This window comes from Oryctolagus cuniculus, chromosome 16, assembly GCF_051225735.1.
Source record: "Oryctolagus cuniculus isolate XC-2025 breed Fujian yellow rabbit chromosome 16, ASM5122573v1, whole genome shotgun sequence".
Classification (NCBI taxonomy): domain Eukaryota; kingdom Metazoa; phylum Chordata; class Mammalia; order Lagomorpha; family Leporidae; genus Oryctolagus; species Oryctolagus cuniculus.
This window is the reverse complement of record NC_142882.1, coordinates 6,714,594-6,775,541: the sequence shown is the minus strand read 5'-3', so window position 1 is coordinate 6,775,541 and position 60,948 is coordinate 6,714,594. Positions and strand designations below refer to the sequence as shown.

General features: G+C 39.2%; 2 pseudogenes; one reads left to right on the top strand and one right to left on the bottom strand.

Moving 5' to 3' along the window:
* Nucleotides 1–8,841: 8,841 nt before the first annotated feature.
* Nucleotides 8,842–20,035, bottom strand: LOC138843141 (vomeronasal type-2 receptor 116-like; annotated as a pseudogene).
* Nucleotides 20,036–20,515: 480 nt separating this feature from the next.
* Nucleotides 20,516–46,766, top strand: LOC100347108 (vomeronasal type-2 receptor 116-like; annotated as a pseudogene).
* The last annotated feature ends 14,182 nt before the right edge of the window (nt 46,767–60,948 follow it).

Below are 60,948 nucleotides of genomic sequence, written 5' to 3'. Positions count from 1 at the left end.
TAGCTTTCTAAATCACAAACCCTTCTGAAACAGAGGTCCAGGAACTCCCTTTCTCCTTTTCCATTTCCTCCTCTCTATTTCAAACACCAAATATATGGCTACTCCAATCTCTGACTACTCCCTCTTTAGATTGTACCTTTGGAAAAAAAATCTACATTTTTTACCTATTTGTGCCCCTGAGAAGGTCACCCAAGTGAATGTGGGTTTTCTCTCCCCTTTCTTACCCAATCTCATCTGTGGGAATTTGGAGAGATCTAGGAGTGTCCTAATCTGAGCAGAAATCCTTGTCCTGAAGAGTAGTGCTAAAGTAGATGCCTCACTCTCCTTAAGCTGTAATGTGGGATGTCTTGTCCATCCCTGAAGCCTGTTGAAGGGACTCTTCCTTGTCCTTAGTTCACTGCACATGGCATGATACAGATCAAATCCCAGAGTCACCTTGGGCAAAAGACAGGGGTCCCAGCTGATATCCTCAATGGTAAATACAAGAGCCAGAACATACTGTTAATTCTAGGATGCAAACCTCCACAAAGGGAACAGGGATACTTAGGGAAAAGACTTCAACCATGATTATTTTTTTATCAACTCCAATCCTATAACCGCTATAGAATGAATGTTTTGTGCAAATATGCAGAGGTTGAAATACTGCTCTGTATCATGATCATATTTGATGAGTTCTTTGGGGGGAATAATATTATTTATTAATTACCTACCCATTTTCTTGGATGTTTTGAATATGAGAATATGGAGAGAGGTCATTACATCTCTCTAGCTGGTGAAGACAGTGAGAAGAGGAAAGGAAAAATGTCTTTTCTTGAGGCAGGAATGTGTTTTTAACAGACAACAACTTCATGCATTTTGTTCCTGGTCTTCCCAGCCTCAGCAATTCAAAAAATAAATTTCTGTAGTTAAGTCACAAAGTCATGGTATGTTGTTATATGGAAACTCTAGGTGACTGACACAGCAATCAACTTTTGATGAACACTAGTTAATTTCATTTTTTTTTCAACAGACAGCTCTCCTAATTCCTTAGATTTTGTATTTGTAGCAAATTCCACAACATGTTTTGTAATGTTCTATCTAAATTCCATGCACCACGAGGGAGAGAAACTGTTTTTAAAGGAAAGCATAATGAATTAAACACAAATCACTCTTCGTGAATTACTGTACATGTTCCATTCATGGCCGAAAAAAAATGGTTATCTATATTAGCACATCATTAAATGATTCCCTGAACAGCATCAACATGAATATGATTTTGCACAAGGTCATGGGGTTGAAGAATAACTCACCTGAGGGCTATGTGGCTAGCAGAAGCAGGATATTTAAGTGTGGAGAATGGGGGAGCACAAGGCTTGGTATTTATAACTGTTAATCTTTGCCTTATCAAACCTTTGGCATCAACTCCTATCCCAAATCAGGAAACTAACTCCAATTCAGAGCCTGAATGAAGGAGAATCATGAAAATGCAGAACATTTAGAAGTTGTAAGAATCACTTATTGGGGGACTTCAAGTACTTTAGATCAAAAGGCACACCACCTAGTAAAGTTGAATGGCTGCCATCTATTTAATATGGAAATTTGAAAAGTATTTTCATATAAATAATTACTACTGGTAGCAGTTCTAACTCCAAATTGGTCTTATTCTCTGAATCTTAACTCAAGACTTGCATGCAGATAGATGTGCAGGCCAAGAAAAAACCTCATGCATTTCTGCAGGCAGTGACACAACACTTCCTCAAGGTTAGAACACAGGTGCCCTTTGTATTTCAAGTGTCCTGCATATTCAGTAATGATGAACAAACTACCTCCAGTTGACAGCTAGTTTATGCTTGCTGTGTTTCTGACAGGAAGAGGCATCTATCAAGTTTTGGGCACAGGAATTTATGTGTTTCCAATGAATCAAATTGTAATCTTGACTTTTCAACTATCCCTATTTTAAGATTTATTTTATTTATTTGAAAGAGTTACAGAGAGAAAGGTAGAAAGAGAGAGAGAAAGGTCTTCCATCCACTAGTTCACTACCCACATGGCTGCAATAGCAGGAATACACCGATCCAAAGCCAGCAGCCAGAAGTTTCTTCCAGGTCTCCCAGATGGGTGCAGGAGCCCAAGGACTTGGGCCATCTTCTACTGCTTTCCCAGGCCATAGCAGAGAGCTGGATTGGAAAAGGAGCAGCCTGGCACTTCAGGCCAGGGATGCCAGCACTTCAAGCCAGGGCTTTAACCCACTGCTGCACAGTGCTGGCCCTCAAGTGCCTTTTAATTATCTATGCTGCTTTCTGGGTGAGGTATGTTGAAAATTCTCCTTCTAAGCAAAAATGTAATCTCTGATCTATGTTCTTTCTCTTCCCTTTGTCTTACTTCCAGTTATCCTCTAATTCCATGTCCTCTTCATCATCACCTCCTCCTCTTTTCTAGAAGAAAGCTATATTTGATCTCTGCAAACAGGCTTTTGCTGACAGATTGCAAGTGGATATTATATATATATATATATATATATATATTACATTATATTCCATCCTTTAGTTCTTCAAACAGGCAACCAGTAGTAAGAAGATAAGCTACACTGGGAAATCTAATAGTTGGGGGTTTAATGTCTAATGCAGTTATTTTAAATTTAATATTGTTTTATTCTGCTGTAATCAACAATGGTCCATTTTTCTTTCATGTTTCTAATGAGGCTGCTTTATAAGGTCCTTCTTGTGTGATTTTTTTTTTACCTTTGAAGTACCTGTATTCTTATCATGATATTTTCTTCCACTTAAGAATCATGTCAGATGGTTCCATGTTGAGTGATTTCATGTGCTTCTGCATACTCAGCATTTATCTTGGATTGCCACAGGAATTTGCCTCAGTTTGATGGAGAGCGCCACACAAATATTTTCCTATTAGGATGGCTCTTGGCTTTCTCTGTTGTTGGTTCATGCAAAAATGTTCAAGTGTTTGCCATCCACTTCCTTTCTTCCTAGGGTTTTCTCCTCAAGCAAATTCAGCAAAGTAATGCAAATTATACTGTTTGAAAGATCTTGATGTTTTGTGGTAGAAACTTTCATGTTTTCTTTAGAAGAAAGAGAAGGGAATTTCAAATAAATGAACTTACTTCTGCATTAAAATAGGAAGAAGGGAAATCCAAAAACACAGGAAGCACAATTGGTCAGAGACTTGGACTCACCACATGTGGAGTTGAATGCCACTGACCATCTCCAAATCTACCATAAGTCATCACAGAGCGCATCCCAACAGTCTCCCTGCTTCAGTAAGTTCTCAAGGTGATTCTGAGGGTTGCAGGAAGAAGGAAAGCAAACAAAATTAACTTCCTTTTCAAATGCTAGAGTCTCCATGAGGTAAGACTTCCTATTCCAGAATAAAAAAAAATTCCATAATATACTGTTCAAGTAAGAACAAATTTCCAGCCCAAGGGGGACAAAGTGCATTAGAATCATTTTACATTACAGGATTGCTAGGATTCACAAAAATGGTGGGGAAGAAGCCAGACGGAATCTTCCTCCTCACAATTCCCAACGAGAATCCCCACAGTCACCTACCCAACTCTGCTCAAGTCTAACAACCTATGAGAGAACCTGAAAGGACCACCAATCTGCAGAGCAGTGAGGAGCCAACAGAATCACTGGCACGAACATATGTTGCTCCTTTGCATTTTGGCCCTTCTGGGCTGCACACAAAGCCCCTTATCTTCAGTGTATGGTGCTAAGAAGAAAAGTGGGGTGTGGCCTTTTCTCATTCCCCATGCCTCATGAACCATATTCCTGTACAGAACATGGTTCCTGGCTCTGTTCTCTCTTGAGAAACCTGTGCTCACAGTACTGAGGCTCCTGACTTGGCCTGAAGATCATTGTGGAGGCATTCATTATGTTGATGTGTGGATCTCTGCGATGTCACTCCAGAGGAGCTGACCTCAGGTTCCACAAGAAAGATCCTTTTAACCACCTTGAACCCACTCAGGCACATTCACTGCAGTACTGCAGGCAAGGCCAAATCCATCCTCTTCTTCTGACACCCTCTAGTGCCTGAGGGTGGTACTGACCCTGACTGCTAATACTAACTGATAGAATTAAAAAGGAGAGAACAATCCAATATGGGAAGCAGGATACACAGCAGACTCATAGAATGACAGATGTCCTAAACAGAGCTCTGGCCTCACAATCAGCCCTTAAGGCATTCGGATCTGGCTAAAAAGCACATGAGAGTATTTCTGGCATGGAAAGCCAAGACACTGTGGCAAAAAAAAAAAAAAATGACCTAAATGAAAAATCTCTGTGAGTGAGATCCCTGCAGAAAGAACACGCCATCATAGAAGGAGGTACCTTTCTCTGAAGCGAGGAGAGAACTTCCACTTTGACTATGGCCTTGTCTAAATAAGATAGGAGTTGACAAACTCAAGAGGCTTCCATAGCCTTGGCAGCTCATGACAAGAGTCTCAAGTGATTACTGACATCATTAATAAGAGTGTCAGTTGTTAAATCAACAACAGAAGTCGCTGTGCACTTACTCCCCATGCAGGATCTCTGTCATTATTGTGTTGAACTATGTGAATTAACAGTATAACTAGTACTCAAACAGTACTTTATACTTTGTGTTTCTGTGTGGGTTCAAAGAGTTGAAATCTTTACTTAGGGTATACTAAATTGATCTTCTATCTATAAAGATAATTGAAAATGAATCTTGATGAAGAATATGTTGGGTGAGGGAGTGGGAGATGGGATGGCTAGGGGGTGGGGGGGGAGGTTATGGGGGAAAAGCCACTATAATCTAAAAGTTGTACTTTATATTTATTAAATAAAAGTTAAAAAAAGAAAAGTGAAATAAAGGGAGACCTGGGCATTAAGAGCAGTCGACAGCTGCAACTCAAGACTGGGTGAACTGAAACATCAATGTATAATGGAAAGCATCTCCATGGGAACACCAGAGGCCTTGCAGAAATAAACATGAGTGTGTACAGGAAGCCTGAAAGACTGTTTTGGTAGGAGTTGCCTCTAAGCAATGATTGGCCGTTGGTTTTCCTTTATCCTTTATACACACATAGATTTATTTGTCTTAAGGATATTATTGAACTATAAATGAGAACAGGCAAATTTTGCATTCAATGTAAAAATCAATGACAATGCACTTCTTTTTAATTAAATAAAGAAGCCTATTATAGAACAGACAGCTTATGAAAGGCAAGTCAGCACAGAATATACTATTCAGATAATACATAAACATATGATCTAGCTATGAATGATAGAAATTTTAATCAGAGATAGCAATGACACATTAACTCAGGAGTTAGTTTTTGCATGCAAAAATATAGAATTTTAGTTCCAGTGATCATGCCTTTACACACACACGTACATACACAATTGTTTTAAAATACAAGGACTCAGATACCAACTGACTTGGATTTTAGAAGACACACCTGCTAATGGCTAATCCTATACAACTGAGTGTGACTCAGGAAATGTTGCTATGTTCTGAGACAACCATATATAGTTATGATATCTCCAACCCATGTGCTTCTCAGATTGTTGGAGCTGAAGACACTGCTGGAGGGTTTGGGGAGAAATAAGTATTCTATAAAGAACCAACTACTGTGTTTGAGAGGATGGGGACATTTAATTTAAGATGCCTCAATTAGGGAAAAGGCTCTCAAAAGGATGTTGGAATCAGTCTGATCTGGTACTTCTTCACTTATCTTTTAAGAATAATGGAAACTGGAGCTGCGCTGTGGTGTAGTATGTTAAGTTTCCACTTGCAGTGCTGGTGTTCTACATGTTGGTGGCTGGAGTCCCAGCTGCTCCACATCTGATCCACATCCCTGTAAGAGTGAAAGAAACTCAACAACAACAAGCTAAACATCCAGGGAGAAATGGGAAATGACTTCAACATGGTTTTTCAAAAAAACAGAAACTGAAATGGCCAAAGGAACTTGAAATAATGCTCAGGATCACTAGCCATCAGGGAAATGAAATCGAAACCAGAATGAGGTTTCACCTTACCCATAAGAATGGCTCCCAGAGAGAAATCAACAAACAACCTATGCTGGGGAGGATTTTGGGGAAAAGGTACCCTAATCCACAGGTGATGGGAATGTAAATGGATGCAGTCATTGTGGAAGATATTATCGATCATAAGGGCTGAATATAGATCTTCCATATGATCCAGCAAACTGACTCCTAGGAATTTACACAAACCAAATGAAATCAGCATGAAAAAACATCATTGGTACCCCCATGTTCATTGCAGCTCAATTCAAAATAGTTAAGATATGGAATCAACCCAGATATCCACCAACTGATGACTGGACAAAAAAACCATGGTATGTTTACTCTAAGAATATTAATCAGAAGTAAAAAAAAAAAAGAAATCCTGTCTTTTGCAACAACATTGATGAAACTGGAAAACATGATACTTAGAGAAAACAGCCAGTATCAAAAATGACACATACCATATGTGTTCTCTTATCTTTCATAACAAGTGCCTAAAATGTAATGTATTGGAGTGAAATTGATAATTTGTGATCCCATGTTTTTTTATAGCCTTTGTATCCATTATTGTGGAATTGTGTTGGTTTATTCATAGCATTTATAGGACACTTTACATATGGTAGGTTTAATCAAATGAGTATAAAGTAAACTAGAAGTCGGCACTGCAGCTCAATAGGCTAATCCTCCACCTGTGGTTCCAGCACCCCAGGTTCTAGTCCCGGTTGGGGTGCTGGATTCAGTCCCAGTTGCTCCTGTTCCAGTCCAGCTCTCTGCTGTGGCCAGGGAGTGCAGTGGAGGATGGCCTAAGTCCTTGGGTCCTGCATTCGCATGGGAGACCAGGAGAAGCACCTGGCTCCTGGCTTCGGATCAGCATGGTATGCCAGTCCCAGCACGCCGGCCCCAGTGCACCAGCTGCAGAGGCCATTAATTGGTGAATCAACGGCAAAGGAAGAGCTTTCTCTCTGTCTCTCTCTCTCACTGTCCATTCTGTGGGAATAGGAGAGGGAGGAGGAAGAAGTGTGAGATTTCGGACAGGAGGGAGTGTTAGGTGGGAAACATCACTATGGTCCTACATTTGTATATATGTAATTCATGAGATATGTATACCTCAACTAAAATTTGAAATATAAACATATTGAGTAACTTGCAAACAATAAAATATATTTTTTAAAATGCAGAAGTAACAACAAAATATAAGTAATTCATGAACAATGGGAATAGGACATGATGGATATTTCTGCACAGATACATATATGACCAGAGGGCATTACAAAGGATGCTAATCTGAAATAAGCATGGACAAACCATTCTACACCAGTAGGAGCCTGCACCTCACATCCACCCCATGGCTACAAAAAATTTCAAAACTTTTCAAATGATGGAGATGACATAGGGAATTTGGAACCTTCAAACCATGATAGTGAGAAAGTTACAACACATTTGATATGCCACCTCCTTAGCAAATCCGACATAAAATTAATTATGGCCAAAACATTTCACACCTAATAGTACATTCAAAAATTAAAAAATACACAAAATGCTCTTGTACATCAGAGTTTGTCTCCACAACATGCAAGTCAGTGTATGGTTAACTGGAAAAAAAATTCAATGACTAACTACAAGGAATTATCAGTTCTTCATGAAAAAATATAGATATCTGCAATAATGTAGATGGTCATTGAATACACCATGCAAAACTAAAGGTCACCTAAATCCAAGGAGTCTGATCATTATTTTGTAGAAAACAATCAGGACCATAAAATCCATGGAAACAGATACAGATTGGTGGTTGTGTGAATGGCAAGGGGAGGAAGTGAGAGTAAAACCATTAGCTGATAAGAAATTTGATTTGTAGTGATTAAAATATTTTAAAATATGACATAGAGGATGGTCACACAACAGAGCGAAATGTCCAAATGACATTACTTCAGTTTAAAGCTGTTACTTTGTTGAATTATTTTCTGCTCGGTATGTAAAAAATGCTTTTTCATGTTTGGTATTGGCAAAAGTATATCTAAAGCCAAAATAAATAATAAACAGGAATAAACAGATGGAAAAGAAGCTTGAAGAAACACATCCACATATGAAAACCTGGTGTGTGATGATCATATCCTTTCAAGTCTATATGAAAGGATATATAATTAAGGAGTTTCTGGACAATTCATTATACAGATTAAAATGATTTCACATGTTTAATGGTTGCACTGAAAATATTCAAACTCTCTTATAAAGCTGACTTTAATGTAGACAGTAATAAACAAAAACAGCAAATGAACATGTAACTTATTTTATTAAATATGAATATTACAATGCCAACCAGCTGACAATAAAAAAACAGAAATGAAAAGTTTCAAGGAGAGCCTTTATATGAGATGGGATTGTGTTTGTGATCATAAAACCCAGCCTAAGAAATTTGTACACAGTATTATTTTGAAGAAGAGAGGAGGACTGGCAGCAGTGAGGGGTGTAGTGGATATAACTACACCCGTAATCCCGACATCCCATGCGGGTACCTGTTCATATCCTGGCTGCTCCACTTGCAATTCAGCTCCCTGTTAATAATCCAGAAAAAGCAGTGGAAAATGTCATCCCTGACACTCACATGCACACCTTAATTAATCTTACTTTGGCATGAACCAGTGTTGGGCCACTGCAGGTATCTTTACAGTCTATCACCAGATGGAAGGTTGTTAAAACTCTCCCTTTCTTTTCTGTGAATTGGTCCCTCAACAAAAACATTTTAAGGAAAATATGAATTGTTCATAAGGGGGTATATTCTGCAACTTATTTTTTAACAACAGAGTGCAAGATCAGTTTTATAAATTTTAGTTTCTAACCATTGAAAACTAAAAAAGCCTTAAGAGCTACTCTTCAGAATATCTGTTTCCTTGGGAACTATTCTATCCATTAATCCTTTCAAAGCATTCTTCTCAGGTCTTAGGAGAATAATGTAGCACTTGGGGACAAAGATGCAGCCCAGGAGCCCTGCACTGGAGCACAAGATGGAGAAGACCTCCACAGCCACCATGACCTTCCCCTTGGTGCTGTGGTAGACAGGCAGGAAGGTCACCCAGACACTGCAGAACACCAGCATGCTGAACGTCAAGAACTTGGCTTCATTGAACTTGTCAGGCAGATTCCTGGCTAGGAAAGCCACAGTAAAGCTCCCCAGAGCCAAGGAACACAGGTAGCCAAGGACACAGTAGAAGGCAGTGACTGAGCCCTTGTTGCACACCAGGATGATGTGGCCATGCTCAGAGTGAGCATCTGTGTCAATAAAGGGAGGAGAAGTCCCAAGCCAGATGGCACAGAGAGCCAGTTGGATCAGGGAGCAGATGGGAATAATGGATTTAGGTAGCCCTGATATCAGCCAGTGTCTCATCCTTCTCCCTGGGGCAGTGACCTTGAAGGCCAGAAGCACAGTGATAGTTTTGGCCAGGACTGTGCAAACAGCCACAGTGAACACCATCCAAATGTGGTCTGCTGGAGGACACAGGTGGTTGTGTTGGGATGTCCAATAAACAGTAAGGAGCAGAGGAAGCAGAAGATGAGGGTGAAGAGCAGGATGTAGCTGAGACTATGATTGTTGGCCTTGACAATGGGAGTGTCTTGGTGCTTCAAAAAGACACCAAGAACCGCAGCGGTGAGGACAGAGAAGCACAGAGCTGTGCAGACGAGGGTCATCCCCAGGGGCTCTTCAAAAGACAGAAAAGTCACCTTTTTGTGGAAGCACTGGTCTCACTCTTTGTTGGCATACTGATGATCTGGACACTTCACACACTGGTCTATATCTGGTGAGAAATGTACAATAACATCATCCCAAGTTCAGTTATTTCTGATTCACAAGGACCTTCTAAATAGCTGAGTAGATTTAAGCAATATCTCCTTATTGTTTTTGAAGAGAGGAAACATAAATCACTTGCAATTAATTATGCCCATCTTTCCCATATTAGCCAGACTGCTATTACTTCATCTCCCTATTTTATCTTACATACTGTTGGGTACATTGCCTTTTTCTCCTAATGAAGCCTTAAGGTTTGTGCTCTGAACATATTCATGATGCTTTAAGCAATACCTTAATCTGTGTCATTTGTAACATCATGAATTCATTGTCCATGGTTTCTTTAGATTGGAAAGTGATGATCCAGAGGAATCCATGTGTCTTGAGGGCTAATCTGCCTTTCTACATGGCACATTCCTGCTGCATTCTCGCTTTGAACAAGAGCAAGCACCCTCCCTCAACCATTACTTTAATGATGCAATTCATTTCCTATATTCATGGCCTAATAACAACCCACAGTTCACAAAATTTGTAATGAAAGATATATTTATTGTTTGATTGATTTAATTTGTTTGGATTGCCATGTTACAGATTGAGGAAGAATGACATGGAGAAAGTGGGAACTCTTCCATCTGCTAGTTCACAGCCTACATGGCCACAATAGCCAGAGATGAGCTGATCTATGGCCAGGAGCCAGCGGCTTCTTCCTGATCTCCCAATTGGGTAAAGGGGCTCAAGCTCTTGGCTTCTTCTCCACTGGTTTTCCAGGCCATCAGCAGAGAGGTAGATCAGAAATGGAGCAATGGCCAGAGTTGTGACACAGTAGGTTAATCCACTTTCTGTGGCCTCAGCATAAACAATGGGTGCCAATTCTAGTAACTGCTGCTCCTCTTCCAATCTAGCTCTCAGCTATGGCCTGGGAAAACAGTGGAAAAGGACCCAAGCACTTGGGCCCTTGCACCTGCATGGGAGACCTGAAAGAGCTCTTGGATCCTGGCTTTGGATTTCAGAGCTCCAGGCATTGTGGCCATCTGGGGAGTGAACCAGCATATAGAGACCCCACTCTCTCTTTCTCTGCTTCTCTTTAACCCTGGCTTTCAAATAAACTAAGAAATCTTTTAAGAAAATAATATGCACAGAGCAGTGCCTCCTGGGTAATTTCTAGCACAAGTTGTAGTAAACATTCTTACCTCAACTTTGTTTCCAACCTTCATTCAAAATTTTCATAATTCTTAAGCAATCTGAAAATAACCTTTAGGGTTTAAAAGTGTTCTTTTTTGCATTCCATGGGTTATTTTAGCTCCTTGTTTACAAATCACAGATCTCTGTTGATTTATTTTTATGCAGTAATGCTAATTACTATCACTAGTATTTCATGGACTAATAAACTGAATTATATTGTGTGCACCAATTTAAGCATAATGGAGCCTCTTTAAAAAACACTGACAAGAACCAAATCAACAAGTCAGAGATGAAAAAGGCAATGTAACGAGAGACACCACTGAGAAAAAAAGTCGACAAGAATTACTACAAAGAACTGTATGCCCACAAATCAGGAATCCTAGAAGAAATGGATAGATTCCTGGATGCATAAAACCTACCTAAATTGAATCATGAGGAAATAGAACACCTAAACAGACAAATAACCAAGACAAAGATGGAATCAGTAATAAAGACACTCCCAAAAAAGAAAATCCCATGTCCCGGTGGCTTCACTGATGAATTCTTCCAGGCATTTAAAGAAGAACAAATCCCAATTCTTTTCAAACTATTCAAAACAATCAAAAAGTAGGGAATCCTTCCAGAACCCTTTTATGAAGGCTACTTTACATTAAGTTCCAATTCATAAAAAGACATGACAGAGAAAGAGAACTATATACTTCTGGAAACTATTATGGATGAAAAGGATTAATTACTACCTAAAGGTAGGAAGAATTTTCTCATTAGTCACATACCACTTCTTTTTGTTATTTTGTCAAAGATGAAGATTTATGGGACAGGTGTTAACTTCACCATGAAACAGGCACTGACTTACCTGTTTGGTTGGAAATCTCATTCTCTGAACAAGGTGTGCACAACAACAGGTAGGCTTTACCTTCAAATGGGTTTTCCTGAATCCAGGGCTACAACTCTCACTGCAGACTGAGCGTGGCATCTGAGAAAAATCAGATGAATATGGGTCACAGTTTGGACTGTTACCTAAGCTCAAAGTAGGGTATTTAGTCCTGGAAAATTTATGCACTTAAATTGTAAGTACCTGTTTCTAATACACTGATTGCATGCCATATTTACTCTGTGCCATGAAATAGACTCAAACAAGTGGATGAACAAATGTGTTTATTATCCTTCCTCAGACACCATGAACAAAAGAAACATACATAGTTGGGAAGGGGAGTGGATTAATGTCTGTAAAGGTCTTTTTATGAAACCATGTGACACAAAACGCCAAACCAATTGTGGGTAACAATGTGTAGTGTGAACTTTAAGTTAGGAACAACTTACCTCTGTAATTCCTGTGGCCCACTCTATTACATCCTCAGAGAGAGACAACAGTTGCTCATGTGGAGAAAACTGTCCTATTTTCACCTTACATCCAATACCTTTTGGAAAGTTCCACAAGTTGAGAATATCATACTCAGCATCCAATTTTCTCTTTTGATTCAAGTTCACTATGTCACCAGCAGGATTGGCAAATTGGAGGTGCTTGAGAAACAGGTGCAGCTAAAAGAAATGTGTCATCCTCTCATGAGACTGCCTAAGAATTTGTACAACAAACTCAAGTTAGAGAAAGCATCTTTGTAATCACAACTACACATAGGAGCATTATTGTAGCAACGCAATGAAGCCAAAAAAGGAAACCTGATAGAGAACTATATCACAGTAACTTGGATTTCAGTCATTTTCATTGAAAAACAAGGACAACCAAAAATCACTAGGTGTGAGATTCAAACAAAAGCTACACACACTCTATTATTTTCTCCATGTACATATGGCAACAAACAGCAAAATGAAGTTACCCACATACAAATGTGTGAAAATTACATGAGATCATGATCTCCAGGATCCAGAAACTACTGAGCACTATCTGACACTGAAAGAGGAATTCTCCTACTGCTGAGTTTGAAAACAGAGACAACATCTACATATTTCCCATATAAACATTAAATGGAGAGACTCTTGCATTCTTTTTAACACACATACTGATCCTTATTCACAATTACATCCCAGTAGTCAATGGAACCTTGTTGCTGATGGCAAACTAAATGAAGGGGGAAGATTTATATCTTAGAAACTGAAACAACTGCATGATTTCTGGTGTTTTGGAGAAAGGATCACAAGCTACTTGGTTTGAACACCTACAGAAGTTCTTAAGTGGATCACTCCAGGAGTACATGTCATGCAATAGAAACCAAATTACCTGCCAGGAAGAAAATGCCACCTTTGCCCCATTGTTTCCTGGCTGCATTTCTAACTCTTGTAGAAGCATCTCATGTACGCTGAGGGCCACAGCATACACAGCATTGTATATGTTGTAACTCCCATCACTCATAGTCATATCAAAATGATTCAGAGGCAATGATTCCAAGGAGGCATTCAGTGGACACTTCTGCAAGGTGTTGCAGGATACCCCAGAAACTGAGCAATCAAAAGGCAATGACCAGAATGTAGAGAGGTAAAAATCTGGGTATTTGGAAGGGTTAGCTGTCCGAAGAAATTTTTTGAAACCAAAAATCTCCCTATGGTGGTGTGAAAAAATGAGAGTCCCATGGAATGAGTGGAGCAGGAAATGTCCCTCAGAACTGGCAATATCCCATTGTGAGGTGGTGACCCAGACTTTCCATGTCATTACATGTTCCCATGTTGGAAAGCTGATGCCTATGAGGGAATCAGTGTCACAGAAAAGAATCACCACATTTGCTGAAGATTTTATGATCTGATTGTGATACGGCCAGTGGACTGAAGAATGTGACTTCTCAGTGGCTGGGATCAGTTCCACAAAGTCTACACAGATGCCATTCTTCTGCATCTCAACTTTCAAATTGGACATAAACTGAATACCTTTTGGGAGGTCTGATATGGCCAAACCCACCCAGGTCCAGCTGAAATGAAGCATCAGGGAGACCATGCCACGGGCCAGGGAAGTGTCTTTGGGGGCCATCTGATAGAGGGAAGGAAACTGACCACTGTCACTCAGAGGAGGTTCAAAAGTCCCAAGAGTCAGCTAAGGGAAAATGCAAGAAATCTGTGTAAGGTTATTGCTACAGTGTACAATCTTATTCCTGAAGAAATTAAGGAAATGATGGAAGTGTCAGAAGATTTTAGAATATTTCATTTTTCTTTTCTCCCACTACATGAGATCTTCCTAGTTCATGAGTCATTAGCTTCAGAAGTTGACATAACCACTTCTCATTTTAACTCATCCACACCTCTGCTTCAGAATAAATGTCACTAATCCGCCAATCCTTTGCATGCCTTCTCTTTAGATCACCCCCTGTGGCAAATATATAAGGTCACTGTTGCTTAAATTTTTGGGTCGAATAAGGGACCTAAATTGATGTTCTTTTTCCTTCTCTTTCCCTTGCACACTCACCTGTGGAATTTTGTAGAGTTCTAGCAGTGTCCCCATTTGGATAGCAATGCTTCTTCCTGATATTACAGCTACAGACTTGCTCTGTTTCCTACACGTGTAATTAGGAATGTCCTTTTCCAGTCCCGCAATCCAGATGAAAAGATTCTACATCACCATCATGTCACTGTGCATGATATTATAGAGATCAAATCCCAATGTCATATTGGGTAAAAGATGTGGATTCTTGTTGATCTCCTCAGTAGTGAAAACCAAGGCCAGAACATACTGGTAGTTTTTAGACTGAAATCTGTATGAAATGCACAAGGATCTTTAAGGGAAAAGCCTCCAATCCAGATTATCAACAATTCTACTGTAATTACTGTAATGGATGGCCATGGCCAAAAATTCATATGTTCTAATCCTTCTCTGTACATTTGCTAAGGAGAGAGTGTGAAGACTGCCATATTTGCAGGACACATGTCCACCTCAGAACCAAACTGCTACTCCCTAGATCTTGGTCTCCCAGATTAAATTATTCTGAAATATAAGATCTGCTGTTACACCATAATCTTGGGCATGTTTTCACATGGCTGACCATGCATTTGGATTTAAATCATCTCTGGCAACACCTACCTCTTTTACATTTTTTATTTGATATCTAACCTAAATAATAAATAGGCTCTGGAATGATTTCTCTAAAGTTCATTGACACCTAGGAAGAACATTGCAGTTGTCAAAGAAAGCATGATAAGGAAAAGCACATCATCATGAGTATTGCTACTATAAATGTTTCCTATAATCACAAACTGCAATGATTCTTCATCTTATCAAATCATTAAACACTTCTTAAAACAGGAGTCATATGACCGTAAGGCTGCAGGTTGTAATGGGCAAAGAGAGTAACTCAACTGAAGGCTATGTGATCAGCAATAGGGATGCTGTCAGAGCACTGAATCGCAGATGGAAATCTGGAATTAATCCTGAAAAATCACTTCCCCATCAAATTTAGCCATCAACCACCATCTCAAGCCAGGAAAATGAAATCAGATTCAGAGCTTGAAAGATGGAAAGCAGTGAAAAAGTAGGGGCACTTTAGAGAAGCCTGAAACACTCAGTAGGTGGACTTGAAACACTGGGCTGTGAGACCTGTGACACTTTACAACTAAGCCAGTTATGGATTTATTTAGAACACTAAGCATATGTTAAAGTAAATCATGACCAGTGGTATCAGCGTTTACTTCAAACAGACCTTCTTCACTCAGTTTTTCCTACAGAATTCAACATAAATAGCCTTCCATTCAATGAGCATGATGCATTTCTCCTTTCTGGGATCTGACATGTCACAAAAAATATAAATGTGGAGCCCTTTGTATTTATTTCAGATGTCCTTTGTGTTGAGTCTTGATGAATAGACTAGGTCACGTACAATGCTTGCTAAGGGTCATTCTGTGCTCCAGAGGAAGTGACAGTTTTTTATTTCTTGGTTCATGGTGAAACGTAATATGCATCTATGTATATTATACACATATTCTCTCTATTTATATACAGGTGTTCTATAATCATGTATACAGTTGCTTTATATATATATTGTTTGATATATACAGTTCCTACAAATATGTGTTATCAAATATTTCATTCGTACTTTGTATGTAGAATGAGGAAAAATGAAAGACCTTGCTAAATGAATCAAATAATGTTCAGTTTTGTATTTCATGTATCTCTGCTCCTCTCCTCATTCTTCTACACTTCCATCAATTCCCCATCCTCTCATTTTGTTCACCAGCTCCTGCCAGCACCAAAATATCTAGAACACTCTTTGACACACTGGGCTTTTTGAGAGTTTCCCTTTTGGTCTGTTTAGTGCTCTGTTTCTTGTCTCTAAGAACAGTTTATCAGTAGTTATTTTATGTTGTAAATTTTATGAATCTAACATTGCAGGGTATAGTGTCTATTGATAATTAAGTGTTGATTTTTTTCCCAAGTATCACCAATACAGGTACTTTCTACTGGGTTTGCTAAGATTTAATTTTGATCTCCCATTTGCATGGCATACATCTTGGAGGAACCTGGGCTCTATTCATAGCATCTTTTCCTGGTACTGGAAATTCACTACCTCCTGGTCTCTATCATTTCAGAGAACATTTAAATGGTGTGCTGTATGCAAAAACATGGAGAATACTGCTGCTAATAATGGATAAATATTTATAAATGAGATACCATGTGCACATATAATATTAGGTGAATTTATAAATATCAATGTGAAGTGAATAATATCATTATAACAAGCTAGTATCCATTAGATATTTTCAGGAGAGATCTTTGGACAAATGCCTAAAATACTTAATTAGTTGTATCACGCTGTCCTAAAAGACAGTATATTGTGTTGGAATGAAATTTGAATATATATATATGTATATATATAATGACATATTTATATTTAGCTACAAAAAGAAAGTATCTGAAAGAGGAGCAGGAGCAGATAAAACCCCATCTGAAAGGTATTTTGCTGAGAAAATGATAAAATCATGGACACATCATCAATGTTGTCAATTACAACCATTAAAATTTTTATGGGTATATTCATTGTTAAAATTTAATTATTATTTTATTTGTGCAAAGGTGTTGCCCTGATATTTCTTTTATCTAATAAAAAACTTACTTTCTTGAATTTCTTTTCTCCTTTATGACTGTAGAAGAAATGAGGTGTTCTTATGATCCCAAATCTAGCACATATTAGAAAACATTGTGAGCACATGTGGAAGAGCTCATCTAACTCAGATTTGTTCATTTCAATGCATGGGTTCTCTAACAATCTGCTACTGAGGCACAATAGGCCCCTGAGCTGATGAACATGGATAGGGAATGACAAAAAGATAGCAACCAGACTCTCCCTCCTCCTATGAGGTAACATTTCCTGAACCATTAAAGATGCCAGGCAAGAAGAAATGTCTTTCTCTTGACCCCACACTAACTATCAGCAATTTTTAGGACGGACAGAGGATGCACAGGGCAGGAACACAGAATGCATTTATCAATCATTAGCAGACCAAATAACAAGGAGCTGTTATGCAAATCAAGGGAAATGATTATGACAAAGAGAACTTACCCTCTGAATGTTACATTATTTTTTGAATTATTCATGATTCTATCAATGAAGTATCTGTAAATGGGGAAAAAGGCAGCAATCACAACATCTCCATCCTTGTAAAAACTCTGTTTCATGTGGTAAAAGCAGTAGCGATCATCACGACATGTCAAAAGGCAATACAGCTGCAGAAAGAACAACAGAAAAATCAAAGGAAACATCTTTGAAGTCTGTGAAAAACCCTAGGACACAATTGCAGTGGAACATGCAGGGTTATGCAGGTGCATATATATAGCATGCATGTGTGTGTGTGTGTGTCTGGGTGTGTGTGATTGCTTGAAACAAGCCACTTTAATACTGCTCCATCTGACCTCTTTCCACCAGCTGTCCACTGGTGGACATGGGGGAACCAGAAACCCTTCCTGCCCTGAGGCTCTGAAGCTCAGGCCTTCTGTCCTGGTGGAAAACACAAGAAGAAAAACATGTTTGTGAATCATCCTCTTCACCCAGGTGCCAGGAGTTCCTCCAAGTCCATGGATACAAAGACTCAAGGGCATAACACCTGTTAATTATATTTGGTCCAAGGGCTTTGTCAATAAACCACTCCATGAACTTTTGGCAATTATGTACTGGGACTGCATCAGAGGGCATGAAGGGAGGCATCAAGTGAGGTTCTCAGTTGGGTTTCAGACCAGAAATCTCTAGTGTCAAAGAATTCAAAGACCTAAATAGCAACAGGCAACCACACATTTTCTTGATGCCACACAGACCCCAAACCAATCCTGTTTATAGAGATACCCACTAGGACATGTGATTTTCAATCACTGTGGGACCAGTAATCACCCTGAATTCAGAAGTTCCCATTCAGGATGTCAAATCACTTCATCTTTATTTGTAAAGCATGAAACCCTTCCACGGTGCTGTTAACCATGGTAATCCCATGCTGATCTGTTTTTGCACTTACAACCTTGGTTGATGCACTCATGAGAACTCAGGACTTTTTGAGTACTTCTCACTTTTTGCTATAAATCTGAAAATACCAGCCAGAATGTAGACTTCAGAATATTCATGGACAATGTGTGTTATGAACCAAACATGCACGAATTTCATCAATATATATCCATTATTTTTTTGCTTAACTATTTCCCTCATATTCATCACTTTTTATCTTCTGCATTCATTTTTTTTGAATGGCAGAGTAAGACAGTGAAAGAAAGTGACAGAGAGAAAGGACTTCCTTCCATTGGTTCACTCCACAAATGGCCGTTATGGTCAGTGTGCTGTGTGGATCCGAAGCTAGGAGCCAGGTGTTTCCTCCTGGTCTCCCATGTGGGTGCAGGCACCCAAGCACGTGGGCCATCCTCCACTGCCTTCCCAGGCCACAGCAGAGAGTTGGACTGGAAGAGGAGCAACCCTGACAGAACCGGTGCCCCAACCGGGACTAGAGCCCGGAGTGCCAGGGCCTCAGGTGGAGGCTTAGCCTAGTGACTCACAGCACAGGCCTATCTTCTGCATTCTTAATGCTGAATTTGATATTTTTATAGCTTGGGATGAATGCCTCAAATGCAGAATTTCAGTCTTACACAGAAATATATACACTAATTGCATAAAAGTATAAAAATCTGAGATTATACATTTCTGTCTAACTTTAACTTTAGCAACACTACCTTAAAAGTTAATAATATTTTTCTATTTGAGACTTTTTGTAATTTCTTTTGAAGTCTAATAACATTTAGCTCACTATACAACAATTTCCAAAAATGAAAGCAAGTGGACATTTGAGTTGGTAAGTACAGAGTTCTCTGTGTGTATAGGGAACACCCACATGAACTTACACTCAGTCTGCATCAGGAACACTGTCTCCAATGAACTTTATCCTGAACTATCTTCTCAGGCTCAACACACTTCAAATCAAAAGTAGAAATCACTATAAGCCCACTGCAAGAATAATGTCATAGCAAGCAGAAAAAGAAATAAAGCAAATCCACAACACAGAAGTGCTCTAGCACATAGCACTCACTGTGTCAATTCTCAGTAGCTCCAAATTAGTTATGCTGGTATGTAAAGCCTACAATGGTGCATTTTTGTTAACTGTTCTTCATTATGTCCCACCCAAGAATCCCCACATCATGCATTTTCCAGCCATACTTCATCTGATGCAACTCCTCTGAATATAACAATATATAGTACCTTGCTAATTTTGCCACATATGGTAATCTACCAAGAATCTGTTTCTACCATTTTGTAGGGAAATTAGATAAGTGGTTCAATTCAAAGATGACACCCAAAGGAAGTAAGGTGGGTGGAACCCAAAGTTGTTTACCACCAAAGCTAATTGGCCACACAACATCAGGAGAAGTGACAACTGATGATGAGTGTACAGACATATGGCTAGTCCTGTAAAAATCACCCCATAAAATGACCTTTAAGTGATTGGTTAGTTCTTATGCCCTGCCCCAATGACTCATCAGTTTTGTGCTTTAAAAGGGTTTGTTATGTGCACAATAAAGGAGTTCTTGCTTGACTTGGCTCTCCGCTGCATCTGATTGTCTCTGGGATCATAAGGCTGGGAAACGGGCAAGTGATGCACTTACCTTTCCTTGTTCCCAGTTCATCCTTGTTTGGGTGGACTAAGACCCTGCACCATTATTCATCTTACCTAGGATTAACACCGTTGATTACTGGGGGAGTCCAAGATGGCTGAGAGGGAAGGGAATACTCTTCTAGTTTAGGAGTATAAAAAGTAAAAGTGGAAGAAATACATTCTCAGGGGAGAGTTAGAGAGAAAAGTGCAGTTGGAATTCTATGGAAGGAAGAAGAATGTTGTGGATCAGTGTGGAAGGTGCAGATGTGCAGTACAATCAAGGACACACATAATCCCAGGAGCCCAGAGCCAGAGAAAGCAACAGCTTGGGGAAGGTGGGGAGATCAGACTGCACTCAGTGGCCTGGGCCATGTTTACATAACTGGAGGGAGAGCTTTCAAGAGTCAAACACCTGATAGAAATTGGGAGAATAGAGCCACACATTCTTTCAGAAACATGTTTACAACTTATATTTTAAAAAGCAGAAGGAACAATAATAATATCATCAACAATGGGTATAGCAATTGAACATTCTGCAGAGATAAATGAGCAAAAGGCCTTATCAAAGGTGCTAATCATCAGTAAACTTAGAGTGACCACCTCACATCTGTTCCATTGGCTATAACAGTTTTTGTTCTCAAGGATTTCATTTTGAAAGGCAAAGGGAGAGGGTGAATGTGAGTGAGACAGAGAGAAAAACAGAGAAAATGAGAGAGAGAGAGAGAGAGAGAGAGAGAGAGAGAGAGAGAGAGAGAGTTTTCCATCCCCCAGGTCACTCTCCAAATGGCCACAATGGCTGGAGCTGAGCCAGTTCAAAGTGGGGAGCCAGAGCTTCTTCTGGATTTCCCAGCCAGTTACAGGGGACCAAGCACTTCAGCCAGGTTCCACTGCTTTCTAAGATCATGGTAGAGCTGGATCAGAAATGGAGCAGCCAGTACTGGAACTGGTACATATGGGAGGCTGGCACTAGAGGCAGTGGCTTTACCAGTTATGCCACAGCGTCAGCCACAATAATAGTTTTTGCAAGAAATTTGTATGCCTCAAACAAAAAAGATAAATAACAGAAAAAAGTAAAAAAGTAAAAATTTTTTAAAGTTCAAGGATACCTCTCATGAAATGGAAACCTGCCAGGCTGAAAATGCCACCTTTGCCCCAGTGCTCATTGGCTGCAGGTCTAACTCTTATAGAAGCATCTCAGGTATGGTGTGGGCAGAAACATACACAGCATTGTCTATTCTGTAGACTCCATCACTCATGGTCATGTAAAAATCATGCTGAAGCATCCATTCCAAGGAGGCATTCAGTGGACAGTAATGCAAGATACTGCAGGTTGCCCCCAAAAACTGAACAATGAAAATACATCAGCCAGAATCTAGTGAGGTAAGCATATGCAGGATATCTGGAAGGGTTAGCTATCAAGTTTTCAAAACCAGTGAATGAGTGGAGCGGGAAATGTATCTCACTGGTTGTAAAATCCTACTGGGAGATGGGGACCCAGATTTTCCATGTCATTAAGTGTTCTTATGTTTGAAAGCTCATATCTATTAGAGATTTGTTGGCAAAGAAAAGAATAACCATGTTTGCTGACGATGATCTGAACAGTATTTGATATGGCCAGGCCATTGCTTAATGAGTTTTCTCAGTGACTGAGATCAACCCCACACCACTTCACAGATGCTATTCCTGTTTATCTATAACTCTCAAACCTGACATAAATTGAATACCTTTCAGGTGATCAGAAATGTTCAGTCCCACATGGGCTGGGCTGAAATGAAGCATCTAGGTGACAGTGCAAGGGTCTGAGATGTGTTCTTCAATGCCATCTGCAAGAGAGAATGAAACATGACCATGGTCACACAGGCTCAAAAGAGCAAAAGGTCAGCTACAGGGGGAGAAAAAATAGCACTCAACATAAGAGGACAGCCATAAAATACAATCTCAACCCTGAAATTTGTCAACAATGATTGAAAGTGGTGGAAGACTAGAATATTCTAATTTCCTGACAATCTACCATGGTTTGAGAGCTTTGTAGATCACAACTCTTCTGACACAGTCACCCAGGAAAGTCCCTTTCTCTTTTTCCATTTCCTCTTCTCTACTTCAAACACCACAAATATGGCTACTCCAATCTCTGAGTACTTCCTCTTTAAATTATACCTATGAACAAAGAAAATCTCCATTTTTCAGCTTTCGTGCACCTGAGAAGTTCACCCAAATGAATGTGGGTTTTCGCAGTTTTCCTCTCTTGGAAGCCCCCCTCCATGCCACTCTGGCTGGAGGTCCTTGTTTTTAATAAATACTTTTAAATTTCTTGGCTGTCCGCTTGGAAATTCTTCTTCCACGTGAGGCAAAAAACCAAGGTAGCAATAATTTTTGTGCCACCATTTCCCATAATATTTTTGGTGCCATTACTTGGAGAGCAACTCCAATGTGACTCAGATTGCAACTCTTATGTGATGTGCATCCAAACTTGGATAATCTCACTGGACTGGTGAGCATGCAGAATACAGTCACTTTTTTCATAGTGTCTCTTTCATAGTCACTCTCACTTTCCCTAAAACACTGGGTCCCTGTCAGCCATTTAAAAGTGATTAGTGTGGCTGCAGTTAAGACTCAGGGGTGAGTGCTGGCTAACTAAGGCTAGATCAATCCTCTGGAACTGGAATTCTATCCTTTCAGCCTCCCTCTCTCTTGTGTGGATCAGCCCTTTGTGTGGGACTGGAAGAAGGCCTAGAGATGACTGATGGATTCTGGCTGGGGCTACACGCCAGTGTTTTCAGAAGGTCTCCTGGCTGGGTACCAGGCTCTGAATGCCAGAATAGTGTTGGGCCAAGAAATGCTGTTTCCAGTGGGGAGGCAATCTCCTGCCATTTTGGACTCCTCACAAGCTAGAAAACCAGACACTCCACTCTTCTTGCTTTTTGTCTCAGCTCTGGGAATGTTGGTCTGGCCCAACACATTTTCTTTTCATGGGGATTTGCCCAACACATGACACTGGGAGAAAAGTTTAAAGTAACCTTGAAATTCAGGCCAGGGACACTCTCTGGTGTTTTTCAAGGACTCCCTGACTGGACACCAGATCACAATTGCCCATTCAGATGTTGGCTGAAAATTGCATTCTGTTCTTCCTTCCTGGAGATTATCTGTCGGTGAGACTGGGCACATTCTGAAGTGAGGCCATGGGCTCCCAGCTCCATGCCTCTATGAGTCTTTCTTTTACCCCAGATCTCAACAGATTTCTGTCTCTCTCTCTCTCTCTCTCTCTCTCTCTCTCTCTCTGCTTCTCTAAATGCTTTCTATACCTCTTCAAGTCTCCACAATTTCTAGAAACTCGATTTCTTAGTCTCATTAATAGCTAATTCCTAAATAATTAGTTTGTTAGACCTGGGTTAAGGTCCATCTCATTTGCAGTCAGTCTGTCTCACAATCTAGACTCCCATTAGATACAGTCCTCATGTGGCATAGACAAGTCACAGCATGTCTCTAGTATCCCCCATCTTCCTTTTGCATTCTCTCTTTAGAGTCCCCACTGTCAAATACCTCAGAGTTTTACTGGAGAGAATTATATTCCTACACCTTGCTTCTTTGTGACTTAACCCATGTAGTCACCAATGTAGGTGGTAGCACTCTAGCATACAAACACCTCTGCTAAGGCTTTCACCATGAAAGCTCATTGACAAAATCAAGGCTAATAGATTAGACTCAAGGAGAGGCATACAACTATTATTGTTCCTTATGTATAAGAATAAAGCTGCAGTATATATTTGACAAGGCAGAGGCCCAGTCTAGCACACACGCCAGGAAGGGAATTCATCACTCCATGTGTGTGTGTTTGACAAATATATATCCTAGGCTACAGGTGTGGAAGGCTGAGTGAGAATGGGTGACACATGCTAATCCCACCCTCACCTTTCTCCCTTCCCTGTGGGCTTCAGTGCACATCTAGATGACACAGTCAGTGGGAGTTTTGAGATAGCTCAAACTCAGGAGACCTAGGACCTGAAGTACACTTCTATTTCTATGCCTGTTCCAGCCAGGAGGCAAACTATGTACTTTTATTTCTTTGGCCTGTGAGATAATCAAAAAATGCCTCATCATTTCTATACCACTACTGGGTTTGTTTAACAAATATGTTTTCATAAACTGTTCATGAAAAATAGTTAAATACTACTTAAAGTGACATAGGCTGAAATTTGATATCTTACCTTATTTAAAAATGTTATCTTAATTTAGAGTCTTAACAGGTTATTTTTAAAATGTAAATCCATAGGGAGATTACTGATGCCATAAACAGGAGTGTCAATCGGTAAAGTCAACAACAGGAGTCACTGTGCACTTACTCCTCATGTGGGATCTCTGTCCTTAGTGTGCTGTGCATTGAGACTTAATGCTATAACTAGTACTCAAACAGTATATTTCACTTTGTGTTTCTATGGGGGTGCAAACTGTTGAAATCTTTACTTAATGCATACTAAACTGACCTTCTGTAAAAAAAAAAAAAAGAAATTATCAATTCCCAACTTGACTCTCACTGGGATTAAACATGACAATAGGTCTGATCTGATTTCATCATCATTTAAAAAAATCATCTATTATTTTTCACTTTATGTTTCTGTGTGGGAGCAAACTGTTGAAATCCTTACTTAATGTATACTAAGCTGATCTTCTGTATATTAAGATAATCGAAAATGAATCTTGGTGTGAATGGAAGGGGAGAGGGAGTGGGAAAGGGGAGGATTGTGGGTGGGAGGGACGGTATCTGGGAGAAGCCATTGTAATCCATAAGTCGTACTTTGGAAATTTATATTCATTAAAAAAAAGTTAAAAAAATGTAAATCCAGGAAACTGGAGATGGAAACATCACAAATATAGAAATGTGTGCTTGGTAAGAAAGGTTAAGAAGGAACGAGCTTTGTTATGAGAACAAGAGAATGTATCCATCAGTATGTAAGTACTTAGGGAGGTGTAGTAATAACTGCGGCTAACATGAGGAAGTTGGGAATGAATAACAGCCAATAATTTCCTAGGTGTCATTTATATGCTGTCTTCAACATCAAATCAGAATATTCCTAAAATAGCACAGTTGGGTATTCCAGAAGAACCTTGTGAATCAGAAATAACTGAATTTGGGATGATGTTATTGTACTTTTCTCACTACATATGGACCAGTGTATGAAGTGTCCAGATCATCAGATGCCACCACGGAGTGAGACCAGTGCTTCTACAAATAAAGTGACTTTTCTGTTTTTTGAAGACACCCTTGAGATGACCCTCATCTGCACAGCTCTGTGCTTCTCTGTCCTCACTGCTGTGGTTTTTGGGGTCTTTGTGAAGCACCGAGACACTCCCATAGTCAAGGTCAACAATCATTGTCTCAGCTACAACCTGCTCATCGCCCTCATCTTCTGCTTCCTCTTCTCCTTAGTGTTAATTGGTCATCCCAAAACAACAACCTGTGTCCTCCTGCAGACCACGTTTGGAGTAATGTTTACCATAGCTGTTTCCACCGTCGTGGCCATAAATATCACTGCGGTTCTAGCTTTCAAGGTCACTGCCCCAGGGAGAAGGATGAGACACTGGCTGATATCAGAGGTACCTAACTCCATTATTCCCATCTGCTCCCTGATCTAACTGGCTCTCTGTGCCATCTGGCTTGGGACTTCTCCTCCCTTTATTGACATAGATGCATGCTTAGAGCATGGCCACATCATTCTGGTGTGCAAGAAGGGCTCAGTGAGTGCTTTCTTTTTTTTTTAACTTTTATTTAATGAATATAAATTTCCAAAGTACAGCTTATGGATTATAATGAATTCCCCCCCATAATGTCCCTCCCACCCTCAACCCTCCTCTCTCCCACTCCCTCTCCCCTTCCATTAACATCAAGATTCATTTTCGATTCTCTTTATCTATAGAAGATCAGTTTAGCATACATTAAGTAAAGATTTCAACAGTTTGCTCCCACACAGAAACATAAAGTGAAAAATAATAGATGATTTTTTTAAATGATGATGAAATCAGATCAGACCTATTGTCATGTTTAATCCCAGTGAGAGTCAAGTTAGGAATTGATAATTCCTTTTTTTTTTTTTACAGAAGATCAGTTTAGTATACATTAAGTAGAGATTTCAACAGTTTGCACCCCCATAGAAACACAAAGTGAAATATACTGTTTGAGTACTAGTTATAGCATTAAGTCTCAATGTACAGCACACTGACAGAGATCCTACATGAGGAGTAAGTGCACAGTGACTCCTGTTGTTGACTTTACAAATTGACACTCTTGTTTATGGCCTCAGTAATCCCCCCTTGCTCCAGTCATGAGTTTCCAAGTCTATGGAAGCCACTTGAGTTCTCCGACTCTTATCTTGTTTAGACAAGGTCATAGTCAAAGTGGAGGTTCTTTCCTCCCTTCAGAGAAAGGTACCTCCTTCTTTGAAGACCAGTGCTTTCTACTGTGTCCTGGGCTTCCTGGGTTCCTTAGCCCTGGTGAGCTTCACTGTGGCTTTCCTAGCCAGGAATCTGCCTGACAAGTTCAGTGAAGCCAAGTTCCTGATGTTCAGCATGCTGGTGTTCTGCAGTATCTGGGTGACCTTCCTGCCTGTCTACCACAGCACCAAGGGGAAGGTCATGGTGGCCGTGGAGGTCTTCTCCATCTTGGCCTCTGGTGCAGGGCTCCTGGGCTGCATCTTTGCCCCTAAGTGCTACATTATTCTCCTAAGACCTGAGAAGAATGTTTTGAAAGGATAAGGGATAGGATAGTTTCCAAGGAAACAGATGTTCTCATTTGTAGGTCTTAAGGCAATCACAGTTTTCAATGGTTAGAAACTAAGATTGAAAAACTGATTTTGCACAACCACCAATCTGTTTATGTTTCTATGGTTTTCATTGTCCTGGGTGTTTTGTATAAATTAAATATTGGACTCTGTGGATTTAGATGACCTTTCATTTTTGCATGGTGTTTTCAAGGGGCATCCACATTATTGCAAGTATCTGCATTTTTCATAACAAACTGATAAATCCTTGCTGTAATTTTTTGAGTTTTGTGTCTCCAATTAACTATAGACTGATTTGTGTGCTATTTCCAACTTTGGCTGTTTGGATACAAGCACTGATATGGAAGAGATTTTTGCATATTTTCTAATTTTTGAGTGTACTCTCAGGTGTGGAATGTTTTGGTTATAAATTAATTTTGTGTTGAAGTTGCTAAGGAGATGACAACTGCCTTCCATACCATATGTGCTGTTACTTTCTATCACATTTGAAGATTTCAAATTCCCTACATTATCTACATCACTTGAAAAATTTCTCAATTTATTGTACCCATGTAGTGGATGTAAGGTGGAGGCTCCTTCTGGTGTAGAATGGTTTCTCCATACTTATTGCTGATTAGGATCCTTTGTAATGCCCTCTGGTCATATATTTAACTGTGCAGAAATGTCCATCATATTCTATTCCCATTGGTCATGAATTACTTGTATTTTGTTGTAACTTCTGCCTTTAAATTTTTTTTATTGTTGGTAAGTTACTCAATGTGTTTATATTACAAATTTTAGTTCAGGTATAAAAGTTTCATGAATTTCATATATACAGATTAGGAATGTAGTGATACTTCCCACCTAATCCTCCCTCCTGTCAACATTGTTATGCTTCTTCCCCTCCCTCTCCTATTCCCATTCTTTATTTTTACAAAGAACCCTTTTCTACTTTACTTTGTACCCATGAGATTAACCCTACCATATGTAAAGTGTTCTACACTGGTAGGAAGAAACCAACAGTATTCCTCAAAAATAGAGACAAAGGCTATAAACAAACATGGAATCTCCAATTGTCAATTTCACTCCAATACATTACTTTTTAGGCACTTGTTATGACAGATAGGAGAACACATACAGTACATGTCTTTTCTGATACTGGCTTATTTCTCTAAGTATCATGGTTTCCAGCTGTATCAATGTTATTGCAAAAGACAGTATTCCTTTTTTTCTTTTTACGGCTGATCAATATTCTTAGAGTATAAACCATGGTTTCTTTATCCAGTCATCAGTTGATGGGTATCTGGGTTGATTCCATACTTAGCTATTTTGAATTGATCTTCAATGAACATGGGGGTACAGATGACCCCTTTTCATGCTGATTTCCTTTTGTTCGGGTAAATTCCTAGGAGTCAGCTGACTGGGTCATATGGAAGATATGTTTTCTTTCACAGACATTTCCATACTGTATTCCAAGTGCTGCATCATTTGACATTCCCACCAACTGTGGATTAGGGTACCTTTCTCCCTAGTGCTCTCCAGCAGAGGTTATAAAGTGTGTGCACTCAAGGTGGAAACTTAACATACTGCACCACAGCGCAGCTCCAGTTTCCATTATTCTTAAAAGATAAGTGAAGAAGTACCAGATCAGACTGATTCCAACTACCTTTTGAGAGCCTTTTCCCTAACTGAGGCATCTTAAATTAAATGTCCCCATCATCTCCAGCAGAGTCATCAGTTCCTCATACAATTACTTCTTTCTCCCCAAACCCTCCAACAGTGTCTTCAGCAGCTATAGCCTGAGAAGCACTTGGGTGGGAGGTATCATAACTTTATGTGGCTGTCTCAGAACATAGCAACACTTCCTGAGTCATACTCAGTTGCGTATGAATAGCCATTAGCATGTGTGTCTTCAAATATCCAAGTCAATTGGTATCTGAGTCCTTGAGTTTCAAAACAATTTTGTTGTGTATGTATGTGTGTTTGTAAAGGCAAGATTACTGGAACTGAAATTCTATATTTTTGCATGCAAAAACAAAGTCCTGAGTTAATGTGCCAAATAATATATCTGATTATAATTTCTATCATTCAAAGTTAGATCATATGTTTATACATTATCTGAATAGTATATTCTATGCTGACTTACTTTTCATGAGTTGTCTGTTTTATGATAGGCTTATTTCATTAAAAAAGAAACACATTGGCATTCATTTTTAAATTCAATGTGAAATTGGCCAGTTATCCTTTATTATTTAATAGTAGCCTTAAGGCAAGTGAATCTAAGTATTTATAAAGAGAAAAGGAAACCTACTACAATCCCATTGCTCCTATCTAAATAGTCTTTTTTTTGCATTTTTTAAAAACTTTTATTTAATGAATATAGATTTCCAAAGTATAGCTTATGAATTACATTGGCTCCCCCCACCATGACTTCCCTCCCACCCGCAACCCTCCCCTTTCCTGCTCTCTCTCCCCTTCCATTCATATCAAGATTCATTTTCAATTTTCTATATATAAAGATCAGTTTAGTATACATTAAGTAAAGCTTTCAACAGTTTGCACCCACATAGAAATGCAAAGTGAAATATACTGCTTGAGTACTCGTTATAGCATTAAATCTCAATGTAGAGCACATTAAGGACAGAGACCCTACATGAGGAGTTTGCACCCCCATAGAAACACAAAGTGAAATATATTGTTTGAGTACTCGTTATAGCATTAAATCTCAATGCACAGCACATTAAGGACAGAGATCCTACATGAGGAGTAAGTGCACAGTGACTCTTGTTGTTGACTTTACCAATTGACACTCCTGTTTATGGCATCAGTAATCTCCCTATGCTCCAGTCATGAGTTTCCAAGGCTATGAAAGCCTTTCGAGTTCACCGACTCTTATCTAAATAGTCTTTCAGACTTCCTGTACACACACGTGTTTATTTCTGCATGGCCATCTGATGTTCCCATGGAGATCCTTTCCATTATATTTGGATGTTTCAGTTGACCCAGTCTTGATTTGGAGCTGTCTGCTGCTCTTATGCCCATGTCTCCCTTCCTTTCAGTCAGGGTCAATACCGCCCTCAGGCACTAGAGGGTGCCTGAGGCAGAGCATGGATTTGACCTTGCCTGCAAGAGTGCAGTAAATGCACCTGAAGGGTTACGGGATGGATTTAAGGGCTCCTTCTTGTGGAACCTCTCAGGTCAGCTCTTCAAGAGCGACACCTGAAGTTTGCAAAGATCCACACATCTGCCATAATGAATGCCCCCAAATTGATCTTCAGCCAAAGTCTGGTGCCTCAGCACTGTGCACACTGTTTTCTCATCAGAAGACAGAGGCAGGAATCCTGTGGTGAGTGGGAGACTCTGCCCAATTCTACTTCCTTGTGTTTTTATATATCCCTTCTTCATTTAACACAAATCAAGGTCTTTCAAAGAGTATGATTTGGATTATTTCCCTAAATTTTCTAGATGAGAAAACCCCAGGAAGAAAGATATGGATTGCAAACAGTTGAATGCTTTTGCAGACAAAACAACAGACAAAGGCTAAGAGCCATCCTAAAAGGAAAAGATTTATGTGTATTTCACTATGCATCTGGGGCAACTTAATGTGGAAATCCCAGATAAACTCTGAGACATGAGATGGAAATGAAATCACTCAACATGGGATTATCCTGTGACCAGGAGAAACTCTCATGGTTCTTAAGTGGAGGAAAAGATTGTGATAAGGACACAGGCAACTCACAAGTGAAAAATCATGCAAGAAGCACCTTATAAAGCAACCTCATTAGACACGTGAAGGAAAAATAAACATTGTTGATGACAGCAGAATAAAAGAATATTAAATTTAAAATAACTGCTTTAGCCACTAAACCCCCAACTGTTAGATTTCCCAGTGTCAGAATCTCTTCTTACCACTGATGACCTGTTCGAAGAGATAAAGGATGGAATGATATATCGTATCCACTTGCAAACTCTCAGCAAAAGCCTGTTTGGCAGAGATCATATACAGATTTCCAGAGAAGAGGAGGAGGAGATGAAGAGGACAGAGCAATTAGAGGAAAACTGGAAGAATGACAAAGAAGAGAAAGACTAAATACAGATCAGAAAATATATTTTTGCTTAGAATGGAATTTTCCACTTATCTCACCCAGAAAGCAACATAGATAATAAAGAGATACTTGAAAAGTCAAGTTTACAATTTGTCATGTTGGAAACATATAAAATCCTATGCCCAACAATTGAAAGATACCTCTTCTGGTCAGAACATACGAGCATGTATAAGCCGTCAACATGAAACAGACTGTTTATCATGACTGAATACTCAGGACACTTGAAACACAAAGGGCACCTGTGTTCTAACCTTGGGGAAGTTTTGTGTCAGTGGCTGTAGAAATACACGATGTTTTTCTTGACCTGCAAGTCAATCTGCATGCAAGTCTTGAGTTAAGATTCAGAGAATAAGACCTATTTGCAGTTAGAACTGCTACCAATAGTCATTATTTATATGAACATACTTTTCAGCTTTCCATAGAAAACTAGATGGCAGCCATTCAGCTTCACTAGGTGCAGTGCCTTTTGATCTACAGTACTTGAAGTCCCCCCAGTGATTCTGGCATCTTCTAAATGTTCTGCATTTAAGATTCTCCTTCATTCAGGCGTTGAATTTGAATTAGTTTCCTGATTTGGGGTGGGAGCTAATGCCCAGTTTTGAAAAGGAGGAGGCTTAACAGTTATAAATGCCAAGCCTTGTACTCCACCATTCTCCACACTTAGATATCCTGCCTCTGCTAGCCACATAGCCCTCAGGTGAGTTATTCTTTCCCAAGACCTTGCACAATGCCATGTTCATGATGATGCTGTTAGAGGAGTCATTTAATGATGTGCTAATATAAATAACCATTTTTGTTCCATGATGGAACATGTGCAAAATTCAGCAAGATTGATTTGTATTTAGTTCATTTTGCTTTCCTTTGAAAATCAGTTTCTCTTCCTTGTGGTACATGTAATTTAGACAGAACATTCCAGAGCCTGTTCTGGCATTTGCTACAAATACAAAATCCAAGGACTTGGGAGAGCCATCTGTTGACATAAATGAGAGTAACTAGTGTTCATCCCAATTGACTCGTTGTGTTAGTCATCTAGTTTCCATTTAACAACATACCATGACTTTGTGACTTAACAAAAGGAATTTATTTTTCAGAATTGCTGAGGCTGGTAAGACCAGGATCAATATACATGAGGTTGGTGTTGGTGTTTGTCCAAGACACGTTTCCTGCCTCCACTAAAGATAGTTTTCCTTTCCTCTTCTCACAGTCTTCACCTGTTAGAGAGATGTAACAAACTCTCTCTGCAGTCTCATATTGAAAATTGCAAGAAAGAACTAGGTAAGCCATAAAAAATTGCTATTTCCACCCAAAGACCTCATCAACTATGATCATGCTACAGAGCAGTCTTTCAACCTCCACATATTTGCACAAAACATTCAGTCTCTAGTAGTTCTAGGTTTGGAGTTTATAATAATCATGGTTGGAGACATTTACCAAAGATCCCTAAGGATCCATGTGCCCTTCGTGGCCAGGGAAAGCAGTGGAAGATGGCCCAAGTTTTTGGTCCTTTGCAGCTATTTGGGAGACCTGAAGAAGCCCCTGCCTCCTGTCTTTGGATCAGCTCAGCTCCAGCTGTTGTGATCATTTGGAGAGTGAACCATGGGATGGAAGATACTCTCTCTCTCTCTCTCTCTCTCTCTCTCTCTCTCTCTCTCTCTCTCTTTCTGACTGTATCACTCACATTCACTCTCTCAATCTTCCATTCAAACAAAATCTTCAAAAACAAAAATTATTGTAGCCAATCGAGCAGATGTGAGGTGATATCTCAGTGTGATTTTGAATAGTATTACAAGTTTACTAATGTTTAGCACCCTTGGTAAGGTCTTTGGCTCTTCTATTTGTGCAGCAATGTATGTTCAATTCCTCTATGCAGTTTCGATGATATTTGTACTGTCCCTTCTGTTTTTTTAATTTGTATGTTGGAAACATGTATCTGGAAGGATATGTAGCCATATTCTCCAATTTTCTCTCAGGTGGTTGACTCTTGAAATCTCTCCCTCCAATTACATAACCAGTGGCTCAGGCACTGCAGTCTGATCTCCCCTCCCTCTCCAACACTGTTGCTTTCTCTGGCTCTTGGCTGCTGGGATTTTCTGTGGTGTCCTTGAACATATTGCATGTCTGCAACTTCCACACTGATCCACAGCATTCTTCTTCCTTCCATAGAATTCCCACTGTGGTTTTCTCTCTAACTCTCCCATGAGAATGTGTTTCTTCCACTTTTACTTTTATATCTCCTCCTAGATTATAACAGTATGTCCTTCTTATTCAGCCATCTTGGTCTCTCTTCAGTAATCAGCAGTATTATTCCTAGGTTAGATGGATAATGGTGGAAACAGATTCCTGGTAGATTACAATAAATGGCAACCCTAGCAAAGTGTCATGTTCTGTTGTATTCAGAGGAGCTGCATCAGATTAAGCATGGCTAGAAGATGGATGATGTGGGGATTTTTGTCTGGGACATAATTCAAAATGGTTAAAAATGCCGTATTGTAGACTTTGCATACCAGCATAGCTAATTTGGAGTTACTGAGAATTGATCCAGTGAGTGCTGACATGCCAGCTCACCTCTGCATTGTGGATTTTGTCAGTTTCCCTTACTGCTTGCTATGACATTAATGTTACAATGTACTTATAGCAATTTCTACTTTTGATTTGAAGTGTATTGAGCCTGAGAAGATAGTCCAGGATAGTCCATTGGAGACAGTGTTCTCGATGTGGAATGAGTGAAAGTTCATGTGTGTGTGTGTTCCCTGTACACACAGAGAACTCTGTACCTACCCACTCAAATGTCCACATATTTTTGTTTTTGGAAATTGCTTTGTAGTAACCTACATGATATTGGACTTCAATATAAATTATTAGAAGTCTCAAATAGAAAAAATATTATCAACTTTTATGATGTTGCTAAAGTTCAATTTGACATAAATGTATGATCTCAGATTCCATATAAGTTTATGCAATTAGAATATATATTTCCCTGAAATAAGTCTGGAGTTCTAAAATTGAAGCATTCATCACAATCTATAAAATGTCAAATGCAGCATTAAGGATATAGAAGATGAAAATGTTAAATATGAAGGAAACATTTAAGCAAAAATATTGAATATATCTGGATGCCAATTTTTTAAAATTCATCCATAACTGTTTCATAACACACATTTTCCATGGATTTCCTGAAGCCTCCTCATTGCATGGAGTTCATCCTCTCCATTCCCAATCTCTTTTCAGTGAATCAAGTGCGTTCAGATTGACTCTATTTTTATTTCCTACACATTAGAGAGAACAGTGGATGCTTGTTCTCTGATTTAGATTTATTTCTCTTGTATAACTGAATAGAAAACAAGCTTCATCAATGTATCAGTAATAAGTTTAACTCGTCAAGAAATTATATTTTCATTTTTAGGCAAGTCACTGAATTCTGTTCGGTATTTTGTTCCTATACTGCATCTCACTTTGCATGTACCCCTAATCAAAATCTCCCTAATGGCATCAGAGCAGTGGCTAAGCAATGAAAAATGTGTTTGCCTTAAAATATTAGGCACCACATTTACAGTAATTTGAGTTTAGAAAACTTTTGAGTAGAAAAATAGAGTTCTCATATATGTCCTCTCTACCCCCCTTATTAGATTTACTCCATTGGCAATACCTCACACAGGTATACAAGCACAAATGATTAGTCAGTGTTGATCCTCATTATTGCCTATAGGACATGGTATCCATTTTGTTCACTCTTGTGTTGTGCAGTCTGTGGTTTGGCAAAGGATTAATAGTACCTAGCTGCACTGATGGTGTCCTACATAAGCATCCTGAAAGTCACTTGCATTCAAGAAGTACAGGTGTCTGCAGGCATGATCCTGACCTTGGTGTTTGTGGTGGTGGGAATAAAGAGGTGACTTCCAGCTGGTATTCTCTGCCTAGAGTTAAAAGCTATAAATAAGTACTCAAATAATCCCAGGTTCTCATGAGAGTATCAACCAAGGTTGTAGGTGCAAAAACAGATCATCATGGGATTACCTTGGTTAACAGCAACATGGAAGTTTTTTATGTTTTACAACTAAAGATGAAGTGATTAGAAATGCAGAATGGACATATCTGAATTCAGGCTGATTACTGGTTGCACAGTGATTGAAAACCACATGTCCTAGTGGGTATCTCTGTAAACAGGATTGGTTTGGGGTCCATGTGCTATCAAAGTGATTTGTGGCTGCCCAGAACACTGGTTGAGGGAGGCTGCCCTGTTGCACTTTGAGTCATTGTAGTGTGTGACACTGGAGATTTCTGGTCTGAAAGCTTACTGAAAGCCTCACCTGATGCCTCCCTTCATGCCCTCTGATGCAATCCCGGTACATAATTGCCAAAAGTTCATGGAGTGGTTTATTGACAAAGCCCTTGGACCAAATATAACTAACAGGTGTTATGCCCTTGAGTCTTGTATCCATGGACTTGGAGGAAATCCTGGCACCTGGGTGAAGAGGATGATTCACAAACATGTTTTTCTTCTTGTGTTTTCCACCAGGACAGAAGACCTGAACTGCAGAGCCTCAGGGCAGAAAAGTATCAGATTCCCCCATGGATGAGTGGACAGCTGGTGGAAAGAGGTCAGATGGAGCAGTATTAAAGTGGCTTGTTTCAAGCAATCACACATACACACACACACACACACACACATACACACACACACACACTGTGTATCCACCTGCATGACCCTGCATGTTCCACTGCTCTTGTATCATAGGGTTTTTCACAGATGTTTCCTTTGATTTTTCTGTTGCTCTTTCTGCAGCTGTTTCCCCTTGAGACTTCTCAGGATAGTACCGACTGCTATTCCAAGATGGAACAGAGATTTTACAAGGATGGAGATATTGAGATTGCTGCTTTTTTGCACATTTACACATATGAGGTTCCCATAATCATGAAGAGCTTCAGCAAATATCGCAAATTCAGATGGTAAGTTCTCCTTGCCATAATCATTTTCCATTTATTTACTTATTAGCTACTTGTTATTGGGTCTGCAATTCTATAGGCAAATATGTTCTGTATCCCTGCCCTGTCCATCTTCTGTCCCTCCTAAAAACTGCTGGTAATTGATTTGGGGCATGAAGCAGACATTTCTTTCTGCATGGCACCATGGATGGTTCAGGAAATGTTATCTCATCAGAGAGGGAACCAGAATCTGGTCGGTATCCTCCTATCCTTCCCTGTCTGCTTTCATCAGCTCAGGGGCCTATTGTGCCTCAGTAGCAGATTCTTACAGATTCCATGCACTGAAATGAATGAACTGAGTTACATGAGCTCTTCCACATGTGCTCACACTCTTTTCTGCTACGTACTAGATTTGGGGCCATGAGAACACTTCATTTCTTCTACAGTTGTAAAGGAGAAAAGATTCAAAAAGTTTTTTTCTATATAAAAGTAATCTCAGGGCAACAGCTTTGCACAAAAATAATAATTATATTTTACTGATGAATATACCCATAAGAATTTCAATGGTTGTAATCTAATACATTTACAGTGTTTCTCTGATTCTGCCTCTTCTGGGCAAAATAGATTTCTTAAGGGGGATTATTCTGTTTCTGCCCCTCTTAAAGATACTTTGTTTGTAGCTAAATATAAATGTTTCATATACATGTATAGCATATATAAATTTCATGCCTACAGAATATAGTATCTTGTAGGAGAGTGGAATTGTTTGCTTCAAACCTGTTTATGAATGTGCCAATTTTCTAATTGGTTTCTACTGTAAGGCTACAGGAAGTAGGTTGCAGCTGCATAGAACTTTGATAGAAGGTAGGTATTAGGACATAGATCATTTCAGTATCATTAAAGCCAATGGATTTGAGAAGTATAGTTGGTGCCACCAAGGTGATGCAACTGATGAAGTATTTTAGGCATTTATCCAAAGATCTCTGCAGAAAATATCTAATGGATACTAGCTTGGTAGAACAATATTACTCACTTCACATTGATTTTTATAAATTCACCTAATTTGATATGTGCACATGGCATCAAATTCATGAAATATTTATTCATTAGTAGTAGTATTCTCCATGGTTATGTATGCAGCACATCATTTAAGTGTACCCTTAATGACGGAGACCAGGAGATAGTGAATTTCCAGTAGTAGGAAAAGAGGCTATGAATAGAGCTCAAGATCCTCCAAGATGTATGCCATGCAAACTGGAGATCATAATCAAATCTTAATAAACCCAGGGAAAATATCTGTGTTGATGATTCTTGGAAAAATAAGAAATACTGAACTGTCAATAGATTTAGGTGCTATACCTTCCAATGTTAGATTCACCAACTTTAGAATATACAACAGTTACTGATAAACTGTTTTTAGAGATAAAGAACACAGCATAAAGGAGATAAACTCTTACAAATTCCAGTGTGTCCAAGAGCCGTCTAGGCATTTTGGTACAAGGCAGCAGCTTGAGAAAGAAATGAGAGGATGTGGAACAATGGAAGTGTCATAGTAATGAGCAGAGAAACAGATATATGAAATACAAAACTGAATTTTATTTGATTCATAGTAATGATTTTCAAATTTCCTCATTCTACAAAGTATGAATGACGTATTTGGATAACAAATATGTATAGAAACTATATATACATAAAACACTATATATATATATATATATATATAGCTACTGTATGCATGGTTATAGTATACCTATACATAAATATATAGAGAGAATATGTATATAATATGCATACATATATACATACTATGTTACAGCAAGAACCAAGAACTGAAAAACTGCCACTTCCTCTGGAGCACACAGTGACCCTTAACAAGCAGTGTGCATGACCTAGTCTATTCATGAGGAATTAACACACAGGACATCAGAAATAAATACAAGGGGCTCCTCATTTGCATTCTTAGTGAAATGTCAGATCCTAGAAAGTAGAAATGCATCATTTTCTTTGCATGGAAGACTATTTATATTCAAAATTGTAGGAAAACTTGAGTGAAGAAGGCCTGTTTGGAGTAAATACTGATATCACTCATAATGAAAAGTAGAAATTCATCGTTTCCTTCACATGGAAGGCTATTTATATTCAATATTGTAAGAAAACTTGAGTGAAGAAGGCCTGTTTGGAGTAAATACTGATACCACTCATAGTGATTTACTTTAACATATGTTTAGTGTTCTAAATGCATGACTGGCTTAATTGAAAACCATCAGGTGCCTCATAGCCCAGTGATTCATGTTCACCTAGGGAGTGTTTCCAGCTTCTCTAAAGTGCTCCTCCCTTTTCACTATTTCCCTTCTTTCAAGCTCTGAATTCAATTTTATTTTCTTGGCTTGTGATGCTGGTTGATGGGTAAGTTTAATGGGGAAGAGATTTTTCAGGATCAATTACAGTCTCCCATCTACCATTATCAGTGCTCTGACATCATCCTTCTTTTCAATCACATAGCCTTCAAGTGAGTTACTCTCTTCCCATTACAACCTGCAGCCTTATGATTGTATGACTGCTATTTCAAGAAGCACTTAATGATGTGGTAAGATGAAGAATCATTGTAGTTTGTGGATGTAGGAAACATTTAGAAGCAGTATTAAAGATGATGTGACTTTCCTTGTCATGCTTACTTTGAGAACTGGAGTGTACTTCTAGGTGTGCATGAAATTTAGAGAGGGCATTCCAGAACCTGTTGTAGTATTTACTTTATATATCAAATGCAAACACTTAGAAGAGGTAGCTGTTGCCAGCAATGATTAAAATTGGTGAGGTATGCATCCAAAAATAAGATCATGTTCTTTGGCTGCATGGACAACCATGTGATAACATGCCCAAGACATTATGATGTAAAAGCAGATCTTATTTTTCAGAATCATTTAGGCTTGGAAACCAGTAAAAGTTGGTAGCAGCTTTGGTTCTGGTGAGGACATGTGTCCTACAAATACAACAGTTCACACTCTGTACTCAGCAAATCTACATGTACGGATTAGAACATATGAATGTTTAGCCATGACCAATCCATCTGTCAGAGTAATCACAGAATTGATGATAATTTGGATTGGAGGCTTTTCCCTTAAAGATCCTTGTGTATTTCATGCAGGTTTCAGTCCAAAAACTACCAGTATGCTCTGGCCTTGGTTTTCGCTATTGAGGAGATCAACAAAAACCCCCATCTTTTACCCAACATGACCTTGGGATTTGGTCTCTATAATGTCATGCACAGTCATATGACTGTGATGGAGAACCCCTTCATCTGGCTTGCGGGACTGGAAAAGCACGTTCCTAATTACACATGTAGGAAACAGAGCAAGTCTGTTGCTGTAATTTCAGAAAGCAGCACTGCTGTCCAAATGGGTACCCTGCTGGAACTCTACAAAATTCCACAGGTGAGTGTGTAAATGAAATATCCTAAAAACTGACACTTCCAATATCTGCTTAACTTTTTCAGGAATAATATTTTACACTACAACAATAACCTTACACAGATTTCTTGCCTTTTCTCTTAGCTGACTCTTGGGCCTTTTGAACCTCTTCTGAGTGACAGTGGTCAGTTCCCTTCCCTCTATCAGATGGCACCCAAAGACACTTCTCTGGCCCATGGCATGGTCTCCTTGATGCTCCATTTTGGGTGGACCTGGGTGGGTTTGGCCATATCAGACCTCCCAAAAGGTATTAAGTTTATGACTGATTTGAAAGTAGAGTTGCAGAAGAATGGCATCTGTGTAGACTTTGTGGAATTGATCCCAGCCACTGCAGAGTCACAAATTTCATACCAAAATAGTGCTCAAATTCAGATCCTAAAATCATCAACAAATGTGGTGATTCTTTTCTGTGTCACAGAGTCACTCATAGGCACCAGCTTTCATTCATGGAGGGAGTTAATGATGTGGAAAGTCTGGGTCACCACCTCACAATGGGATTTTGCCAGTTCTGAGAAACCTTTCCTGCTCCACTCATTCCATGGGACCCTCATTTTTTTCAGACCACCATAGTGAGATCTCTGGTTTCAAAAACTTTCTTTGGACAGCTAATCCTTCCAAGTACCCAGAAGACTCTATCCTCTCAAGATTCTGGTCACTGGCTTTTAATTGCTCAGTTACTGGGGCATCCTGTAAAACTTTGCAGAACTGTCCACTGAATGCCTCCTTGGAATCATTGCCTCCACATCGTTTTGATATGACCATGAGTGATGGGAGTTACAACATATACAATGCTGTGTATGCTGTGGCCCACAGCGTACATGAGATGCTTCTACAAGAGGTAGAAATGCAGCAAGTGAACAATGGGACAAAGGTGGCATTTTCTCCCTGGCAGGTAACTTGGTTTCCATTGTTGATATGTACTCCTGAAGTGATCCCCTTAAGAGCTTCTGCAGGTGTTCAATCCAAGTAGCTTGGGAACCTTTCTCCAAAACACAAGATAAAAATGAGCCTCTGCCTGTAATTTGTCATTAGCAAAAGGGCTCCAAGGAAAAGTGGGAAGGTAATTTGGATAAGCATCAATGCTGTGACTTAAAAATATTCTCCAATTCTATCAATTTAATATTGACATGTGAAATACCTAGACTGTGTTATTCCATTTTCAACTTCAGAGGTACGGTAATTATTTTCAGGTCCAAATGTTGCTGAGGATGTTCATCTACAATGAACATAAGGGATCTCATATAATTTGCACAGTTCTTTATTCTAGTAACTCTATTACAGATAGTTGTGCTAGGTACACTGAGAAAATGAGTGTTGGTAGCTTGGACTGCACTGTTGGAAATGGTCTGAATCTCACAGCTAGATATTTTTGACTCCCCTTGTTTTTGTAGAAAAATGAGTGAAATCATACTTACCTTGATGTAGTTCTCATTAGTTTTATTTTTTTTTTTTACTTCAATTCATTGAGTGGCCTTAAACAGGTTCTATTGTTTATTTGTGATTATAGACAAAGAGAGACTTTCTCTAACCTGGGTTTGGTGAGTTATCACTTGGGCAGTCTTCATGAGAATATGATGCATTTTTTCAGTTGCACACATTTCTGAAGAATCTCCAGTTTACCAATCCAGCTGGTGACCTAGTGAATTTGAATCACAAGAGAAATTTGGAAGCTGAATACGACATTCTCAACTTTTGGAATTTTCCATATGGTTTTGGACGTAAGGTTAAAGTAGGACGGTTTTCCCCATATGTTTCACAGAGTGAACAGTTGTCTCTCTCTGAGAATTTGATAGAGTGGGCCACAGGAATTACAGAGGTAAGTTGGACTGATCATAAGGTTCATATGACACATTGTTACACCCCAACTGCTAAGGGAGTATGTGCAGGATGGCTTATTAAAAAGACACTTAGAGACATTAAACCACTCCACTTCCAACCCAAATACTTTCTTATGTTTTTAGTGTCTGAGGATGGACAGTACACACACATTTTCCACCACATCTTTTGAATCTATTTAAGAAAATCAAATTGAATGTTGTCATTGTGTCAGAAACAGGTGTTTACAGTTTAAGTGAATAAGTTTGTAGGACTTGAAAACCCTCTACTTGGAACTTAAGTAATAGTCTGAACTATGACCAACACTCATCTGATTTTTCTCAGACTCCATGCTCGGTATGCAGTGTGAGTTGCAGCCCTGGATTCAGGAAAACCCCTCTTGAGGGAAAGCCTGCCTGTTGTTTTGATTGCATACCTTGTCCTGAGAATGAGATTTCCAATCAGACAGGTAAGTCAGTGCCTGCCTCTTGGAGAAGTTACCACCTGTTTCTTAAATTGTCAACTTATCCATGCAAAGAAAAAGAGGAGGAATATGACTGCTGAGAACAGTCTTCCCCCCTTCAGGTAGAAATTAATCCCTATAATCAATAATAATCCACAGAAGGGTAAAACTTTCCACAATACACTCTCTGTATTATTTTTGAAAGCATATAAAAGACTGAATGTCTCTGAAATGCTGACCATGTTGGAGTTCAGGATGATATGCATATGGTAAAAAATGAATAGAGATCAAGATTGGGTAATATTCACCCCATAAAACAGTGTGGCATTTCTATGATTTATTCCATGAATCAGAGCTATGCTATCACATGTATCATAAAGATTTTCCAGTTTTTGCTTGTGTTGTATGAGTAGTTATTTGTACCATATATTTAGTATCATTCTAATTTTTTGAAACTTATTATTGATATTGAAGGGTTCTGGCAACAGAGTATAGTCCATGGAGGTAGTGTGATGTATGTGCTCATTCAGTGTAGGAAAACTCATATCTGAGTTCTTTGTGCTTGTATAAGTAAAAATGCTGTCACCAAATTCAAGTGTAGCATGCTTGGAGTGAGAAAGTGCAACTCTAAACAAACTGTGTGTTATATGAAAAACTATCTTAGAAATCATACAGCATATCATCCTGAGGATAATACACATCGAATATCATAAATGGGGCTAAACTAGCCTTTGACAAAAGTCATTGCTGCTCAAAATATAAATCTTCAAGAACCTTCTTATGCTTACATGTGTACACACATTTATAAAATTCATATCAAAAGAACACAAGCTAACATATACAGTAATAAGTATGCATAGTGGACCTGGCACTGTGGCACAGTGGGTTTAAGCCCTGGCCTGGAGCACGAGCATCCCATATGGGTGCCTGTTCTAGTTCCAGCTGCTCCTCTTCTGATCAAGCTCTCTGCTGTGGCCTGGGATAGCAGTAGAAGATGGCCCATGTCTTTGGGTCAATGCACACACATGAGAGACTCTGAAGAATCTCCTGTCTTCAGGTCAGCACAGCTCTGGCTGCTGCAGCCATCTGGGGAGTGAACCAGCAGATGGAAGACCTCACTCTGTCTCTAACTCTCTCTGTAACTCTGTCTTTAAAAAATAAGTATGCATACCAAGGTAGGTCAATGACTGCAAATTCAGCACAAGCCCTTGAAGGTAAAATGTGGACATTATAAGGAAACTGAAGTAAGTAAACATTGGAAAAATTTAAAGTTTGTGATCATAAGCAAGAAAGATTTATGGATATCAGCACGATGGAACAGTGTGAACAATAAGATTACTGTGTGTTTGTGTGTGTGTATGTGTGTCTATACACAAAGAGAACTGTATATGTCTATTTAAATATAAAATACTAATATTAGAGCTTATTAATAATTTAATTCTGATACATTGAAAAATATAGAATAAATTCAGATATTTCCAGATAGAAATATTATGAAATATGTTGAGCAATATTTGAAAAATCCAAATATCCTCACAGTTATTAAAATAATTCCCAATACTTGAATTGTGATAAACAATTTTCATATGAACTCCTTTCTCAACTCCTATAGAGAAAAGGAAAATATAAAATTCGGTTTCTTCTATGGGAACGTCTCAAGTTGATGGATAAAATGCTGCCAGATATTTCAGCCGAATGAAATTGTAAGACACTGTTTTTGAAATAAATTCATACATTTGAAATCTCAAACAATGTAAATCCAACAGTATTTTTTAAATAGGCTACATCTTGCCCAAAGAGTTTCATAAACTCTAATTCAGTTTATAGTACATAAAAAATGTAAAAATAATTAGCATAACTGAAGAAAAATAGGTAATAAAATCTAAGTGATCTATGAATTGTAAACAAAGAACAAAACCACTCAAACATGACAAAAAGTAGGATTAGCTTTCAATCCTAAAGTGAATTTTAGAATGCTAAAAAACATGGAACTTACAGCTGAAGATTGGATACAAAGTTGATGAAAGAATGCAACTTATACAGAAAATTACCCAGGAGGTTCGGCTCCATGCATATTGTCAAAAAAGAATGACATTCAACTTACTGAAAAGGAAGATATAAAAGTGGCATCATTTAAAGTGATATTGGGATGGTGTATTGAAATCAGTGAATCGGTAATTGAATTAAGTAGTGTTGGTATACCAAATTGGACAAAGCAGTTACTTTTCCTTACCAATTCTGGAAAACAAAGCTACAAAAGATGGCACATGTAATGTCTAAAAAGTATGAACTATCCAAAAGAAAGACTAACTAAATATTGAAAGAAACCTGCAAGTTGAGACATCAGTCTTCAATGGAACAATATATTGAACATAAGAGGATACAGACAGGGCTGGAGAGAAAATTCATGTTTAAGGATAAAAAGACAGGAAAGTGGAAATATGCAAGTAAGTTTCAAACTGATCTACAGACTGACTTTGATTACAGGCAGCATCCTAGTGTGTTCTTTGATGAAAACGTTCAAGGGTGGCAACTAATCCAGCTGGTATCAAGTGTACAGCTCTTTTGTGTTTCTCTAGAACCTGACCATTTGCCTTGTAATGTGGTTTGTCAATCAGTGCTTTCCCCTATCATGACATAATCCAGATTTTACCTTAAAGAGATATGTTTTAGTGAGATTGCTAGGTGATTTCTGTGCAACCCAAATTCACAAAGTATATCTCCCAGTCCATGATATTAAGAATGGGAACCTAGGGCCGGTGCAGTGGTATAGTAGGTTAAGCCTCTGGCAGGGATGGTAGCATCCCAGTTGGTCAGCAGTTTCAGTCCCAGCTGCTTCACTTCCAATGCAGCTCTCTCCTGATGCTTGGGAAAGCAGCAGAAGACGGCCCAAGTTTCAGAGCTCACACCAATACAGGAAGCCCAGAAGACGCTCCCAGTTGCTGGCTTCAAAACATACAAGGTCCAGCTATTAATGTCTTTTGGGTGTAAGATCTCTCCCCTCCTCTTTTTACCTCTTTCTCTTTCTCCCTGTCTCTTTCTACCTGTCCCCCTCTCCTTCTTTCTCTCTCTCTCTCCATTCTGCTTCTCCTCCTCTTTCTGAAACTCTGACTTTCATGTAAATTATAAATAAATGAGTACTCATTAAAACAAAGATTGCAACCATTGGGTGGTTGAATAGGCCATGAGAGTACAGAGGAAATAACACCATTAAAAGAAGGGCTCGTTTCAGGCATGGAAAGCCATGACTCTGCAGCAAAAAATAGACTACATGGAGGATCTCTTGAGACCTCTGTTGAAAGGAAAGGTCATCAAAAAGGGATGTACTCTTCTCTGAAGAGAGGAGAGAGCAACCACTTTGCATATGGCCCTGTCGAAATACTGATGGAGCCTCTGGTCACAAAAGGCTTTCATAGCCTTGGCAGGTCATGGCAAGAGCCTCGGGTGATCACTGACATCATGCATACATAAACATGTTAATTGTTAAAGTAACAACAGAGGTCACTGTTTACTTAGTCCCCATGTAGGACCTCTGTCCCTAATGAGTTGTACTATGAGAATCAACTGCAAAATTTGTCCCCAAACTGTGCCCTATATGTGGTCTGTGTGTGTGGATACAAACTGTTGAAATCTATGCTTAACATGGAGTTGGTCCTCTGTATTTAAAATCAAACTAAAAATGAACCATAATGAAGAAGGAGATGGTAGAGGAAGAGGAAGAAGGAGGTGTGATGGGAGTTGGGGTGGGAGGGTGGGTATAGGGAAAAGAACCCCTATATTCCTAAAGGTGAATGTATGAAAAATGCAATCATTAAATAAAAACTTAAAAACTGAGGGCTGCTGCTTGCTCTTGTCAAAATGAGCATGCATCAGAATGTGCCCTGTATGAGGGCAGAGTAGCCCTCACCACACATGCAAACCTCTGGCACCTTGATCATCAGTTCCCAATCCAAAGTAATAATGAAGAATGAATTTGTCTTGTTAAAATAACACAGGCTAAGGTATGTTTTTAAAGCACCATGAATAGGTTCAAAGAGTAGCCCTTAGGGCTTGGTTAGGAGAAAAAGAGAATGTACTCATCATTATGAAAGGTACTTAGAAAGACAAAGTGTTAACTCTGGCTAACATGAGGAAGATGGACATAAATAATTGCCAGTAATTTTATATGTCATTTTTATATTCTGTTTTTCACATTAAATAAGGACTATTTGCCTAAACTAGCTATGTTGGGTATTCTAGAATGTACTTGTGAATCAGGAATAACTGAACTTGGGATGATGTTATTGTACATTTCTCACCAGATATGGACCAATGTGTGAACTGTCCAGATCTTCAGTATGCCAACACAGAGCGAGACCAGTGCTTCTACAAAAAAGTGACTTTTTTGTCTTTTGAAGAGCCCCTGGGGATGACCCTGGTCTGCACAGCTCTGTGCTTCTCTGTCCTCACCGCTGTGGTTCTTGGGGTCTTTGTGAAGCACTGAGACACTCCCATAGTCAAGGCCAACAATCGTTGTTTCAGCTACATCCTGCTCATTGCCCTCATCTTCTGCTTCCTCTGCTCCTTATTGCTCATTGGTCGTCCCAACACAACAACCTGTGTCCTCCAGCAGACCACATTTGGAGTGGTGTTCACCGTGGCTGTTTCCACCATCCTGGCCAAAACTATCACTGTGCTTCTGGCCTTCAAGTTCACTGCCCCAGGGGGAAGGATGAGACACTGACTGCTATCAGGGGTACCTAACTCCATTATTCCCATCTGCTCCCTGATCCAACTGGTTCTCTGTGCCATCTGGCTTGGGACTTCTCCTCCCTTTATTGACACAGATGCCTACTCTGAGCATGGCCACATCATCCTGGTGTGCAACAAGGGCTCAGTCACTGCCTTCTACTGTGTCCTGGGCTTCCTGGGTTCCTTGGCCTTGGCAAGCTTCACTGTGGCTTTCCTAGCCAGGAATCTGCCTGACAAGTTCAATGAAGCCAAGTTCCTGACATTCAGCATGCTGGTGTTCTGCAGTGTCTGGGTGACCTTCCTGCCTGTCTACCACAACACCAAGGGGAAGGTCATGGTGGCTGTGGAGGTCTTCTCCATCTTGTCCTCTGGTGCAGGTCTCCTAGGCTGCATCTTTGTCCCCAAGTGCTACATTATTCTCCTAAGACCTGAGAAGAATGCTTTGAAAGGATTAAGAGACATAATAGTTTCCAAGGAAACAAATGTTCTCAGGTTTAGCTCTTAATGCTCTCACAGTTTTCAGTTGTTAGAGACTAAGATTTACAAAACCAATTTGCATTGTGATGTTATAAAATAACTTGCAGAATGTAACCTTCTTATGAACAGTTTATGCTTCCCTTAAAATGTTTTTGTTCTGATGCACCAATTCACAGAAAAGAAAGGGAGAGTTTTAGCAACCTTCCATCTGGTGATAGATACTGAATATATCTGCTGTGGCCCAGTGCTGGTTCATCCAAAGCAAGATCATTTCAGTTGTCCATTGGAGTGTCAGCATATTAGGCCATCTTCTACTGCTTTTTCTGGATCATTAACAGGGAGCTGGATTCCAAGTGGAACAGCCAGGATTTGAACTGTCACCCACATGTGATGTCATAGTTACAAGTGGTGGTTATATCCACTACACCCTCATGCTGATCGCAATCCTCCTTTCTTCAAAAATAATACTGTGTATAAATTTCTTAGCCTGTGTTTCATGTTCACAAACACAAACTAATCTCAGATCAAGGCTCTCCTTGAAGCTTTTTATTTCGGTGTTTTCATTGTCACCTGGTGGACATTGCATTATTCATATTTTAATAAAATGAGTTACATGTTTGCTGTTTTTTAAGATTTATTCATTTATTTGAAAGAGTTTACATAGACAGAGGAGAGGCAGAAGGAGAGAGGTCTCCCATCTATTCAGTTCACTTCCCTGTTAGCCACATTGGACAGAGCTGCACTGATCTGAAGCCAGGAGCCAGGGGTTCCTGGTGCAGGGTCCTAGAGACTTGGGCCATTTTCTGCTGCTTTGCCAGGCCATAGCAGAGAGCTGGATGAGAAATGGAGCACCAGGTCTCGAACCGGCCCCCATATGGCATGCCGGATCTTCAGGCCAGGGTGCTAACCTGCAGTGTCACAGTGTCTGCCCCTGTTTGCTGTTTTTATTCATTCATTAGTGTGTTTATTCATTCATTATTCATTTACTATTAAAGTTGGCTTTATAATATATTTGGAGTATTTCAGTGGAAATATTAGACATGTTAAATCATTTTAATGTGTATAATGCATTTTCCTGGAACTCCTTAATGTTATACCATTTTGTATGCATTTGAAATGATGTGATAATCATACACCAAGTTTTCATTATACATAGAAGTGATTATGCAGACTTCTTTTCCATCTGCTCATTTCTGTTCATTATTGATTTGGCTTTAGATTTACTTTTGCCAATACCAGAAAAAAGAAAGTGATTTTACATCTCGACCTGAAAATAATTCAAAAGAAAGTAACAATTTTAAACTGATCTAATGACATTTGGACCTTTCACTCTACTCTGCAACTATTATCTTTGTCATATTTTAAAATATTTTCATCACTTCAAATCAGGTTCCTTATCCATTAATGGTCACTCTCAGTTACTTGTCTTGCCAGTTACACAACCAGCAATCTGTTCCTGTTTCTGTGGATTTAATGGTCCTGAGTGTTTCATATAAATGAAATATTGGACTCAGTGGATTTAGGTAACCTTTCATTTTGCATGGTGTTTTCAAGGGGCCTCCACATTATTGCAGGTATTTACATTTTTTATGACAAAATGATAATTACTTGTAGGAATTCATTATTACAAAAGACACGATTTCTTTTTTTACTGCTAATTAATATTCTTAGCGTATATATACCATGGTTTCTTTATCCCCTCATCAGTTGATGGATATCCGGGTTGATTCCATACTTAGCTATATTGAATGGAGGTGCAATGAACATGGGGGTACAGATGACCCTTTTCATGCTGATTTCATTTTGTTTGGGTTAATTCCTAGGAGACAGTTGGCTGGGTCATATGGCAGATCTCTTTTCAGCTCTCAGAGATTTCCATACTGTCTTCCACAATGAATGCATCAGTTGACATTCCTACCACCTGTGGATTAGGGTACCTTTTCACACAAATCTTCTCCAGCATAGGTTGGTTGTTGATTTCTGTATGAAAGCCATTCTGACGGGTGAGGTGAAACCTGATTGTGGTTTTGATTTCATTTCCCTGATGGCTAGTGGTTCTGAACATTTTTTTCAAGTGCTTTTGGCCATTTCAGTTTCTTCTTTTTTAAAAATGAGTGTTGAAGTAGTTTTCCATTTCTTAACTGGATGTTTAGTTTGTTGCTGTTTTGCTTCTATTGCTTTGCTTTTACAGGGAACTGGATCAGATGTGAAGCAGCCAGGATTCAAGCCATTGACATATGGGATGCCAGCACTGCTTGTAGAAGCTTACTATACTACACCACAGCCCACCTCCAGTTTCCATTATTTTTTATTTTTATTTTATTTTATACGGTTTTTATTTAATGAATACAAATTTTCATATATACAGCTTTTAGGGTTATAGTGTTTCTCGTGCCCTTTCCCACCCTCCCACCTGTACTCTTGGTCCCTTTCCCATTCGTTTTCTATTACGATTCTTTGCACCCAGACAGACACACACAATATGAAGCACAGTTTGAAGACAAGTTTTCCCTTTAATTTTTGTATTACAACACATTAAGGACAGAGGCATGGGGAGCAAGTGCACAGTGACTCCTGTTGTTGATTTAACAACTGACACTCTTAGCTATGACATCAGTGATCACCTGAGGCTCTAAACATGAGCTTCCAAGGTTATGGAAGCCTTTTGAATTCACAAACTCCGTCAGTTTTTTATTCAGGGGCATATGTGAAGTGGAAGTTCTGTCCTCCCTTCAGGATACAGTACATCCTTCTTTGATCGCTCTTTCTTTCCACTGGGGTCTCACTCACAGAGATCCTTCATGAAGAACCATTTTTACCACTATGTCTTGACTTTCCATGCCTGAAATTCTCTCATCATGTTTTCAGTCAGCCCTCAGGGGCTGATTCTGAGGTCAGAGTGCTGTTTAGGGTGTTTGTCATTCTATGTGTCTGCTGTGTGGACTGCTTCCCATGTTGGAACTTTCTCTTCTTTGTAATTCTGTCTATTGTTGTTATCAGGCACTTGGTCTTTTTTTAACTTTTATTTAATGAATATGAATTTCCAAAGTACAGCTTATGGATTACAATGGCTTCCCCCCCATATCTTCCCTCCCACCCACAACCCTCCCCTTTCCCTCTCCCTCTCCCCTAGAATTTACATCAAGATTCATTTTCAATTCTCTTTATATACAGAAGTTCAGTTTAGCATATATTAAATGAAGATTTCAACAGTTTGCACCCACATAGAAACACCAAGGGAAAAATATTGTTAGGCTACTGTTATAGCATTAAATCACAATGTACAGCACATTAAGGACAGAGATCCTACATGAGGAGTAAGTCCCAAAGGGACAAATATCATATGTTCTCCCTGATTGGTGACAACTAACTGAGCACCAAAAATGAAACCTGTTAAAGTGAAATGAACACTATGAGAAACGGTGACTTGATCAGCCCTTGCCCTAACTGTTGATGAACAACTTAATACATTAACCCTCTTAGGTTTTTTTTTTTTTGTTTGTTTGTTCTACTTAATACTTTTGGTTGAATACTGTAATCAATACACAGTTATCCTTAAGCGTTGAAACTTAACTGAAAAGTGATCACTGTTAAATATAAGAGTGGGAATAAGAGAGGGAAGAGATGTGCAATTCGGGACATGCTCAAGCTGACTTACCTCAAACGGTAGAGTTAGGCACTTGGTCTTATTTATGTGATCCCTTTGTCTGATGTTCCTATGTATATGACCAATCCATATTTAATATGATCACTTTTACACATAAGATGGGAACAGTGCTACCCAGCTAAAAGGGATTTGGAGTCCATGGAACATTTTTAGCTTCACCATTAGGGGTAGGTCTGTGTGAATGTGTGCTGATCTGTACAGCTCCTCCCTCTTTCATTCCCATTCTTATTTTTAACTGGAATCTATTTTCAATTGATAATACATTTATGATTAATTCTAGGTTAAGTAAGGAGTTTAGCAAATGGCATTAAGTAGGGAAGAAAAAAAGAATGAAGTAATAGATAAAGTGAAATAATAAAGTGCTCCTCGACAGTCAAGCCAAGGGCTGTTCAAGTAATCGCTTCTCATAGTGTCTATTTCACTTCTACAGGTTTCCTTTTGGGTGCTCTGTTAGCTGTCACAGATCAGGGAGAAGATATGATATTTGTCCCTTTGGGACTGGCTTGTTTCACTAAGTATGATATTTTCCAGATTCATCCATTTAGTTGTAAATGAACAAATTTCATTCTTTTAAACTGCTGATAGTTTTCCATATAGTACATATCCCATAGATTCTTTCTGTTTTTTTTTTTGGGGGGGGTGACAGGCAGAGTGGACAGTGAGAGAGACAGAGAGAAAGGTCTTCGTTTTCCATTGCTTCACCCCCCCCCCCAGTGGCCACTGCAGCTGGAGTGGTGTGGCCGGTGCTCCGTGCTGTTCTGAAGTCAGGAGCCAGGTGCTTCTCCTTGTCTCCCATGCGGGTGCAGGGCCCAAGCACTTAGGCCATCCTCCACTGTACTCTGGGGTCACAGCAGATAACTGTACTGGAAGAGAAGCAACCAGGACAGAATCCAGTGCCCTGAGTGGGACTAGTACCCAGGTTGTTGGCACCGCAGGTGGAGGATTAGCCTAGTGAGCTGTGTCTCTGGCTCCGTAGTTTCTTTATCTGGTCTTTGGTTAATGGGCATTAGGTTGATTCCATATCTTGGCTACTGTGAATTGAACTACAATAAACATACAGGTGCAGATGTCTCTTATTTGCTGATTTCATTTCCTTTGGGTACATTCCCAGGAGCGGGATGGATGGATCCTAGGGTAGGGCTATATTCAGATTTCTGAGGTATCTCAAAACTATATTCCATGGTGGCTTTACCAGTTTGCATTCCCAGCAGCAGTGAATTAGGGTACCTTATTCCCCACATCCTCACTGGCATTTGTTGTTTATTGATTTCAGTATGAGAGCCATTCTAATTGGAGTGGGGTGAAACCTCATTGTGGTTTTCATTTGCATCTCCCTGATGGCTAGTGATCCTGAGCATTTTTTCATGTGTCTGTAGGCCACTTGGATTTCATTTTTTGAGAAATGTCTACATGCTTTACCCACTTCTTGACTAGGTTGGTTGCTTGGCTATTGTTGAGTTGTTTGATCACTTTATATATCCTGGTTATTAATCCTTTATCACTTGTGTGGTTTGCAAATAATTTATCCCATTCTATTAGTTGCTTCTTTACTTTCCAGTTTGCCATACAGAAGCTTTGCAATTTGATGTAATCCCACTTGTTAATCTGGGTTTTTATTGCCTGTGCCTCTGGGGTCTTTTCAAGGAACACTGTGCCTAGGCTGATGTCTTGCAGGGTTTCCCCAATGCTCTCTAGTACATTGATGGTATTGGGTCATAGATTTAGGTCTATAATCCATTTTGAATGGATTTTTGTGTAAGGTGTAAAGTAGGGCCCTTGTTTCATATTTCTGCATGTGGAAATCCCTATCCTTGCTCTAGGGAGTGGTTTTAGCTACTTGAATGAATATAAGTTAGCTGTTATAGATTGTTGGATTGATTTCTGCATTTCTATTCTGTTCCATTGGTCTATGCATCTGTTTTTGTACCAATACCATGCTGTTTTGATTATAACTGCTTTGTAGTATGTCTTTAAATCTGGTATTGTGATGCCTCTGGCTGTATTTTTGTTGTATAAGATTGCTTTAGCTATCCTAGACCTCTTAGGTTTCCAAATGGATTTCAGCATCATCTTTTCTACATCTGAGAAGAATGTATTTGGTATTTTGAATGGTATTGCATTGAATCTGTAATTATTTTTGGAAGAATGGACATTTTGATGATGATGATTATTCTGATCTATGAACATGGAAGTTTTTTCCATTTTTTAATGTTGTCTTGTATTTCTTTTTGGAGAGTTTTGTAATTCTCATGATAGAAATCTTTTACCTCCTTGGTTAAATCTTTTCCAAGGTATTTACTTTTTTGTAGCTATTGTGAATGTGATTGATCTTAGAAATTCTTTCTCAGCCATGGCATTGTCTGTGTATACAAGGGCTGTAGTTTTTTGTGTATTGATTTTGTATCCTGATGTTCTACCAAACTCTTTTGGGAGTTCCAGTAGTCTCCCTGTGGAGTCTTTCAGTTCCCCTATATATATAATCATGCCATCTGCAAATAAGGATATTTTGACTTCATCCTTACCAATCTGAATCTCTCTCATTTCTTTTTCTTGCCTGATGGCTCTGGCTAAACTTCCAGTACTATATTTATAGCAATGGAGACAGTGGACATCCTTTTCTGGTTCCATATCTCAATGAGAATGCTTCCAGCTTTTCCCCATTCAATAGGATGCTGGCCATGGGTTTGTCATAAATTGCCTTAATTATGTTGAGGACTGTTCCTTCTAGACTAAATTTGTTTAGAGTTTTCATCATGAAAGAGTGTTGTATTTTATCAAATGCTTTCTCTACATCTATTGAGATAATTTTATTCTTTGATTTGTTAATGTGATGTATCACATAGATTGATTTGTGAATGTTGAACCATCCTTGCATACCGGGGACAAATCTCACTTGGTCTGGGTGAATGATCTTCCTGATTTGGTGTTGAAATTGACTGGCCAGGATTTTGTTGAGGGATTTTGCATCAGTGTTTATCAGGGAAATTGGTCTATAATTTTCTTTCTCTATTGCATCTTTTCCAGATACAGGGATTAAGGTGCTGCTGGCTTCATAGAAGGAATTTGGGAGGATTCCATGCCTTTCAATTGTTTTAAATAGCTTGAGAAGAATTGGCGCTAGTTCTTCTTTCAATATTTGGTAGAATTGTGCAGTGAATTCATCTGGTCCTGGGCTTTACTTTGTTGGGAGGGTCTTTATTACTGACTCAATTTCCATCTCAGTTATGGGTCTTTTTAGGTTTTCTGTCTTCAAAGGTCAGTTTAGGTAAGTTGTATGTGTCCAGGAACCTATTCATTTCTTCTAGCTTTCCCAGTTTGTTGGCATACAGCTCTTTGTACATACAGCTCTTTTTATCTCTCTTGTGTCTGTTGTTACATTTCCTTTTCATTTTTAATTTTGTTGATTTGGGTCTTCTCTCTCCTTTTCTTGGTTAGTTGGGCTAATGGTGTGCCAATTTCATTTATTTTTTTAAAAAAAACCAGCCAGTGCCATGGCACACTTGGCTAATCCTCTGCCTGCAGCACTGGCACCCTGGGTTCTAGTCCTGGTTGGGGCACCAGATTTGTTCCCTGTTGCTCCTGTTCCAGTCCAGCTCTCTGCTGTGGCCCAGGAAGGCAGTGGAGGATGGCCCAAGTGCTTGGGCCCTACACCCACATGGGAGGCCAGGTGGAAACAGCTGTCTCCTGGCTTTGGATCGGCACAGCGCTGGGTATAGCAGCCGCTTAGGGGGTGAACCAATGGAAAATGAAGACCTTTCTCTCTGTCTTTCTCTCTCTCTGTCAAACTCTGCCTGTCAATAATAAATAAATAAATAAATAAATAAAACAAAATACAAGCTCTTTGTTTTGCTGATGTTTTGTATTTTTTTTTTTTTGCTTTCAGTGTTGTTGATTTCTTGTCTAATTTTAATTATTTCTTTCCTTTTACTGGTCTTGGGTTTAGTTTGCTTTTTTTCAAAGTCCTTCACGTGGATAGATAGTTCATTTATTTTTTTTTCATTTTCAATTATCTTTATATATAGAAGATTGATTTAGTATAAATTAAGTAAAGATTTCAACAGTTTGCACCCACACCAGAACACAAAGTGTAAAATAGAGTTTGAGTACTGGTTATAGTGTTAATTCACATTGTACAACACATTAAGGACAGATCCCACATGACGATTAAGTGCACAGTGACTCCTGTTGTTGACTTAACAAATTGACACTCTTGTTTATGGTGTCAGTAATAACCCTAGGCTCTTGTCATGAGTTGCGAAGGCTATGGAAGCCTCTTGAGTTTGCCAACTCTGATCTTATTTAAATGAGGTCATAGTAAATGTGGAAGTTCTCTCCACCCTTCAGAGAAATGTACCTCCTTCTTTGATGGCCCATTCTTTCCACTGGGATCTCACTCACCGAGATCTTTCATTTAGGTCATTTTTTTTATTTGCAAGAGTGTCTTGGCTTTCCATGCCTAAAATACTTTCATGGGCTCTTCAGCCAGATCCGAATGCCTTAAGGGCTAATTCTGAGGCCAGAGTGCTGTTTTGGGCGTCTGCCATTCTATGAGTCTGCTGTGCATCCTGCTTCCCATGTTGGATGCTTCTCTCCTCTTTTATTCTATCAGATAGTATTAGCAGACACTAGTCTTTTTTATATGGTCTCTGACTCTTAGACCTATCATTATGTTCAATTGTGAACTGAAATTGATCACTTGGACTAGTGAGATTTCAATGGTACATGCCACCTTGATGGGATTGAATTGGAATCCCCTGGCAGGTTTCTAACTCTACCATTTGAGGCATGTCAGGTTGAGCATGTCCCAATAGATAGTTCATTTGTAGGGTACCTTTGTTGTTTCTTCATGTAGTCACCAATTGCTATATACTTTCCTCTTAACACTGCTTTTGCTGTATCCCATAAGTTTTGATATGTTGTATTGCCATCTTCATTTGCTTCCAGAATTTTTTTGATTTCTCTTTGGATTTCTTCTATGATCCACTGTTCATTAAGGAGCATGTTGTTCAGTCTCCATGAGTTTGCATATGTTCTAGAGATTCTTGAGTTGCCAAATTCCAGCTTCATTCCATTGTGGTTCGAGAAGATGCATGGTATGATTTTAATTCTTTTTAATTTGCTGAGACTAGCTTTATGGCGTAGTATGCAGTTCAATGCACTGCTGAGAAGAATGTGTATTCTGCAACTGGAGGATGAAAAGTTCTGTAGATATCTGCTAGGTCTATTTGGTCTATGGTGTTGATTAAATTTGATGTTTCAGAACTGATTTTCTGTTTTGTTGATCTGTCCATTGCTGGGAGTAGTGTATTGAAGTCCCCCATTCCTATGGTATTTGAATTTATATATCCCTTTAAATCATTTAACATTTCTTTTTAGTAGTCAGGTTCCCTGTAGTTGGGTGCATATACATTTATAATGATCACATCTTCCTGTTGAATTGATCCTTTGATCATTATATAGTGTCCTTCTTTGTCTCTCTTGGTGGTCTTTGTGTTAAAGCCTATCTTGTCTTATATTAGGATGGCCACTTCAACTCTTTTTGGTTTCTGTCGGCATGGAATATCTTTTTCAATCCTTTCACTTTCAGTCTGCAAGCATGTTTTTTGGTCAGATGTGTTTCTTGTAGGCAGCAAATAGATGAGTTTTCTTTTTAAATCCATTCACCCAGTCTGTGTCTTTTAACTGAGGAGTTGAGACCATTTACATTCAGTAGTATTATTGTTATGTACCGACTTTGCCCTTCCATTTTTCTGTAAATTGTTCTGTTTATGCACTTTGGATTTCATTTGTTCTTTTGCTGGGTAATTATGTCCTTTTCCAGTGATGTTCCTGTTTCTGTGTTTGTGTGCAGCACATGTTTGAGCATGTTTCCTAGGGCTGGGCATGTACTAAAAAAGTTTGTTTCAATTTCTATTTGCTGTGAAAGATCCTTTTTCTCATGCATTCATAAATGAGAGTTTTTCAGGGTATGGTAATCTGGATCGACCGTGATTTATCTCTTAAGACTTGGAATATGTCTTGCCATTCTCTCCTTTCCTGTAGGGTTTGTGACGAGAAGACTGGGATGAGTTTATTTGGGTTCCCTCTGAATGTAATTTGGCATTTCTCTCGGGCACATTTTAAGATCTGAGATTTAATGCTATAACTAGTACTTAAACAGTATTTTTCACTTTATGTTTCTGTGTGGGAGCAAACTGTTGAAATCTTTACTTAATGTATGATAAACTGATCTTCTGTATATAAAGAGAATCAAAAATGAATCTTGATGTGAATGGAACGGGAGAGGGAGTGGATAAGGGGAGGGTTGCGGGTTGGAGGGACGTTATGGGGGGGAAGCCATTGTAATCCATATTCTGTACGTTGGAAACTTATATTCATTAAATAAAAGTTACAAAAAAAGAAAATGGAATGAAAAGATAAGTTTACTTTGGTGCAAAAATTCTTGAAATGTATCCATACAAGGGTCTATAGAAACACTATGGAAAATTCATATTATGAAAAAACTATTTGTGGGTTGTACATTTTTGTAGCAAATTAAAATTAGCTTTTCATTCTATTTTCATGAAAATTCTGAAGTACCTACAAAAAAATGTGTTACTGAGGAGAGCTTCTTCTAGTTCTGATGTTCTTTCTCTTTGAGGATTTTTCTGACACTAGACCACTGTATTGTTATTTACTTTACTGAATTCTTCATATCTCAATTTCATTCTGATTTTTCTTCAATATCTCAATTTCCTGGGAGCACATTTCAATTAGGTTTTGAACGTGTTTCTGATTGCTTCTAAGTATTCTGATGATTAGTTTTCTGAAATCTGTTTCTGGAATATCTTCAATCCCTTGCTCTTCTGCTTCTATTACTGAAGAGCTGATGTAATCTTCCATTCTGGGGCTAATACTATCATCCTTAGTTTTATTAAAAATTTTCCCCTTGTTTTTTGGCATTTCCAATTTCTTTCCTCTTTAATATGTGTCTTGGTGCTTGTGGCAAGATTTCCCTCTGCTATGTGTCTACATTGCCAGTGGAAATATGTAGTTCCACCTCTGGAAGTCCTGCTTCCTTCTGGATGGTGATGGGGGCCGATAGAAGGGCTCTGGTGCACTAAGCCCTGCCTACTTGGGCCAGGCTCTGGTGTGTGAAATGAGCTAGGGATTTCAGTCTTTAGAACTTCTCACTGTCATATAGCTCATGTGGTGGTAGTGGGCAAAAGTACTCTGAAATGTTGTGATCCTTGTTCTGGGAGGCAGGTGTGCAGTGAAGTAGCCCCACAGTCAATGGATATGCACACAGAAGGCAAATATGGTAGCACTGTGTTTATTTTTTGGAGATGTAAACAGATAATATGGCTTCTCCCAGCTGATTGGAGGGGGAGACATAGGTGGGAAGGAGTATGCCCTAGTTCTCTGTCCTTTTCCCTAACTTCCCTCTGGGAATTTCAAACAGTTGCCCACTGCTAACCACAGCTCTGGGGTCTCGTAAAATTACATCACACCTGGTACACCTGGTGGGGGGGATGGTGTCACATCAGTTACCCCATTTGGGTTCTTCTTCACACCTCTTCTGTCGCTCAGTGGCTCTTTGCTCCCTCTGTGTGGTCCTGTTCCATCTCTGCTGAACTCCCACGCTTCTCATGACAGTAGGATAGTAGGATAAAATGGACAATTGATGAGCCACTGTTGATGCATCACGTTGCCTAAAGTTTCTAGGTTACTTTGGGGTTGCTTTTTTGTTGCACAATCCACAAGTTTTGGCAGTGGAATAATGATATGTATTCTCCATGATGGTATTCTAGAGAGTAGTCCTGAAAACCACTTGCACTCCAGATACATAGATATCTGTAGGGTATGATTCTGCCCTTGGTGGTTATCATGGTAAGAATAGAGATGATTTCCAGCTGATTTCTCTGCTTTAGGGTGAAAATGGAGACTTTGGCACTTAGCTCCCATGGCCTCATAAGGGCTTAAATGAGAAATACCCATGGTTTTAGGTGTAAATCTTCATGGAATTAGTGTGGATGTTAGAACATTGGGGAAAGGTGTCATACATGGATATGTGAACATAAAGATACATTGATGTTGATGTACTGATTAGGAATCTCTGAATTGAGAGTGATGAGTGGGGCCACAGTACTTGGGAAACCTGTACTTGTGGGTTTCTTTGTGCACAGGATTTCTATGAGATCTGTATGGAAAACAAGGACATGTTCTGTGGCTGCCCTGGATACTGGGTGTGTGGGGCTGCCCCTTCCTCTTTTGCCCTCTGGGGAGTCTGATGCTGGAATGCTCTTGGCTAAGTGCTGATTGAGACTGGCCTTTCTAGGTTCTCACCTGACAGCTCCCATTGCACCCTGTGAGGCAGTCTATTTGTGTCATATTAAACAGCAAAGTTTTTGGATCAAATCTAATAGAAGTTTGTCTCTAGGATCTTGCTAACCATAGACTTTGATATCATCAACGCACCTGGGTGTAGAAAAGATGGGCCAAAAATAGGATTTCCATCTTGTATTTTTCACCCAGACACAAGACCTCAGCTGCAGAGCCCCAGGGAAGAATGATTCTATACTCCATGGAAGAGGAGGTGGCTTGGCAGAAAGGAGTTAGATTGAAGATCATTGGAACAGCCTCTCCATTCTAGTAGAAACACACACAGATGAGCATACATGAATGCAGAAAAATACAATATGTGTGTGTACCTGCCTAGCACTGAAGGTTCCTCCACAATTGAGTTCTAGGGTTCTGTACAGATTTCCTAAATGCTTCCTTTGCTTTTTCTCATTCCCCTACTGCAGGTTCCCATCCTTGTGTGTTGGCTGGTTGATAGTTTGTACTTTCTTGAGATGCAAAACAGCCTTCATTAGTATGGAGATATGCTGCTTGCTGCTTTTCCCCATGTATAGATATATCACTAATAGAAGCATCAATAATCCCTTATTCATATGCCAAGTTTAAGTGTCCTTTGCTTTCTTTATGTTTTCTGTGGTTGTCCTGTTAGTTACTTCTTGAGGATTCTTAAAATCGTTAGATAAATGCTTAGATAATTGGTAAGATATAATTCTGTGTCCCTGGCCTGTCCATCCCTTACCTCACATAGAAATTGTTGATAAATTATTTGTGGTCTCATGATCACATTTCTTTTTCACCTATCTCTGAATTGTGGGATGAGAGACTGCTTCTCCTCATAGAAGAAAAGAGAGGGTATTGTCTTCTCTTCTTCTCCACTCTGATCAGCTCAGAAATTCTATAAGCCTCGGCAAACACTGTCTCCCAACTGATGCCATGAAATGAACATCCTTGTGTTTACTTGAGCTCTTCTTCTTGCTCTGATCTTTTCTGCAAGGCACTTGTTTTTGGGTCTATAGAAATGCATTTTTTAAAAAAAATCCCAATGGAAAATAAAAGATAGACCAAGATAGAATATATTTCTTTACAGATGATTAACATTTTTGTGTTTAGACAACTACTTAAATATAGATATTTCAAAATATAGGTTATTCTGACTCCTACCTTAGGTTTTCCTTTCATAGTAAAATACGATAAATATTTTTTCCTTTATGATTATTCAGGCCTAAATATATTTTTAGGTCTAGCATAATTTTATTTGAAACCAATTTTTGAATGTTCCTCACTTTCTAACTGACTTCTACATTAATAATGCAGTCAGTAGAAAGGGAGTACATAGATCTTTGATAGAAGATAGATGTTAGGGCATCGATCTTTGCATTATGATGTAAGCCAATGGATTCCGAGAATCCATGATAATGTACCATATGATTTGTGCAAACAAGCATTTCGTGTGATACAGTATTGTAGGCATATGTCCGCAGAGCACTCCACTTTTATGATTATGGATAGTAGCCAGTTATAACAATATTATTCCCTTCACGTTGATGATCTTAACAGGTGGCCTGAGTTGGTATGTGCAAATAATGTCTCATTGATACTTTTATTTATTAGTAGTTGTGCTGGCCTGCTGCACCAGGGGAACAGGACCTGAAGGAGGGAGTGGTAATGAAAAGAGGGACAAAGGTGCAGAGAATGGAGTCAAGACAACAAGGCTGATCAAGGCTCATTAATTCCAGTGTGTCAGTGATATTTATACATAACCAGCTGCAGCTCAAAGAAGCACAAAAGATAACAACATATGCAAGCAGCTTATCAGGCCTCCAGTAACACAGATAATTTTAACACAGTGTTCTTGATCATCATCCTCCTTCAGGATGGGAGTATGTGACTTTCTTATCCCAGGAATTCCACAAGCCAAGATTGGCCTTGACTTGTCCAAAGGCTGCCTACATCTCTTCCTTTTTTATTTTATTGAGACTGGCCTCTGTCTTAGGTTGCCCTCAGTCATCTCTGTACATACCCATCATTGGTAACTCTGGCGGCTTGGCATAGAGCCCTGTCTTAGGTTGGTACAGGATTCTGAGTGTCTTACCCAACTCTGAGAATCATTCCAGCTAGGCATTAGGTGAGAGCCAAGGATTGATAAGATATTTGGCCAAATATAAATTATTTTAATTACAAAGGAGGTTTAGTAAGAAGTTTT